The following is a 60,948-nucleotide window of genomic DNA, read 5'->3' as shown; positions in this document are numbered from 1 at the left end:
ACTTAGATTCTTTATGCCAGCAAAGAGGTCCCTGCTATGCACAGGGAGGAAGGTCTCCTGTGTTACCTGCTGTGAAACCTTGCTGCCTGTTGTTAAGGGTTTGCGGTCCTGATAAAATCAGGATTAAATTTGATTCTGAGATTAAGATGTAGGAAGAAGTGTCATGATAGCAAAGCCAGGAGCTCCACATTGTGGTTATGATGGTGCTTATGTGGCTGTCAAGGAAAAGTATTTTGTGTACCCACTTAAGAGAGTCTTGCTCTGTTTCAAGCAAAGAGGGGACAAGACTCTGCTCCCAGGGGTGAGTGGACACAGGGGTGCATTTGGGTAGGGTGTCTCCCTGAGTGGAATGTCCCTGTGTGGGTTCTTTGAGCATTCCCAGAGGTGAAGGTGCAGGCATACCTCTCTGGGTGTGGGGCACTCCCAGGGACTAGTGAATGCAGGGATGTCTTGGTGTGGGATGTTCTCAGGGGTGCAGGTATGTTCATGAGTGCAGGGCAATAGATCCCAGGGAACCCTGCGGGTGCAGGGATGTCCCTTGAGATGCTCCAGGGACTGTGTGGGTGCAGGGGTGTCTCAGTTTGGATGCTCCCCCAGGTACAGTAGCGTCCCTGGGTGTGGGGCGATCCCAGGGCTGAGAAGGGGTGCAGGGGTATCTCTTGAGGTGCTCCCAGGACCATGGGGGCTCAGGGGTGTCCTCTGGGGTGCTCCTGGGGCTGTGTGGGTGCAGGGCTGTCCCTTTGGGTGCTCCCGGGTCCCTGCGGGTGTAGGGGTGTTCCAGGCCGTGGGGCTCCCCCGGATCCGTGGGGGTGTGGGGTTCCCCAGGCGGCAGGCTGCTCCCGGGGCCGCCCCGCTGGGGGCACCCGCTCCCCGCAGGCGGTCGGGCTCTCCGGGCTGTCGGGGGCGGCGCCGGTGCTGGCGGGGCCGGGCGCGGCCCCGACAGCAGCGTAGGGTTGTACCCCATGGCGCTGCGCTCCTTCAGCCGCCTGCTCCCACCCGGATGGGTCCCCGTCGTCTGCCGGCGCTGCTGCGGCGATCCGTGGAGCCCCGCGGCGCTGCCGCCCGGCGGGTACGGGGTCTGGCAGGAGCGGGCGGCCCGCGACCCCGCCGGTTTCTGGGCGGAGGTGGCGCGGGGGGCCCTGCGTTGGGACAGCCCCTTCCACACAGCCTGCCAGGCCGGCCCGGCCGCCGGCACCGCTCGCTGGTTCCTCGGCGGCCGCCTCAATGTCTCGGGTAAGGCTTCCCCGGGCCCGCGCATCCCCCGTCCCGGCCGACGGTGCTACCCGCTGCTGCCCTCGGGCTTGGCCGGAAAGCTTCCACCAGAGTAGTTTTCGTGAGTGCTCCTCCTTGGGGCAAAACCCGAGGACTTAAGTTGGGCAGCAGCTCTGCCGGGCCTTGCGAAATACCGGGAAAAAACTTGGAATCCAGCTAAGCCTGCTAACCCTACTAAGCTTCTGGCCCTGGCTCTCTTTCCCCGGGGACTGCCCATTACTGCTGCGGAAACCCTCTTCTCGCAGCCCTGACGTCTTTCTCGGGGCGAAGAAGGTGGGTGAAGGCCTGTCCAAGGGCTGGGATGCCGTGTCCGTAGGGATGCAGTGACTTCTGCCACCCTTGACCCAGGTGTCCGGCTGTGGGGTGCTGCTTGGCCCTTTGGTGGGCTCCACAGTGCTAATGCAAAGACGAACCAGAGGCGGGGGACTGTGTGAATCCCAGTCCTTTATGGAGGAAGTTGCAGTGTCTTTTCTCTCTTAAACGAGGAGCTGGGTCTTTTCTTCCAACTTCACTGCTTACATGAAAGAAGAGAAAAAGTTTCCATTGCATTCCTAACTACTTCTTGAGTTTCTTCTCAGCCATATCTGCCTTGAAGGCTCTTTCTTTTACTGTGGTCCTGCTCCATTCAGTGGGAGTAAGCATCAGCCTTTCCTAGACTAGTGGTGAAGTCTTTTGACAGGGGTGTATGCTTCTTAACTACATTACCTGTTCCTGAGAGTGGCAGAATGACCAGGCCACCTTTTTCTTTCACAGCAAAAGAGCAAAACCTTCCTTGTGTCTTCCAAAGAGCATAGGGGAGTATCTCCTCCCAGGTGATGACCCCCAGCAGTGGATCCCAAGTTGCTGCAGGTGTGTGTAGAGCCCTGCTTCCAGCACCCAGCAATCAGGGATTTTAGCCAAAATTTTCTTTGCATTGACTCTTGTTAAAATTAAGACCTTGGCTGAGGACAGAGGCTTTCAGGGATCTGTTTCTTTCCTCTGTAGAGTGGGACCAACACCTTCTGCTAGATCCCATATGGGTCAGATGTCTGAAATCCAGATATTGCTGGGTCTGATTTTAGATCATGTTTTGGGTCTGGTTCTTCTGCAGGTACTAAATTTCACTTAGTCTTCTCTGCATAGGTAAAAAAAAAAAAAAAAAAAAAAATTAACCACAGATGTAGAGAATTAAACAGGTTTGATTTGGCTGGTTTTCCTTTAAAGCACAATGTACTTTGCCACAGTTGAGTGGCTAGTTTTCTGCTAGAAGGCTCTGGTTTTGTCCCTTGATCTCTTGTTTTGAACTAGTTGCAGAAATACAGCAAGAGTTCAGGTCCCTGATCATGTGTGCCTGTTTCTTGAAACACCTAGACCACAAGCAGCTGAGTTGCCTGCTGCTTTTTGCTTGGGGAGACTTTATGGTAGGAGTCTGGGCTTACTGCACTTGAAGTCCTGGCCAGAATAACCTAACAAACTACTGCACTTTCAACCAGAGCACTGTTCTCAGGAGCATGGAGACATTTAAAAAAAGACTGGATGTGGCACTCAGTGCCATGGTCTAGCAACTGCTCCGGTGGGTCAAGGGTTGGACTAGATGATCTCTGAGGTCCCTTCCAACCCGGCTAATTCTATGATTCTATGCCTTACCAAAATTAATTGTTGCCAAAGCATTGTTGAGGAAGCAAGAAAACATACGGTGTAAACATTAGGGTGTAGTACTAAGGGAAAAGCAATTAAATTCTTTTTTGTAAAATGAGCAAGAGGCTCTCGTAAGCCTAAGATCAGGAAGGAAGCAATAATATTTGTCCCTCTTTCACCTGCTGGCTCTTACTGAGCAAGGAGCTAAAGCTCTCACTTGGCTCACCTGATGCTTGCTGTAACAGCAATTCCCTCTGAAGTCAACTATGGCTGCTCACAGGTAAGTAACGCCTTCTTGGGTAGTGAATCTCCATTAATGTGATTTACTGTAGTATGGCACAATATGCTGAGGGTGTTGCTGCGGTGAGCTTGGAGGTGGGTCACAGACCAAGCTGCAGCAGATCAAGTTACCTGTGGACAGGTGACAAAACCAGTGTGGAGCTGCTTAAAGCATTCTCCACTAGAGCTTTTGCCCTCCTGTTTCATGTTAGAATGGCCTCAGAGATGGCTTATGTTCTTTACAGTATTGCTGCAGGAATTTACATTAAAAAATAAAAGACTTTGAACAGATGGAGTGCTTTTTCACATTTTTGAGATTGACAGTTGTTCTTGTAATGAATATGCCAAATTAAAAGAGATTTATCTCTGTGTGCACCTTTAGAGGCTCATCCCCACCCTCTGTGTGGTGGAGTAAATCAGCTGTGACCACAATACAGCTAAAGCCGACTCCTGGGCTGCAGTTTACTTAAACATCAGAAATTGTAACAGCAATAGGCAGCTTTCATTGCAATTAATTACTTTGGGAAAATTAATCCTTCCTCACCAGTGATCTGAAACTCAGCAAATTTTTTTAAGCATTTTGTTTGAATTTTACAGCAATGTGCCTGACTTTTTTAATAGTTATCTATGGAAATAAAGTAACTGCCTTTGGAAGATTATAATGAAATAAGTAAGCATAGTTTAGGCTTGAAATTAATTCTTTACCAGGTTAATCTCTAACCATCAGGCAAGTTGCTGCTGAATGTGCAGGCAGGGTTTTTGGGTGTATTTTCATGATTTTTCTTCAGGATGGGTGCTCTTAAGTCCCCTTGAGCATCTCATGGTTGTTCAGTTTTCTTCTGTCTCTAGCTGTTGGGGGGAGAGAGAAATCTGCAGAAAGTAATTCTAAACATACGAGTTTTAGTAGATGTAGCATGCAGCCTGAGACACGTTCATCTTTCCCAGATGTCTGGCCATGTGTACACTTCTGTGCTTTGTGAGTTTACTCTGAACCCTAAAGTCTGAGATACTTTCAGTTAGCTGAGATTCAGCTCTTCTGTTATACCCTGGAAAAAGTGTTTTACATGAGCTTTAATTAGAAAATTCAAATGATGCAGTGCTAAAAATGCAGGCTGAGGAAAACAGTATATCAGATTTATGCAGTGAAATGCTGCTCCAGGGAGGAAAAACATCAAAAGTATGTCTTGTCCTGTCTACTGAGAGAGCAGGGAAGAGATTTGGGCTGGTTTGAGCTTAGCAGGGGTAAGCTGAACTGAACCAGTGGAGGCCTCTTATGGGGATGCGAACTCTAAGGCAACTGTACCAATTATGTATAGTATTTGTAGTATTTGCATTCTACGGATTTGAAAAAGGACAGCTTTACCAGTACTACACATGCTACCACTTCCAGTGTTTATGTGAATGTGTGGCTAACTAGCTCAATGACAAACGATGTTTCATCTTACACTGGCTTGCTGCTCGTGCTTGACCAAGCTAAGTTTACAGAGCACCTTGCACATGATCAGGCTTTGCTGAAATAATTTTTTTCTTACAGTAAATTGTTTGGATCAACACGTCGAAAAGTCACCGAACAGAGTGGCTTTGATTTGGGAGAGAGATGAGCCTGGCACTGCAGTGTATGTAACATACAGGTATGGCATTTTCTCATGGTGCTTTACAATACTTGGCTATGGGGTGGGAAGAAGAGCTGTTGCTCTGAAGTCAAACCTCTGTGAAACTCTGCTTTCTTCCAAGGTACTTCAATACATAGAACATACAGCTACAGCTGGGTTGTGGTGGTCGTGATGAGATAGCTCCTTAAAGAGAGGCATGTTGCTACCAGGAAATTACTTTCTTCCCTTCTTGGAGTGGGCTTCTTGATCTTAGACACCTGTATAATAAACATTACAGAGTGTGGAAGGTACTGTGAGTTTAAGTTAGGGACAGCTACTTAAAACTTCAGATTGAGATCTGGCATCATCTCATTATTGCATTACTCAAGCCTACCTGTACATTCCCTCTCTCTTAAGTAGGGGCTTTTAGGAGGGAAAGGCTTGTTTTTCTCTCTGGCCTATATTCTGTTTTTTCTCCCTGGTTATGTTCTCACCTGCCAGTTTTCTTTTTGCTCATTAGAAGCATTCATGGGAAAATTTCTGTGAACAGCTTGTGGTTTCAGCATATCAGCAAATGTCTTGGTGCAGACATCTTGTGCTGATGGTCAAAGCATAATATTGAGTCCTGGCAAGAGGGATTTTGGAGCTCCCTGTATTCTTTCTTCTTCCTTATCCCCAGGGCAAGACAACCTTTAGGCTGCTGTGAGTGGCTCTGACTTGTAATTGCTGCTATAGATTGTAGTTTTTGTTAGAATATGGTAGTTTTCAAACATGTTTCTCTTTGCCCCGCTACGTGCCCTCATTTAGGAGACAGGCCTGCCTGCAAAAATGCCTATTACATCATCTGTCTCACTAGAGAGAGCTAAATTTTAGACTTTTTATGTTCCTCAGTGCATATTTTAGGGAGCCAAATGTTTGGTCTGGTGGCAGAGGAGATACAGAAATTCCTGTCATCTGACTCATAAAAAATGTTTATTGTAGCTTGTTGATAGTTGGGGTTCCTGGAGCTCTGTAAGTCTAAATGGGTTCTGATGGTCTGGGTTGCCTCCCAAATTTATATTAAAGCTCTCAAAAACATTATTTATTGGAGTGAGGAAACTGGTCAGCAAGGAGCAGTGGACATACAAAAAACTTTGAGAGGTTCATGCTTGATACAACAGAAAATGACATAATCTGATACAAGGCTGTGGATGAAGTTAGTTGGTTTTAATCTTGGGATTGTTACTTTGGCAGTCTGTGTAGGCATGTTATGATATAAATGTGTTATAACCAACTGGGTAGCTTGACTAAATGCTCTGAGGTTTGCTTTTGCCATTCTGGTGGTAGAAAAGGAGATGGAATCAAACATTTCTTCCAGAATGTGGGGTGCTGTATGTACTTTTACAACTCTCCTCATGTCCCAGGTGTGAAACTGGGGGTAGGTCAGAAGTGGGAATTGTGCTGGTAATTAACCTGAGAAGGAGAGTAGCCCATTAGATAGCACAGCCTCATTCAAAGCAATTCTAGTCTCCCGGTTAAACTGTGCTGCTTGAAATGTGCTGGGCTGCTCCAGACCCTCAAACCATCTACTTAGGATCTCTGGATCCTAACACCAACAGAACTGGGTGTGCCAAAACATATTTGGAAGAAAGCATATTTTTAGCCTGTGGATTTGTGATTGCTGTGGCTTGAAGACAAGTAGCCTGCATCTGAAAAATGAATCCTTCTTTGTGCAGCCTTACAAGGGTATGGTAACTAGCAGCCAGAAAGAAGAACACAGGTTGGTGACCATTATTTTAAAACTTCTGCTTGTATTTGAGAGCCATGTTTCTGTTGCTGCCTGAATTCTTGGTGAGATGTCATTGTATTTGAGTGACATAGTTTCGCAAGAGACTTTAGTCTTACGATATGGCAAAACATGTCACTTGGTTCTCTGCTTATCTCATTAAGTCAGGAATAGCTTTGTTGAAAATATTGAAATTTTAGGGGTGTGTACCCAAGGAGAGAATCAAAAGTTTTGCCTTTTCTGTGGTCTTTGGGCTATATTTTTAAAGGTTTTAAATGAGCAGTAGGGTTTTCCAAAATGTGTTGGCACTGACTTCCCTTTGAAGCTGAGCTTAGGTGAAAAAGTTTTGCAGTGGCATCTTGTTTTAGCTTGAAGTTTTGTGAGGGAAAGCATATCAGAAAAAGAGGTGGCCCAGAAGCTGTGATGCCAGTTGAGTAATTCTTTGAGAGCTTTCTGTAGCAAGGTGGTCTCTGCACTCTAGCTGCAGTTCAGGACAGTTCCAGCATAAAGAGGAAATGGGAGGGATGCTCAGAATCAGAAGAACCCAAACTTTGGTGTCTGTGGCAGAGGAGATGTGCCCTCTTCCTTAGAATCTGGATGTGCTGTTAATGGGACAGCAGCATTAGGAAGTGCAGTTGTGCATTAGGAAGGTAAAGACTAATTTGGCCCCTGCCTGATGGACCAGTGTTGTGGAAGGTCCTGGAATCTCAGCTGGGAGTTGTCCAGGGATTACATGCAGAGTATAAGGCACTGTTTTTTTGCATTATCTACTGTGGAAAGCTTTCTGCTTTGAGCCGCTTCTCCTTGTAGATAAGCCCTGGGTGGCACAAGGAAAGACAAGGCTGCTGACATGGGTGCTATCCCTTCTCTGTTGGGGGCAAGAAAAGAGCTGAGCGCTGGCCCCGTTCCCATCACAGCCTGAAAAGGAAGCAGACAGTTGTGCAGGAAAAGGGCTGGAACAGGCTTCCTCCTTCCCGAGGAAGGGAAGAGCCTTGATTAGCAGGGCCTCCTCCATGCATTGGCAAGAAAACACATGAGAAAGTACTGTCCCAGCCTGCTTATCCTTGGGATAAGTAAGAGCCTCCATTTGCCTCTGCTGCCCCACTTGCTGCCTAACCTGCAGCGAGCAGAGAGCTGGTGGGGCTGTGCTTTAAGTCAGTCTACATTCCTGTGCACGTGTCAACAAGGTGGGTTGTGTCTGTACAACTTAGTTAAGTGCTCTCCGCTAGGAAAGGAATTCAAACATCCCCTTATTGGCAAAGACAGAGCTTGAATGATAGTTGCTGCCCTTACTGGGTCATCTGCGATGATGTTTTTCACTGCCACATTTTGTCTTGTCTTTCCAGCTGGTGTAACTCAGCCTTTTGGGAAAATGAATTCTCTGGTCCCTCTTGTGCTTTTTTTCCCCTCTGGGTTTCATTTTTTTATCAAGAAAAAATTCAGCTAAGTTTCAAATTATCTGCAGTTCTGAATGGGAAGGCAGAAGGCTTTGGTTGTGGATTTTTGTTTTTTTACTGCTTTGTGACAGCAGGGCATGCAACCCTCCTGGGATTTGATGGCAGCAGTCAGCAAAGTGGGTACAGACCCTGCCAATCTGTTATCAAGAGATCTATGTGTCTGGAGTCTAAACCACCATAAAACCATTGATAGGGCAGGGGTAACGTAGCAGTTAACCTGCAGGAGTGTGCTGCTGCGAGCAGCCAGATGAATTGATTGGCAGAAGGGCTCAGCCCATCTGGGAGTGTTTTGTCCTGCTCTGTGTAAGTTGTCAGGGCCAAGGAGCTTTGAAACTTTGCAGAGGAATTCCCTGACGCATTGCTGAGCTCAGGTTATGAAGGACACTATATTAATCAAGTACCTTAAATAAGCAGACAGACTTGGTGCTCGGAGCTGCTGAGTTGCAGTTTGTGCAGGCTCAGCAACAAGAGAATGTTAAAGACAGCAGCTGAGGTTATGCCAAACCTCCCTGTCTGACATGAGGTTATTTATTCTCTGGTGTTCCCTTTTTTACCATGGTCTCCACAGTTTAGCCACCCGTGAGCCGCTGTTTCCTACGACTGCAGAATCTTGTGGACTTTGCCAAAGGGAGCTGTGTGAAGCAGTGGGCAGCAGTACTTATAGCTAACCTGATTTTCCAAAGGGTTTGCAGGCTGGGTCTTAACAGAAGGGTTTTAATTTATGAAGGAGCTCACTCTGGTGCAGAAAATATTGCAGGCAGAGGGAACTTTCAGAATGCAAAATACAAAGCAGGGGGAGGAAAGCAGAAGCCGAGAGACTTCTGGGTCCTAGGTAGCTTTTCCCAGGCAGGTGGGAAAGAAGTGGTTGGACATCTTCGTTGGCCACATCACATGCCTTTAACAAGCCAATGGATGGTTGTTCCTCAGCCTGAGCTGAAATGGTTGAAATTGTATTAGAGGTCACAGCAATGACTGCAGCAGGAGGTCATGTGAGTACTTGCAGGCTGTGCAATGCTGAAGGTGTTTTGCATTGACAGCAAACTCTTCCTTTTTTCCAGTGTTGGCTTTTTAAGTTGAAGTTGCAAGTAAATCTTGCCCAGGCTTCCAGCTTTTCCCATCCAAGGCAGCTCAGGGACTTTTCCCTCTCTCACCTGAGAATGGTCACAAGAGGGTTTCCTTGCCTTTCCTGCTTTGTCTGCAGAAAAGCTGGAGAACTGTGCTTGGCTTAGCAATTGAACCTGCAGCCAAAAAACCTCATGTTGAGCTTTATATTTTTCAGTTAATCTCACTTAAGTGGTACAAAATGTGGAGGTTTTGGTGCAAAAAGGAAACATATTTTCTCTATTCAATGAAAAGTGAAGGAAGTGGAGGCTTAAACTGAGGCACTGTCACAAAAGCTGCAGTGAGGGTGCAGTAGGTTTGTGTATTATTCTTACAGCCATAACACTGACCCAGGAAGAAGGGGTCGGGTGTGAATGTGTGTTGTGTCCCAGGGGACTTAAACCCACATCTCAAACGTCAGCGCCCGTGGTGCTGTTATTGCAGGTTCTGGAGTCAGGCTTTGAATTTGGCTGCTCCACAGTACTTCATGTAGAACAACAGCTAGAAGGTAAGATATGAGCGTGTTTGTCTCAGAGATACCCAGATCTACTTGTGTTTGGTGTTTGTTTTTTTTTTTTAAATAACCTGTTTGGGACATTTCATATGAATTTTTTAATAGTTTCAGCCTGATCCAAACTATGATTCCAGGAAATGAATTGGTCGCTGAAAGAAATACTCAATCCAAACATAGTACTGATGCAATAAAGACCATGGCTTGTGCTGAAAGTCCTGAACCAGCTCTGTCAAAGCCCATATACAGCATTGAATATATTAGGAAGATGTCTAGAAGCTCTTTGCAAGTAGCTGCTTCCTGAAGAAATTCTTGATGTGGTTTTTTTTTTTAATTTTGAATGTGAAAGGAACCATCTTCCTTTGTTTAGAAAACTTCAGGCTGTCTTGCTGTGGCAAAAGATAGCATCAGACTTCTTGGAAAAAAACATTTCTGCCCGGCATCCCTGAAATGTGTCAGAGAAATGCCAGGTGTCGGTTATGGGTTTAACAGCAGTCCGTCCAGACATTGAGTGATGGGCTTTGGAAACACAGGCACCACTGTATCTGGGGAGGGATCTGGAATAAATATGGTCTCATAGTTTCTGAACAGAGATGTTATGAAGATAGGGAGAGGAGTCCTGTGTTTATTATATTAAACAGAAGTACGGGGCTGAACAGTGATCTGCTGGCACTGCTGAGGGCACAGCTTTCAAGGTCTTGTGCTTAGAAGTGATGCTGTGATAGCCAAGGAGATGCCTGCATAACAGGTGATTAATTTCTAGTGTTAATGCTCAAAGTCTTGTTTACGGGCAAGATGAAAGCACGCCTTACATAGAGACAGCCAGGAGTTTATTCTTAGCATAGCTGAAACCTTAACATCCTAATCCTGTTAGTCAAGATCTAATTATTCCAGAAAAAGGAAGAAAGAGGACCTGTTGGTTACGCCAGCCCCACTTTTGTGCAGTGTCAGGTCCACATTCACTGGTCATTTGCAGTGTGGGGCTGTCAGTGTGGTTTTGGGTTGTACTGTGTAAATTCATATGAAACCCATGTACAGCAACTGTCTGTCCTCCTGCCTGCAGTACAATGAATGGTGTGGACTTTTCTGCATTTTCAGTTGAAAGGTAACATTTTCCAAAAGCAAGTCTAGAATCTCCTTGATGTGTCATAATTTTTAACCTTCCTTGCCTACCTTCATTAGTGCTCTTACTATTTCCCTGGCTTTCTTTGTTTTAAAAGCACATACTGTATATAATCTTCTCCCTTTTGCAAGCTGCCTCCCTCCAGGGTCCAACTGGTTGCTTGCACCCTGTTTGTCAGCTCCCCCTTCACATTCCCCTTGATACTTTACCCACTTTTATGATCTGCTTTTGCAGAGGATTTGTAGAGTGTTGCACCATGAACTGATTGGCAGTTTCTTGGCTTTCTCTGTTCAGAGGGGCTGGGAGCTTCCTTTTGTTGCAGCTCATTTCCTTCGCCTGCAACAGCTCTGCCGAGATCCTCCTCTTGCCTGCCTGGCTTGTGCTCAAGGAGCCGGATGCCTTGGGACCCTCTGTGTGCCTCGTCCATCTCCGGTGGTTGTTCTCACTGCCCCTGCTGTGTGTAGCACCCAGCTCTGCACTGTCTGCTTGGGCAGCTGCACTGAAATCCTTTGGAGTGCAGGCAGGTGGCAATGCTGTGAGCAGCACAGCAATCACCTGGGATTTGCCTTTCTGTCTGTTCTTGGGGTTTGCAGAAGCAGGGCACATCTGCTTTGAGCCCCTTAATCATCTTCTGTTCTTCACTGGCAAGGGTTGAACCCTTCCAGAGTAGATTTTTCACTCCAAGCCTTTGGTTCCTCTACTCTCCCTTTGTAGCCCCATGTTTCAGTGCAGGCAGAAGCTAAGGGAAGGTGCAGTCTTTTGCTCTGCCTCACTGGCTCCAAGGTGGCGGTGTCTAGATCTTTCCAGTGTTTGGTGTATGTTTTCAGTAGAGGTACCTTGCTGCCAACCCACCTCCTGGGTGTGGACAAGAGGCAGATCTTCCCCGTGCACAGCCTGCCAGCATCCAATGGCAGTGCCCCTGTGCTGAGGATGAGGCAGTGCTGGTATTGAGTCCAGAATTGCTCTACTAACCTTGTGTGATGGAGGGATCACAATGCCAAGCTTGGCAGCAATTGCAGGTGAGGAGAGGAATGACCTCCTGCTCGGTTCAGTCAGTGACCATGCAGGCTGCTCATTCTGTCCTCAGACGTATTCAGGTTAAGCAGTGGACATGTGTAACCTGCTGGCACGTACTAATTGCCTGCCCATTAGACAGCAAACTGTGTGTGAAGGATTGAGTGAGTCAAGGTAAGGATTTCCAGCACAGCATTTCTGCTGCTTCTCTTAAGCCACAGGGGGAAGCCTGAGTTGCTGCTGCAGGAACCAGAAGGCACACCTGATGCCCAGGGATTTGTCACTTTCTCTGTTGATGTTCTTGGCTTTACCTTCTCTTTGTCTTTTTGTCTGTTCCCTTATGTACTGCACTGCCAAGGGACCTCCAAGGGCTTCCTGTCTTGGCTTTTAGAACACAAAAGCAAAGTGAACAGATCCAGGGGTAAAGGTCCTTATTGTCTGTCAGCTTGCTCATGTTATCTCATGAAGCAAATGTTAAACTCAGGTTAATTATAAAAAAAAAAACCAAAATGATGAGAGCTTCTGCCATCACAGTCACTGAATCCTGAATAAGCAAGTGAACCATCTCAGAAAGAGTGCTGTAGCCAGAGCACTTTGGGCATTTCTGTTCAGGAGAAACAGGCTGCAGTTCTGAAATCACTTGTGTATTTTCCATTGCAGATAAGTGGATTTTATTTTGCTTTCTCACAACTGCCTCACTGGCACTTGTTTCATTTCCTGTGCTCTACAGCTGAGGAGAGTATAGTTTTCTTTTGGCTCTCTAATATTTATTCACATTGAGATTTTTCTCTAGTGCAGCATGAGATGAATTCTGGAACAGAGAACATGACCTTTTAGGACAAGGCACAAAAATAAACTTTGGGTGGGAATTAATTATTGCAGAGAGTTGGAGTCACTCAGTTTGTTAACTTAGTAAAAGTAGGCAAAATAACACATCTAACTGACTGTGAACTACTGTAGATAGCAGAAGTGTGCATAGTAAAGAAGAAGAGGTATTGAATGTTGTGCTTTAGCATTTAGGCTGGTGTCTAACTGCAAGAGATTAGGAGAAAATTCAGTGCAGGGAAAGCCACTCCATATCTGCTCTCTGCAGTCTCTCTGTGGGGGCGGCAGCGGTTGCTCCTGCCAGAAGCAGGCATTGAGTACATCTGGCTACCTCTCTGAGTCCTGGTGCTTCAGGAGGGATCTGTTTACTTGATGCTAAGGGAATGCTCTGAAAATAAACAATGCATTGCTGTGGCTGGGGTTTGGGACTCATTTTCCTTGGGTTCCAGAAGATGGCTGGGAAGTGGTATCTCTTCAGCTATCATTGTATCTGCTCTTGTACTTTTTCTATGGCTGTTTGAGGCACCAGCCCTTAGGGCCTGTTGTGGGAAGTGGTCTTGAAACACCTTTGTAGGCCCTGGAACAAAACCTCCTCTCTGAGAAGGGGATTTAGTAAGCAAAGGGCATCCAATCTGAATCTCCCTGAGCTGCCCAGTCTGGGTTATGACACTGTGTCCCGTTACTGCCCTCACAGTGCGGATGGAGTTTTATTATAAAGAAGTAAGATATCAAGTTATTCTCAGCCCGTGGTTTTGTAATGATGTTTCCAAAGTGGAGCACTTGGGCTTTCCCTGTTTTCAACTAGCATTGTTTAAAAACAAAACAAAACACATGCACACAAAAAGAAACAATTTTGGATGGACCAGAAATGCATTTCATCTTATTTGCAGTTTAGCCACCAGCTGAAAAGTGGTTTTGTTCATTTGTTTGTTTTTTCACAGCTAAGGCCAATTCTGTGTGATAAGGATATGTAGAGAGACAAGATAAACCAGGTGCCTCGAATTGCCAGTGAGTGGGTGTGAGTCCACCTGTGCCTGATTAGGACAGGCCCCTATTGGGCATGAGCAAGACCAGGGGGCCAATAAAGGTGGGACACACACCCACAGAAGGCACCTCAGTTCACTCTGGTGCGAGGCATGGAGAGGCCAGCAGCTCGTCGAGCCTCTGGAGCAAGAAAGGCTCTTCCCGCTACACTTCTACCCTGGAAGCGCTGTGTGGTGGCTGGAGTCCTGGAAGAGACCAGCAGCTCGTCGAGCTGCAGGAGCAAGAATGGCTCCTCCCGCTACAAGGATACACTGGCAGATTCACGCTTTACAGCTTATTACAGTATGCAGACCCCCACATTTCATTTATATGTTAGCAGTTTTTGGAATCCCTGGTGGCATAGCTTATAGACCCCTAAGCCTTCACAGAAGACATGTTGAAGATGAGTGTGTTAGGGAGTAGAAGATATCTGTCTCCTCAGTACTCGGTGAGCTTCTGAACCCAGAGGCCAGTTTTCATTCTTGACAGACTGTGAGTTTTCCCTGAGCTGATGGTTGGCACTAGCAAGGAGTGATTTGCTGCTGCCCATGAAGGTCACCTCCTTCCTTGGGATGACACTCCTCACCTAGGACAGTTATCTGTCTTCTTCTCAAAGCTTTTCCACTGCAGGAACAAAGACCTGTTCTGTTCATTACAGTATTGTGGTCCCAGTCATGCCTGCAATCATATTATCACCCCATGCAGCATCCCAGTAAGTGCACAGGCAAGTTCTTGCCCATGAACTACTTTTTTTGTTCCTTAGAGGAACATTTCTGCTATTAAGTGAGCACATTGCAGTAGTGAACCCTGTGAAAAGAGCCTTTATTCCTGTTCTGAGTGTTCCTGAGTTTCTCTGTGCAAGAGTGCCTGCAGTTTTACTGCAAGCAGGATCTCCATTCTGTGAGGCTGTTATGCTCTGTGGCACAGCAGAGTGAAGTGACAAGGGAGGAATTCAAGTTGGGGGTGATCTGGCTTTGATGAGTGCATTGTCAAATCTGCCACTCACAAAAGTGTTTTGGGACTTCTCTTTTTCTTCCTTATGCATACAAATGCATTGCTTACCCTTGCAAGTTAAAGAGAAGCTACTAGTTGTGAAGCACTTCCAGCAGTTCCCAAACATAAACATGCTTGTGAGTCTTTGAACAACAGCTTCCATTTCATCTTGTGATTATCCCATACATGTTCCCAGTAGCTTCTGACTGATCCTGGTCGGTAAAAAAGGCATTAAGGATGGTTAAATTGTGCACTGACTCCTGAAGGCAGCAGGGCAACCACTAGCTCACTGGTTGCTCTGCTCGCTCCAGAGCCTGGTAGCTCTGGGCAATGCCTGTGGCTCTCACTTGCTCATCCTTTGCAGCAAGCATGGCTCTCTGTCACTGTTCCCTTCTCTCCCCAGTGCAGGAGCAGTCTGGCTGTCACCAAACCCCAGGCCACCCTTCTTTAAGATACAGAAGCTGGTGTGCCCTGTACTGGTGAGGTGCATCACTCAGTTCAACTTCATCCTTTTTTTTTTCTTCTCTGCGTAAAACATGCAGTCTCATAACAGCGATGCTTCTGTGCCACAGGGAACTTCTGGATCTGACTTGCCGTCTTGCCAACACCCTGAAGAAATATGGGATACAGAAAGGGGACAAGGTGGCCATCTATATGTCTGTGTCTCCCTTGTCTGTGGCAGCCATGCTGGCTTGTGCCAGGATTGGTGCCATTCACACTGTGATCTTCGCTGGATTCAGTGCGGAGTCATTAGCTGGGAGGATCATGGACTGTAAGTAGGTGCAGACTGGGGAACAAACCCAAGACATTCCAATTCCTTTTTTTCTTGGCAGAAGGAGAAGAGGTTCATTCTGAGCTGCCAGGACAGTTCACTCTTCTTTTGCAAAGTACTGTGAAGAGCCTTTTCCTTAGTAGCAGATGCAGTATTCTCCAGTCTTAAAAAAATATAAATTGCTTAACATTCATTCTGTGTTGGATTACTGCCAGACAGCAGTGAAGCTGGAAGGAAAACAGTTTAGGAATGGGGCCTGATTTGTTCTTTTGCAGTATAATCACAGTGTTTCTTTGATGCTCCTGCACAGTTCTAATTCTGCAGTCTCAATTGTGATACTGTGATTTATGTATAGCACTGGAAGTGCTGTCAGCCTGCCCATCCTCTGTTAGCTGTGTACCAAGAAGCAGAGCTGTTCTTAGCCCAAAGCACTTGGAGTGTGATTAGGTAAAAAGTAATGCTAAAAATACCAGTGAAATAACAAAATAGCAAGTGGCTCTTGTCCTAGCAGTCACATCAGTTTCTCTATGGCTACTGTGAGGGAGTAAGTCTTAAAACAATTTTCATGCTGTAAGACTTCTTAGTCTTGTTTTTCAGTACTGCTCAGTTTGCAATGGACACTTATGCTCAGCCCTAGAGAAGGGATGAGGGAGGGGAAAGGTGCCTGTTCACCAAGGTCATAAGAAGTCTTGCATTGATATCAGTGTGTGGACTGTGTGGCTAAAGCAGCAGTATTCACTATAACACAAGTTGCTGGGAAGAAACTGTTCTGCATGTTGGGTTTGCTAGGCAGAAAGGGAGGGATTTGCATTGCAGGGAGTGATACCTAGACACTGGGAATGATGTTTCTGATGTTCATGGTAGACGCTGGAGTAGATTGGTAGGAAGAGGGTAGAATAGCTACCACTGGAGTGTTTTAGGAAAATTGGACTGATAGCTGTCAGAAGTGGTTTAGCTGGAGTGGGCCCTACCTTAGGGTGGGAAGGTGGACTAGGTAGCTCATGGAAGGTTCAACTACTCCTAAACTCTCTGGCTCCTGGGTTTTGGAGTGCTTTTATCAGTGTCACTGGCTGTTTTTGACTGATAGAAATTCCAAATATTTGTCACACATGTTATCCTATACTTCATCTCCAAAAGTGATAAAAGCAGGGTGCACATCCTAGCCTGGAAGACAAGCTGCTATGCCTGCTACATCTTTCTCTTTTTAGCTGGATGCAAAGCAGTTATCACCTACAACCAAGGAGTAAGGGGTGGCCGAATCATAGAGCTGAAGACTACTGTGGATGAAGCTGTGAAGAACTGTCCAAGCATCAAACATGTCTTTGTGGCGCAGAGGACAGATAACAAAGTCCAGATGGGTGACCGTGATATTCCCCTTGAGGAGGTACATTGGTGTTGGTAAACCTTGCCTGTTTTCCATGATGTTACTTGAAATATGTTATGGTTACTGTGCTGGAGGAGAGAAATATGGTGCACTAAGAGACGAGCTAACAGGGACATCTTTGAGAGATCCCATGCAGGGCTGTTCAGAACACATGCATGAGAGTCCTGCTAAATGTGTAGGTCATGCATACACTGGTATTTGCCGTTGGTCTTTGATCTGCTATGGGCTGTCCTGGGGATTTGCAGCCAAGGAAGATCAGGCAGTCTCCATACTTTCCTTGCATTGGTGTGCTGAGCTAAAAGCCTATGAACCAGCTGCTGCACTCCTGGTTGGCACATTAGTGTGTAGCAACAACAGACCAGTGATGACAGCCTCTATTCTGCCTCTGGAGCAGCTTTTCAGTGTGTGCTGCTCTTCCCATGCTGCCACAGTACCCTGATGGGCTAATGGATACAGCTACGTTGCAGTGACAGCTTCTGTACATCCCGGCAGTCACCCAGCTCTGCAGATACCCACTGGCAGTCTCAACAACTCCTTTTAGGTCCGAGTGTTGGCTGGATTATCTTTCTCTCCATCTGTGCCTTTTGGACCCAAGATCTGCAGATGAAAAAGAGATGCCCCTTAGAGCATCTGTTTTTTCATCCTCGTTCTGACTGGTTGTATTTACACTCTGCTAGGACTGGGAGTTGAAGCAGCTCAAGTTATGTTTGATTCATCTCAGCAAGGGCAGGGGGTATGCTGCTCCATTGTCTTGCAAACAGTGCTGAGATATAAGGAATCATTGTTTCCTGAGACCCAGAATACACTGATACCACTGCTGTTATTATGCTGCATTCAGACACACTCTTATGGCTTGTCATACGCACTTTCAGCCTCAATACTGTTGAGAGGCAAAGCAGAAATAATCAAGTTACTGGAATGGCTCAGTATAGCCTAGGGACAGTGTTGTTGGTTACCCCATGATGGGAGGATGGTGATGGCTTTGGGATATATAGAACCTGTGCTTCCTGGGGAGAAAACAGCAGTTGTTTTAATGTTTTCAGCTGGTACACATGGTACCAGTACAGAAGTACTTTTATCAGTTTGCTGGCAGCAGTAAACAGAAGCTGCTCATTGTAGTAACGCCTGGAAATCGCCAGTGTGCAGTCAAGGTAATTACTCAGGAGGCCCTGTGCTGGTCACACGAGATAGGAGCGACTACTACAGTTAAATTAAACAGGGAAGGCAGGTTTTATTTGGAAATTGTCTTACTTCTTCTTACTCCACAAAGCACATTCTGACCATTTTCCTTAGTCTGCAAACAGCCTGAGACACTTTGGTGATGTGAGAGCTGAGATCAGCCCATTGTCAGTTGTAGGGTCTGAAACATAATAAGGATTAAACCATTAATGCTGAACTGTCATTATGAATTTTTACTGCATTTGTGCTTTCCAGCTCTTGTGCAATGTCTTATTGCAAAATTTAAGCTCATGTTGTAATGGAGCATATGAAAACTCTATCTTTGTTTCAAAAATGGGAACGCATCTTAAATTGGTAGTGCTGAAATGCCACAATAAATACCTGAGATGAGCAGGAATGCTGTAAGTCAGAAGATAAGAATTACATCTCACCATATCAACTCTTCATATTTTATTGGGGTTTTTTTACCAACTGTTTTAAACAGCTAGACCTGCTGTGGTAGTTTCCACTTGTAAATGCAGCATCTCTACAGTGCATACTTGTAAAAAGGCAGTACCTAGAAATCCCTTCAAAGAACCAGCTAATAACCCTTGTAGAAATCATTATTCTTTTTGGGCAGCTCAGAGCTGGAGAGAAGGAAGCCACCTGTGCTTTTGTTACAGCCATATGTCGAGCATCTGGATCGCACAGGGATTATTGCAACTTTGTATATGGATAAGAAAAATCTTCAGCCTTTTTCTAAAAATTCTGCAGTCTGGGCGGGCAAGTGTTCTGCTGTTGCTGCAAGGGGTATTGAGCACAAGCATCTCTTTTAAAGCACATTACTTCCCTTTCTTCTGCTGGACTGGGCACACAAGCTGGACAAAAAGTTTGCTCTGACCTAGTAGGACAGCATCCTTCCCTCCCTTGAGTCTGACCATAGGGATTGAGGAGAGGATCTCACCCATGGAGCTAAACAGTGGAGTATGAGGAGGGTGACAGAGGCAGGGAAGCACTTGCCTTCTAATGTGTAGAAGCAGTTAGCTGGAGGATTAAATGGGCAGCACAGTTATCCACTGCTGTGGTCAGGGAAGGGAGATGCTTAATGGTAGCACTGCATTTTTAAAACAAAAAAGGGAAGATCCCGAACTTTATCTAGTCAGCAGTGCTGTTGTGTGTCAAGTGTGGTTCATGTTTGCAGTCACACTTTGGTTTTCTACCAGCTTCTATAAGGCTTGAAATGCAAGCTGTCATGTACCATTTTTTTCTGGAAATGATATTTTATTTGGCCAATTCCCCTTGACTTCTGTGCTTCGTAGAGGTCTTGGTGGAAATGCTGGGTGCTATGTGTCCACAGGAATCTTTCCCCCAGCTGAGCACGTATAGCCAATGAGACATCCTCATTGTTTATTGTTGAATGTTTATGAAGGAGCAACAGCAATGGTTGTCTCTGGAAACTGCTGTTGTGCTTATAGATGAGAATGGGTAGGCTCCATATAGACGAAGTCTTCCTGTCATTACCACCTTTTTTTTTTCCTCAGGAGATGGCCAAGGAAGCTTCTGTGTGCACTCCAGAGAGCATGGACAGCGAAGACATGCTTTTCATGCTGTACACCTCTGGCAGCACTGGGAAACCCAAAGGAATTGTTCACACCCAGGCTGGATACCTGCTGTACGCTGCTATGACGCACAAGGTAACTCAGCTGCATCCCCTGGAAAAGGTTCGCTTACCTTCCAACAGTACTAATGAGAGGGACTTTGAATGGTGAGGGGTGCTGTATTCTGTGTTTGCTGCTCAACTGGCTTATTGGGTGGAAAAAAATTGAAAAATGTCTGAGAATATGTAATTAATCTTTGGGATTTAGTTTTGGGGAATGTGATACTATGCAAATCAGAGCCTAGAGATTTGAAAGGAAGTAAACTGCAGTGCTGCTACTTCTGGATGTAAAATGTGCTAGCATTGCAGTCCAGAATTTGTTGGCATTAAAGTGATGCAGCTGAGGAGATTCTGGTATCTTACTGGTATTGGTGATGTAGATCTTACTCTACTATTTTGCAGGTTTTTTTATTTCAGAGAAGGTCTGGACTCTTAAACCAGCCTCTTTGCATGGCACTTGTCTGAAGATCTACTTTCATGTTCTGTGGTTGCACTTTTGTGTTTCTTTTCTATATGATCTAGGATAAATGTTTTAAACCCTTTCCTCATGCCAGTAAGAAAAAGTGAAGGCACTGCTTCTTAAAGCTTATAGTTTGAGTTCTGCATATGAAAAGGTAACTGAAGTGTGGAAAAGACTGCAGTGAAAGAGCTCCACCTGGCTTTAGTGGTACCACCACCCTCTTAGTAATCACACGATTCAGGCAGAGTTTTTCTTTCTTTAGGCTGACACAGTCGAATTTTTAGAAGACTTAAATATGCAAATGTCAGACTTCTCTGCATGAGCAGTATTGTTATGTTGGATTTTCTAAGTGACAGCTGAATCTCCAAGATATCTTCGGTAGGTCCTGCACCCTGTTGCAGACATGCTGGGAAGGCACTGTATGCAGCTGCAGTGCTTCTAGAGGTACTTTAGAGCCTGGGAGGGAAAGTCGCTTGAAAAAGTAAGGTGAGAATTGTCTCTTCTAGCTAGAGGGGTTAGCTGATCTGCGTGGCCTCTGTTGATTTTGCACACTAATGTGTGATACTTTGTCACACACGCAATGGAGTTTTCTTCTGGTTTTGATCCACCTTCTTTCATTTAAAATATAAAGATGACTCTGTCTGATAAGTCAGGACCTCTTCAGCATACAGAAGTTAGGTTTGCTATGGGAAGCATTTTCCATAACCAAGATAATGAATTCTTCAAGAATTTTATCTTGAATTCAGTGAGCAGGGGGAGGGTAGCATCTGGAAACTGGTGTACAGGTAGAGAATCTGAGCAGCTAAGAACATTTCTCAGAAAATGTTTCATGGGCACTTATCAGCTTCTCCATCTTTCTCATGGAAACCTGTTGATATTGGTGGAGGCTTTGAGCTTCCAAGGCCTACAGCTTCCCTGCTGTTTAGGGTCAGTTCAGGTCTTCCATGTGGACTGCCTGGAGTAGGAAATATTAGTTATCCAGGGCTCTGGGCTTTGCTAGTAGCTCTGTTACTCCAATCTGAGCAGCTGCTGGTACAGCTGTGCTCTCTGTAAGTCTGCAAAATCAGACAGGGGTCTAGAAGCCTTGGTACTGGTGCCTTTGACTTGCTTCCTCACCTTGGGCTGGCCTTTGTGCTACTCTGTCCTACATGCCTGGCTCCTCTTGCCCTGTGCACTCTCTGGCTCCCATTTGGATGTCCAGTCCAGCACCTTACTCTTTGCGCCTGCCAACAGAATGTCAGCTGGCCTTACATTTATCTTTGCAGTATGTATTTGACTACCAGCAAGGCGATGTTTTTGGCTGTGTGGCTGACATTGGCTGGATCACGGGACATAGCTATGTTGTGTATGGACCACTCTGCAATGGAGCCACCTCTGTCCTGTTTGAAAGCACTCCAGTGTATCCCGACCCAGGTGAGGAAGTGCTGGGGAAAGGCTTGGATAGACATGGCAGTGTGACAAAGGAGATTTAGAAGCCTTTCCAGTGTGAACTTCCTGCTTGGGGGGTGTGACCTTCCTGCTCGGGGGAGGTAAGCTCCCTTTTTTGGAACATGTGAATGACATTCAGGGGCACCTCTGCATCCAGGCTGAAAAGAAAAAATGTTGCCATTGGTTTTGCTGTGTACTCACCATAGTCACAGCTCTGCTTTGGCTTTTAGCCTTCCTGTTGGACATTAACAGCTGTTACGTCAGTGCTAGGCAGATAAAAAGCCTGTTTGTGATTCTGCAGGTCGTTACTGGGAAGTAGTACAAAGGTTGAAAATTAATCAGTTTTATGGAGCACCTACAGCTATACGCTTGCTACTGAATTATGGTGAAGAGTGGGTGAAGAAATATGACAGATCTTCCTTGAAGACCTTGGGGTCAGGTAAGGGTCATGAAATCTTCATCTGAAAAAGGCAGAGGATTCTGGCTGGTGAAATGAGTGTACCAGAGATGCTCTGCTGACCAGGTGGGATGTGGTTAAAAATAGATGATAAAGCAGGCTTCTTGTTTAGCTTTTCAGATGTTTTATCAGGAGAAGGGGAAATAAACTTAAGTTGGGGCCATGAACCTTAGTGTGATTGCCTATTCCCTAGCTTATTTTGCAGGATCACATTCTTCGCTCAAGATATTTATACAATGGTAAATGATACAACTTTGAATTGTACTGGCATAGGTAACCCAAGCAGAATTTTCCTGCATTATTTTAGGATTCTAGACATTCTTATACATGACCTGCATTGATAGGTTACTTCCAGTGTTTTTATTGATTGCCTTTTAGTCTTTCCAGAAAGACCCAGTCCTCAGTTATATGAGTGCATTGCAGTCCTTTGCACATCCCAGCAAAAATGCTGTAATCATTCTCCTTAAAGATCATGCATTCAGCATGTTGTACACAAAAAGAAAAATGAACTGCCTGCAATCCCTCTGAGTCTGAGGCTGCTTCATTTCTTCTTTTGGTCTAGTGGGAGAGCCCATCAACAACGAAGCTTGGCAGTGGTTTTACCACGTGGTGGGAGAAGGTCGCTGCACCCTTGTGGACACATGGTGGCAGACAGGTAAAAGGCATCCTCGGGGAGCATGGATGGCCTTGACAGGTTGCTGGTGGATGGAGAAGAATTAATACATTTCAATTCAATCCAATGAGACTGTTGAAAAACCCTGTCCTGGCATTTTGATCAGCTTGTGAAGGTCACTGGAGAGTTTCAGCACATAATGCAGCAGCATACTAGTGTTGGTTATTTCCTTTTCTCCTCTATATGCTCTTTGATATTTTTAATGCCAGAAAATCTCAATTGGCTCTAGAAACAAAAGGCACAGATTGACTTTCTGGGCAGAGCTGGGAGTAGGCAGCTTGAACTGGAATCCCCACTTAAAATTATTTATCCAACTGTGCTGGCCCTGATATGATCTTATGAAGAGGCATTTATAGCACCATATAGCCACAATCTGTACTTAGGTACACTTTGCTTCACGTTCTGGAAACCATCAGAGAGGGATGGAAATCAGAGCTGCCTGATCAAATGGATCTAGTGCATCTAGCCAACTGGAAAGGAAGGGAGTGAAGGGCATGGCCATGCATCAGGTATGTAAGGGACAGTGGCCATCACCCAGCAGGGCTGCCTGGGAGCTACTCTCCTATGCTGTAGTTGCTTTTACCCTGGACCTTGAATGCCTCAGAAAGGAGTTCACTTCTGTTTTGGCAACATGCTTGTCCCAGCTATGTACATCAGTTAATGCTTGCTTTCCATTTACAACCTGCTGGACATGGTGTCTGGCTCTCATAGATCCCAGTCCAGTTGGAGCAGAGCTGGTCCCTGCTTCCTGGGCTGTGCTGCCTGGTGGGGTCCTGTGCTTGAAGGAGTCCTGCAGCTTCTTCCCAGTCCCTTCCTCCACATCTGTTCCTCTCTTCTGTGCACGAAAAGAAGAGTTGCTAAAGGTGTCTTGCAATATGTGCCTCTTAAGTCGTGAACTACAGTTTGTCACAGAGCCATGGACTTAAATGTTGCAGCACAGCTGCTGATATTCTGCCTTTGCTGAAAAAGAAGTCATGCATACTCTTTAAATTTCTAGCTGCCTTTGGACAAAAGATTCTTTCCCTTTCCATTCAAGCTGCTCCTGATATCAACCTTATTCCTGCTAGCAGGCATTCTCTTCAGGATCCCTGTGGGCCATCTCGATGTGATGAATTAGCTTCTGGCACATAACCAAGTTCCATTTAATTCAGACCAGACTTGCAGACTCTATTTTCAGGTTTGAAGTAAAATAGCCTCAGAATTCAGAGCAGTGTTAACTACAATCTGTTTCAGTTACTGATCTCTTAAACTGGATTCTCAGATGCTGAGCAGAAGGAAAGGTGGCTGGCTATGTGCTATAGGCTTTCCACTTCACTGCTCTGAAATAAAACCCTGTGGAGAAGCATTTGATTACCTATGGAGTTGAGAAGAATCTTTTTTGCCCTAATGTGGTTTTGTTTGTTTATCATCTGTTAAATGGTGCATGCTTCTACTTTATCTGAAGCACAGGGTTAGATGGTATATTAAGCTGTATTTCTCCTGGGTTTTTGGAGCAACGACTGTCAGGTGAAAGGTAACAAAACATTTGCTGGACAGTCTGTAGGTGCAGAGTGCTTGATCTTGCCTTCAACTAGGCATCATTTTGCAGGTAAACAGTTATCAGCTCCTGGAAGAATAACAAGTATTTAGGAAAGTGATTTTGTTAGAAAGTAGAATCAGACTTTCTCCACAGTTAATTCCTTTCTCCATAGCCAAAATAATTTTGGGAACATCATATAAGCCATTTGAATGTAAAGGGAGTGTGGAAAGAGGTCATAGAAAATTCTGATGGGTGCTGGTTGTGGTCCCGCTGTGTCACCTCTCATATACAGCTTCAATATAGCTTGTTAATTGTACTGTTCTATGCAGTGTACTCTGTGGTATGCTGCTCTCCAAAGCAGCAACGTGTTGCCAAGCTAATAAAGCTTGTTAGGCATAAAGATCAGCACATGGGGAGTTAAGGATCCACGTGAAGTCTTTGGATGAGCAAATGAGCGAGACAGCAATTATGAGAAGCAATTTAAGTAGTGTGGTATGTGTGGATGAGAGAGATTAAAAATTCCTGTCTCTTAGTGTTAAAATATTAGGTAGTGCTGTACTGTGATTGACAGTAAGAGAATCAAAGTTGTGTTTGAGTTTCAGGTGTAGTTCTTCACAGTGCAGAAGAGACACCAGGTATTTTTACTTTTTTAAAAAAAGTACAGCTGTTGTATGCATCTGTGAACAAAAGCTGGCTTTGAAAAACATGTCTGAATAGGGCCTGGAAGCTTTTGTTATTGGCATCATTGTCTAGTGATTTAGTCTGGGCCAATGGTTCTGAGGTAAAATCCCTCCAGAGAAGTCTGTCCAGTCTGTTTGTGGTGGTGAAGACAACAGTGACAGAGAGAACAGGCTCCACCTTGCTGCCAGAGGTGACTTACCCATGGCAGAGCAGAGTCTGCTTTAACTCATCACCCTCCCTGTTTAGATTCTGCTGCCTATACTTAAGCCCTGCTGCCTAAGCCCTATGCTTAAAGGCTGGGTGGATTTGCACTATGGTGACAGCATGGGCACAAGTAATGTGGAAGCAAGGCTTTTCTTCTGCCACCTCTGCCTTTAAAGAGACAGACTTGGCAAGGTAGAGCCTATAAGCCTTGCTAGCTGTCATCTCTTGGTGGCTAAAATTGGTACTTTTAAACAAGTTTAAAATAGGTCTATCATGCAAATAATTTTTCAAACAGCCTTGCCATCATACAGCTAGCTCTGAAATGTGACTTTCCTGCTTTATGTGCAGCTGGCTGAATGATGTGTAGGATGTGGAAAAACCCATGTTGAAACACAGCTTGCAGTGTCCAGAATGCATAATGGCTTTGAAAGAGCAACCATCAGTTTAATCAGGTTCCCTGCTCTGATGTAGATTTTGTCTGTGAACATAGAACAGCAGGTGTCTGGGGTGCTTTTTTCCTTTTTCTGAAGAAAATAAAGATGACCCTTTAAAGTAAAACAAAAACATGTGAAGTGGATGCATGCCCATCAATGAATTGTGAGATAATTTAGTGTGTAGGCCACATCTGATACTATTTCCAGCAGGTCTGAAGCTTAAGGTTCCTCAAAGAAACCCTTCTTCATAGCAATGTCAGCACAGCTGGATGCAAATTCAGAGTCAAATTCAACCTTTCCAACTCCTGGTTTCAGTTTTCACAACCTCAGCAAAGCCAGGAGAGGAGTGCATTCTCTGAGTGGCAGAATATATAGAGAGCTGCATTTTTAAAATCCAGATGCTCCTTTGTTTGTTTCTCTCCAGTGTTTCTGAATTACTTTTAGAATAGAAAATATCTGATTAAGGTTGGAATTTGATTTAGTGTTCAGCCCAGTCAGAATAAAAAAGGATTATTAAAAGATACAATTTTTAATGTAAGATAAGCTCAGACTGCCTGTAAGGAGTGGGTTAATCTCACACTCTGTAATATTAGTTATTCAGGCTTCAGAAGTGCTTTTCACGCTATCCTTAGACAGCTGTAAAAATAGCAACAGGAGGTAAATCCTCTGACATGCTTATACTTTGGCTGTAAAATCACTTCTGGGGTAGGAAATGGGGCTGGTGAATACTGACCCTGCCACCAGGCAGCCTTGTTAGTGTGAGAAGGACCTGCAAAAAAATTGAGTAAGCATTAGAGCTGCCTGTGTTTGTTGCTGGTTGGTAGCTGGAGGAATGGGTTAATCTGTAAGCTGGCTTTTAAGGCCATTTGTGGGTAATAAAGTGTGTGGGCTGAATCAATGGGGTCTTCACTGTGCCTGTTTGATTTGTCCCAGGGATGGGGCTGTGGGAGGGCTGTTGAACACACATGTCATGACTGCTGCTGCAGGGTCCATGGGCTGCCTGGTGGAAAGCCAGCTGCTGCAGGACCACATACTGCCTTCGGAGAGCTAAGTTGGATGTCAGTGATTCTGCTGTTCTGGGGCATGGCAAGCTGCTCTTCTGAGGCAGCTGTTTGGCTACACTCTGTGGTTTGTAACCAGTGTACACAGATGGCAGTGATTTTTACAGCCAGTACTGAATGAGGCACCAGACAAAGAGGGAATAGGAGTAGCTCTTGATCTGAGCTCACCAGTGGGGGTGCTTCTGCAGCTCTCTGCTTTCTACCTGCAACAATGTCCCCTGTAGACAGAACTGGCACTGCTGGTGTCATCTTAGCTTACCAGATGTTTTTCTATGTTTTAAGTCTTTCTTGCATTCAGAGAGTTCTTGGTTTACCAGGTCTGTGCTGCTTTCAGATGACTGTGCTACTTGGTATTGCTTAATTTCTTTCCAGTGGCTTCTCTTCTTTACCTGTGAAGAGCTGGCACTTGCTTTCATCCAGCAGTGGATGGACCCCACATATTTTGTTTCTCATTATTTTTCCAGAAACTGGTGGCATCTGCATTGCCCCACGACCTTCAGAGGAGAAAGCTGAGATTGTTCCGGCTATGGCTATGAGACCTTTCTTTGGGATTGTGCCAGTGCTTATGGATGAGAATGTGAGTTGAATCTGCTGGGTGCCCACAAAAGAAGCTGGTGTTTGTTTCTGCCTTAATTGCCTTTCTTTTGGTAGTGGAATAGGATCTGGAAGGATGCTTCTTCCTTCATTAAAATGCTAGGATAGATGAACAATTTATATATTGAGCATATTTCAAAAATCTATACAGATTGCCACCTGGGCGTTGCAGGCTGTCTTCAAATCTTCTAGAGAAGTGTTTGCAGTTTCAGCACCACTTTTATGGTCTTGACACTGCTTCTGATTAAGAGCTGCTGAGTCCATATATGTGAGCATCTAGAAGTCACACAGTCCCGGGATACCAGGGAGCTGAACAGGTGGAGCAGCGCATGCAGCGTCCAGTGACATGGCAAGACTGGAGTAGCCTGCTGGAGTTTTCCAAGGGAAATGCAAGGCCTGAGGCCCTGCGGCTGTGTGTGTCTATGAGAAAACTGGTGCTGGTCTCTGATGCTACATGGAGCGGTCCCTATCTGCACAATTAAACAGTAAATTATGGAATCTCCTCTGTGTACGGTTTCATAAGAGAGGTTAAGAAAAGTGAAAATGGAAGTGGAAGGCAGAGGTCCTGGCATTTCCTGCTAGCCTCATCCCAGACATCTTCTGGCAGCTGAGCACATCTTTGCTGTCACCTTTGCTAGCATTTCCCTCCAGAGAATCACAGGACTCACATTTAGCCTTATCTGCTTTGCTGCTGATACAGACATGATGTAGACAGTGTGTAGCAGGTCTGTGAGTGGATTAATTTTCTCCACTTGTGGGTCTTCACTGACAGTCTGCAGAGACCAAGAGGGTGACTCTTGTCTGATAAATGACACTAAAGCCCTTACTATTCCTCTTTTGTTCACCTGATCATCTTTCTTGTCCTTGAACCTGCAGGGAAAGGTTATAGAGGGAAATGATGTATCTGGTGCACTTTGCATTGCCCAGCCATGGCCTGGCATGGCAAAAACTATCTATGGAGATGACCAGAGATTTGTTGATGCCTATTTCAAAGCTTACCCAGGTAAGGAAGGTGCCAAGGGAAGGCAGTTTGCACGCAGTATAAGCACACTGAATGTTTTCAGCTGCACGCACTTTGTGATATTTCTGTACCAGCCAAATCTTGGCCTTTCTAGCTGTCAAAAAGGAATGTATTTCCTAAAAAATTTTAATGCTCAGTCTTGGAAATGTGCATATTGGATGGAAAAGTACCCCCTGCATCACTGAATCTCGCCCTTGCTTTCGCAGTCTGTGTTGTCCTTACTTTTTAAAGCATAGTCAAGTTGTATTTGGCAAGAAGTTAGAAGTGGCAGGGAAACATATTTTATAGAAATGGGATGAGAGCACTGTCTGCAGTCCAGGGAGCAAATGAAAACAATATGAAAGCTAAATGGTAGACAAGAGACAATCCTGGAAGTTCTACAAAATAAGAATAGAAGAATAGAAGACTGATAGAAGAAATTGAATGGGTCCATAGTCCCTTATTACTCACTACAAGTATCTGACATCTTGTTGATAATTATTTGATAGTTCTTTAATTGATTTTGAAGGGCAGGAGGCATGACTTTAAGTCTGTGACTTAGCCCATAACGAATCTTGGCAAGAGCCACCTTCAGATTTCACAGCACTAGCTGTGTTTTCCTGCTCCTAAGTGCCACAGGAACAATGCAGATACAGACATAGCTTTAATGTAGAACCAGCAAAATCTGTGTCACTGTGCATCCTCAGTGATACTGAAGTTTTCTGGAACCACTGGGTCTTTTTCAGTTTCCACCAAATGTTTTAGACCCTCCAGATGCCATGCTTATCATGGTTGGGGTTTTTTCAGCAAATCTGATAGCAGTGTTATTGCCATGCTGGAAGAGGGACTGTTATCTGTGATCTCTATTTTTGTTAACCAGAAGGGAAAATGGCTTTTCATCCATCCCAATGTAAGTGATTAAAAAAATTGACAGTGTTCTCATGGACAAAATGTAATAGAACTGTAATAAAACTTAGGAGGCTCTGCGAGCTGCCTGACCCTCCCCCCCCCCACCCTACTTAGAGGACAGTCTGTTCTGCATCAGTATCATAGAATCATAGAATGTCTTAGGTTGTCCTTAAAAGACAACCTTTCTGCCATGAGTAGGGATGCCTCTCATCTAGACAAGATTGCTCACGGCTCACCCAACCTGGTCTTGAACACTTCCGTAGAGGGGGCATCCACAGCTTCTCTGGGCAATCTGTTCCAGAGTTTCACCACCCTGTACTAAAGAACTTTCTAATATCCAGTCTAAGCCTATTCTTCTTCAGTTTAAAAGGAGCCCAAAGCAATAGGCCAGCACACTTCCTGCTGCTGACCACCTGCATGTCTTTGCTATAGGTTACTACTTCACAGGGGATGGTGCTTACAGAAACAAGAAAGGCTATTACCAGATAACAGGGCGTATGGATGATGTCATTAACATCAGTGGACACAGGCTTGGGACAGCAGAGATAGAAGATGCAATGGTAAGTTCCAAGCAGGTAGAGGTGTCTTGACAGGATGCTATCTGTGGGATAGGGTGGCCCTTTCAAAGAAGCTTTATTAATTTAAACAAGCTCAGGGTCTCTTGCCTTTAAACCCCCGCCTCTGCATATACTCAGCTTGATGCTTACTGAATAGCAAATGTGCAAAAGGAAACAGCTCCCTTATTAAGGAGAGAATAAATGGACAAGTGAGAGAGGAGTAACATGGTGGGCGGTCCCGGCAGTTGAGCTGTCTGAGCAGTGTTTCAGTGATGTATTGTTGCAGTTTTAAGCTTGAATGCTGTTGGAGTCTGTAAGGGATTGTCTCTCCTGTTTTGTTTTTTCCCCGTTGCAAGTGTCTGTCCTCTCCTTCCTAAATCTGTGGTTCCTGCTCTTCTGAACTAGCTGAGTATGCCTGAGGATTCATGTCAGCTACAAAGCTAGCCTGTCATTTTGAGAGAAAATACGAGCTCAGAGAACTGAAAACAAAAAGCCCCTAGAGCATTTATCTTCAAAGCTTCATCTGAATATTTATGTCTACAGTATGTGCCTTGCCTGCCAATGGCACTTAAAAACAACATTTGATAAACCTGACCTGTGTTTGCATGGTACACAGGACTCTTTGTGAGTAAATATTTTGTCTTAAGTGGATTTCTGATCATAGATCTAGTACCCAGTTCCTCTGTCATTCTATTTATGTGTATGCATGCAATTATGCATGCATTGATATGCTTAGATTGTGCGATAATGTTTTCATTTATATATGATCTGGCACAATCCAGTCTTTGCTGTGGGATTCAGAGATGTGATTTCTTCTGGTTTGTACAGCCAAACTGTCTTCTTACAGCAGGTTAAACCCTGAAACGTAACAGAAATATGCATTTGACAAACATATGCACTTCCCCCCTTCTGGGAAGATGAAGAAACCTGATTTTTTTCTACCTTCTAGTGTGCTTTGAGTGCTTATAAACACCAGTCAAATGTGGACTGTGATGTTGGCAGCTTTGTTTTTGCTCTGCTGGCAACAGTTCCCTGTGGCACAGCAGTGCAGGACTGGATTTGCTTGTGATTTGGCCATGGTCAGTCACCACTTGGGACCTCAGCCATGCACACACAAGAGCACAGACAAAGAAAGAGAAAGCAGGATTCCAGCTGGTGCAAATTCAGCTTGGTGTGCAGTGGGCTTAGCAGGGTATGTAAGAGTACGTGTTTGTGTATTTAAAAGCAGGGCCAGGCCAGTGAGTAGATGCTATTCCCAGAGACATGGCCATGGCCACCAGCTGGCAGTGCAATAAGAAGGCAGCATCAAGCTTTCCTTCTGTGCTTTCAGCAGAATCTGCCAGGGGGAGGGTGAGAAATGGAAAAGTTGTTTTCTTCCTAGAGCAGCTGGGTAAAACTACACAGGGCTTGAAGCAGTTATGCTCTGTGTATTTTGTTTCACTTTCTGTGAAGGCTGATCACCCTGAGGTCCCTGAGATAGCTGTGATTGGGTATCCACACAAGATCAAAGGAGAAGGTAGGTGAAAAGCAATGTCCTGACATCACAACTATCTACACTTTGCTTAATTTCTAACCTGGGCTGCATGATAGGAGGGAAGTTCTCCTTAGGCTGACCAGCATTGAAGCCCCAAAAAGCAAAGACAGCCATGAAAATAATTGCATGTTCCTAAACTGGTTGCAGGTGTTAAGCCCTAAACTGTTTTTGCACATAGTGTTTAAAAAGATTTTGCTCAGTGATGTCCTTTGAACAGAATGGGAATACCTGATTTGCATTGGCCAGCTTTTCATCCCAATGAAGTTTTGATAATTTATATTGAGTTGTCATTTTCACTGGGGTCACTATGGTGCATGAGTGCCAAGACAAGACTGGGCTGTCATTTAAGGGCTGGAGTCTGTTCCCCTTTTATAAAGAGGGTCTATGGTTTTCTTGGCAGTTCCTAGATTTCGCATAGGAATTATTTGAAACCTGCCTTGGCATTTGAATGAGCCTCCCTGGTCTTGCCAGCCAGGATCTAATATGAAGTATGTGGCTCATTTGTCTTCCAGGTGCCTTTGCTTTCATAGTGCTGAAGGAGCAGACAGCTCATACAGACCGTGTCAAAGAGGAGCTCAGAACCATAGTGGCTTCCAAGATAGCAAAATATGCTGTGCCTGACCACATTCTGGTAAGTGGGAGACTGGAACTAGTATCAGGAGTAGGAATGGTCACGCTGAGCAAGCCTAACCCTCTTGCTGGCAGTGCTGCTGTTATCCCTTGCTGACTGACTGAAGAAGCAGGAAAACAGAAGTAGCTGGAGGAGAGTACTTAGGAGTAGCTCCCAAGTAGGAGAGGGCAAGTACAGTGGTCTGCATGTGCTACTTCTCTATGCCTATGGATGCTGAGCCAGGCTGGCTGTGATATTACAACTGCTTCAGCCCACAGAGCAGTTTCTCAGTGGGACTGTGTGTTAGGGCTGTCCCAAGGCTGCTCCACTGGGGCCAATTGCTGAACAACTCTTTACAGGGGATGCACAGAGAGCATTGATAGCACTGTGCTTAGCAAGCTCTGCCAGGGGGGAATCCCAGGCCCACCCTGTGCCTCAAGATGCACTTGATGTCCCTGTTCATCATGTGGCAGCATTACTGCACCATACAGCTCTCAGCTCTCCCCTTGCTCAAGTGATGTAATGTTGCTCTCTGTGGCTCTGGGCAGTGGACCCACCAAAAAAATCTACTGAGCTGTAGAGAAATGCCACAACCTTTGGTGTCACTGAAAGGCAAAGTGACACAAGCTTACAAAATACAACAGCAGCAGGCAAGGAAAGCTCTTTCAACTTGTAACAGCCTAACATATCCTCAGTGCATAGGAGTAGCTTCCAGAACTTGTAGGTTTGCAAGAAAACACGTTTCCCTGTGTTTAGAGGCAGTACTGGAGAGAAGTACAACTCCTTCCTTTTATGTTAGTTAATGCTTTTGAATTTTATAGTCCTGTGGCCTGCTCATTTAGCAAAATGTAAAGCCTGCTAGAATCTCTGTTCAGAGCCTGAGAACTCTTTACATGGCTCAAGTTTATGCTAAAGTCTTGGAATCTACTGCTAAGTGCTTTTCTGGAAGTGTGGCCAAGGCATTTAACATTCTTCAGGTTATGAAGGGAAACATGTAGGCTGACAGCTCTAATAAGGCAGAGAGAAACAGCAGCAACAGGAGTTATCCCTTGAGTAGGAGACCCTGTAGCTGATGTGCAGTATTGCGTGCTTTATATTCCTGTCCTGTAAAAAGGAATGTCTGTCCTGGTAATATGTTGAGATCTGTCATTATCAGTGCATGAGTTTTCAATGTAGCTAGTTTTTTAGTTCAGTGGTTAACAGCTTACTCAGAACCTGAGAACCTGCAGTGCCCAGCCTAGAGATTTGCAGCAATGAGGACATGGGGAACAAAGTCCATGTAAATAAGAATAAAATGGATAGCACAAGGAATTGATGCTAGTGACACTCCTTTCCTCAATGGTCTAGTATTTCCCAGGACCATCAAAGGGTCTGTGGCCATGGCATAGTGTACCAGGCTTAGTACAGTTCTGCTGGAATTCCTTGTGGTTTCTAGCAGGACCCAGGTTCTAAAATAGGTGTGTTTTTTCTCTTCTCTGCAGGTGGTGAAACGTCTTCCTAAAACCCGGTCAGGGAAGATCATGAGAAGGCTTCTGAGGAAAGTAGTCACTGAACAATCAGACAGCATGGGAGACATCACCACACTTGATGATCCAAACGTTGTCAAGGAGATCCTGGATGCTTATCAGAAATATAAGAATTCCTTATAGCAGGCAGCTTTGAAATCTCTTGCCTCTGGAAATGTGGAAATCTCAAATAACCAGACAAATTACAGTTCTCTCTTGATGTTTTTTGGGTTTTTTTTGTTTTTTTTTAAATGTTGTTACCTTGTAGGGGAACAAGATTTTCTGCTCCACAACATATTTTCAGATGCACAGAGGTGGGAGCAATCTGCAGCTTTGCACAGTCAGTGCCATTTTCACTTCTTTTAGTGCTTTTGTAGGGTAGCCATTGGTTTCCATTATCTATGATGAAATTTAATGCTAGCTGAAGCAAGATGCAGATGGTAATGTTTCTCATTTTAATGTTACTGTGCAGGGAAATGTTTTTATACAATACTTCGGTTGTTTTAAAAGAGGCTCTAGAATACTCTTTTCCTTCAGCTTCTGAGTTGAACTCAGTATCAGAGTTCAAGTAGCTGAATTTCACTGCAACTGTGGTGCCTTTTCAGTAATGGTGGGTGTTCTGGTAGATATTTCACATGTATCATTAGGGAATTGAGCAGGACATGATTACTCCAATAACTCTTTCTTGAGTTTATTCAGTTGTTCTAATACCTCCTTTGGTTTTCTTCATAAGGATTTGTTCCTACCACTTTATGTCCTGGGAACTGCCAGAGATGGTGAGTCTGTGTCCCTTCATGTCCCACCTAGGCAACCCAGCACCAACATTTCTAGCTGCAAAACTGAGCCACAAAGCCTACTGCTGGACCTCCTACCTGTCCTGAGTGCACTGCCAGTTGCAGGAGGGGTCTAGTCCTATCTCCTTTTATTCTGCCTTGAGAAACTGAGATCACTAACTGGGTTTTTAAAGCAACTGTCCTCTTCCTCATCAGTGATGACAACTGGATTAATGCTGTCCACTCTGTTTCACTTGGGTATATTAGGAGTGTTGGTGTACAACTGGTAGGTAGATCTTTGTTTTCAGCTGGTGATTTTTTAAGTGCCTTGGTTTCTTGGAAGTTGCTATGACAAGGGACAAGGTTTGCTTGCTGTCTGAGAAGCATAGGGAAACAAAATCCTGCAGTGTTCAAGAGAGATTTGAAGCTGAGAGACATGTTCTGGAGTGTGGATTGTGACGTTCCAAGCTGACGTCCTCTGACCTAGGAATGGTTATTTTATCCCACTCCCAAAAGGGCATGTAATCTTGTTTGCTCCAACAAAGACAGACACCCAGTTTGGAGGTAGGTTGATTCTCCTGTCAGAAGTTATGACTTAATGCTTATTGTTTAACGTTGGGTCCTATGTCTGCCCCTTCTGCATGCTGCATGTGCTCATCTTCCAAAGAGTTAAGTGCTACATGGGTACCTGTAAATTGCACAGTCTACAAAGCAGAAGGAAGTGCCTCTTAGATGTCTTCTGGAAAGCAATGGTAGCATTCCAGACCAGCAACCTCAGAATAGCAGGGAACAATACTCTTTGTCTTTGATGTGCTTTGAAAATTGGAACTAACATAGGCAGTTCTTTATTTCTGGACTCATTTTAACATGAACACAGTGTGCCCTTGCTGCCAGGAAGGCAAATGGAATCCTAAGCTGCATAAAGAAGAGTGTGGCCAGTAGGTCAAGGGAGGTCCTTCTCACCCTCTACTTTGCCCTGGTAAGGCCACAGCTGGAATACTGCATCCAGTTCTGGGCTCCCCAATTCAAGAGAGACAGTGAACTACTGGAGAGTCCAGTGGAGGGCAACAAAGATGATTGGTGAATTGGAGCATCTCTTATATGAGAAAAGGCCGAGAGAGCTGGGACTCTAGCCTGAAGAAGAGAAGGCTGAGAGGAAACCTTGTTAATGTTCACAAGTATCTAAAGAGTGGATGCAAGGAAGCTGGAGCTGGACTCTTCTCAGTAATTCCCAGTGACAGGATGAGGGGCAAAGGGAACCAGCTGGAACATGCAAAGTTCCATTTAAACATAAGAAAAATACCTCTTTACTATGAGGGTGACAAGGCATGGGAACAGCTGCCCAGGGAAGTTGTGGAGTCCCCTTCCCTGGAGATACTCAAAACCCACCTGGATGCAGTCCTGTGTAATGTGCTACAGGTGATCCTGCTTTGGTGGGAGAGTTGGACTAGATGATCTCTAGAGGTCCTTTCCAACTCTAATGATTCTATGATTCTGTGGTTTACTAAATAATTTAGGAATATGATATTGACTGGTTATACATTATTTTGAAGCAGAGAAGCTGGCAAAAATTCTTTTATTTGTTGTTGGGAGGATATGATTAACATGTTCCTTAACAGTGCATGAAAGATACCTTTTAGAGGAAATATCTATACTTACACAAGTCTTTGTTAACATGTTTCTGTGTCATACCAAAGCTCTAATCTATGTGCCATTTTCCTACTAGATTTCAGACTAGCCTGGGGCATTGAGCAGCCTGGTCTAGTGTGAGGTGTTCCTGCCCATGCAGGGGGATTGGACTAGATGATCTTTAAGGTCCCTCCCAGCCCAAACCATTCTATGATTGAAGCACTCTTGAGCTAAATGAGTCCTAATCACCATTCAGTGCTGTGGCTGGGGTCACTCCATCAAACCTTGCAGTCCTACCTCTGTCTTTTTCATGTCGGACTGTTTAGTTTCACAGAGCTCTGTGTTTTGCCTGCCTTACCCCTGAGTAATTGACAGAATCACCAGTTTTTGTCCTAGTTTTACAGGGCTGACTTAATGCTAAATTTAACTGGAGCAGCACTGCCTTTTCCAGTGGGACTGTGTACTGGAAAGACAGTGCACCTTATTGGAGGCAGGAAAGAAATGGCTAGGTCATTTTATACAACTGGGAGATGAGTGGAGAGTTTTTTTGGCCAGCAGAGACTTTGGTAACAAAGGGGAAAGCAGGCTGCTCACAGTACAATGTGTTCTCAAAGACAGGCATGTTATCTTACATCCAAGAGTTCCTCTGAGTACAGTAGCTGCATTTACTGGTGGGCTTTTTTTAAAAAAATATTTTAAATGTCTCTAGGGACTGGGTAATAGAGTAGGGATTATCATGCTTACTTAAAATTCTCATCCTTCTGACTGCAATCCATTTGGTAAGTAGACACCTTGTAGACTTTGTGGAAAGTTGAAGGTCAGAAGGTTTGATATTGACAGGGTGTTAATATTTTAGGAGACAGCCACTAAGTATATCCTCTATTGCCATTGCAAAAGCAAAAAAAAAAAACAAAACAAAAAAACAAAACAAACAAAAAATCCCCCAAACAAAAAATCCAACCCAAAACAACAACAAAACCCCCCAACCAACCAAAAACAAACAAACAAACAAAAACCCAGCCAAACTTAAAACACTTCCTTAAGTGATTTGTAAGTGGAAGCAGCCAGGAGTTACTGCTTTTGACAGAAAAAGTTGACTCCCTTGTTTAAACAGATTGTCTCCATGCAGTCTGAAATACCGTGTGGAGGAGAAAACTAAAGGCTTTTGAACAAGATTACTTCCCTTTTAGTAAAGAAAGCATTTTCTGTATTGTGAATATAGTATTTTCTTATCCTGTTGACCTGAAATTTCCATGTGGTCAAAAACGCATAGTCTGATTATCAGGACTGTCTCAGAAGACGAGATGTGCAAGGAGCAATGTCCTTTGGTGCATTGAGACATTCATAGTAACAGTTCCTCTGGTCAGGAAGAATGGGAGACAAGGATGCTTGTTCACCTACATGCCTGCCAATCAGTACCACAACGGCTGCTTTGTCTTTCTTGCACATTTCCACAAATAAACTATGGTTCTTCAGTTGTCCGTCTGCTCAGAGGTCCCCTTTGAGTATTAAAAGTGGTGCTGTAGTGCTGCCCATGTGGTGTTCTGTAGGGGAACACTGCTCCTGCTGGGCAGCCTCAGCCCCCACCTATTCTAGGAAAACTCCACCACTGTGAGCATACCAGCATCAGCTCTTGGTGCTAACACCTCAAGCTTAGTTCATCTAACAGCACCCTGAGGCTGGTAAAAACAGAGCTAGACAAGGCTTGGAGGTGATATTTCTTATAAAAAGAACACAATGAGGCTCTGGGTAGACTACTCCTAGGAAGCTTTGCCAAACTGACCAAATTTTGCCCCCAGAAAAGTCCTCTTTTCCCTCCATGATCTCTACCAAGTTGCATCTTCAGTGCAAGTCTTAGTCAGGCTTTGCATTTTTGTTTTTCCTGTCATGGACATCAGCACTGGTGCAGCAGTCTCACCCTTCCCACCAGGTTTGTGATTCAGGGAAAGGTTCAGCCTGCCAAACTGGCACTGATGTCCTCAGTTCTTGAAGCGCTAGGAAAGAGGTACCTTGTGAAAGACCCTGGGGCCCACAGTCTTAAGAGTTGATCTTCACTGATCATTGGAGGTTATGATACATGGAATGCTTTACAGTGGGATTGTGGGACCAACTTGGGGGATATTACTTTGTTCAGAAAAGCAGAACTGTTGAATTCTTCTGCAACTTTGTGTGTCCATGAGTACTGTGGGGGTTGTTTACCACATAGCTTTTGTAGCTTCATTAAAAGAGATCCAGGGTAATTTTTAACTGTTGCAATTGGTTGGAAAGGGTGAATGTGCCTGATTTTCTTCCTACTTGGTTTTGCCAGTGAGACTCAGTCATGGTGCCTTTTCCCCCCCTGGAGAAATAGACCACGATTTTATTAATTTTAGAAGGTCTGTCTTCTAGAGGTGTAGGCTGTACAGTCTAATGTTAATGGTTCAATTTCATTTTTTCTTGTAATCATGCTTTAAATACATTTATTGTCCTTGACCAAATCTGGTTTCTTCAATTATCTCTGTATTAATATTTTCATTAAAGAAAATACCTTACTCTGTGTGATGGGTAAGCTTTGCATCACGGGTGTCCATCCCTCTATCCCCTAAAGGGCCTGGTACTTTTTCAGCACTTTGAATTTGATTCTGCCTGCGGTGATTATTTTAGCACAGACCAAGGAAAGGAAAAGGAGTTTAGAGATTAGGATGAGTCATTTTGTGGTCTAAGTTGATGTTTTGCTTTGCTGCTTTCCTCTAAAGAGTGCCTTACAGGAAATGAGTTATTGCCAGAAAACTAACCTTTAAAAGTTGAAGAACTAGCATTTGCATGTCAGTAAGCTGCAGGTCTCATGTAGATCCTGAGGTACCACTTCACACTCATTTTACTGTGTGATGCAAAGAGTGAACAATTACTGGGAACAATCAATTACCATTAGCTGATATGGATGTTCCAGCTACTAATCTTTTGCACAGCCTGCTGAAGTAGAAGAGGAGTCAAAAAGAGGTGTGTGTGGGGAACATGAGAAACAGCATTGTGTAGGAGCTGTGTGTAGCTGTTTCAGAGCCAAACAGATGAGAAGAAATTTGTTTCCAGGTGCTATGGATCATTTTAAAGTGCCAGGAACGCATCCTCTTCAGGTTGCCTTGTCCACTAAGAAGCGAGGAAGATTGTGTTTCACCCTGTACATACCACATAGATAACACTGTAGTTGTAATGCAGGGATGGGCATAGAACATCCTCATTAGCTGGATGTGGCACTCAGTGCCATAGTCTAGCAACCGCAACGGTGGTTCAAGGGTTGGACTTGATGATCTCTGAGGTCCCTTCCAACCCAGCCAATTCTATGATTCTCCTGTTACCTGCAGCAGCTGCTTCTGGAAAGCTTCCACTGGCACTCTTAATTTCATGCAGACCTCTGGCAAGTGTCTCTGATAAGTCAGAGAAAGGGATAGATAGAAAAGCAGGTGCCTTTCTCCACAGTTAGTGGTTCACTGCTGCAGCTGTGCCAATTTATTTACTTATAATTTATTGGTAAAATGGAGACTGTTTTCCAGTCTAACACAATTACATTCAGGGGCTGTGTGGCCAGTTAAAACCACAGAAACTAATTTCAGCAACAAATTTCTGGATTAGCAGAATCCAGAAGCAGGAATAAATCTCCCTTTTTAGACTGAAGACAATTCTGGACAATCTCTTCTGGCCAAGTCTAGAGGTGCAGAATGTTTTTCACAGCAGTGAACGTAGTCCTGGTTCATCCTGCATAGACTGATTTGGACATATAACCACCATTTGGGATGGAAACAGTCATGGCTGTGTGAAATTACCAGGCTGCAAAAATTGGTAATGAAGGATCTGCTTTAGCATCTTTGTCACTCTTCTTCCTTTGTAGGTAATGTTTATCTGTCTCAGCTCCCTGTGTCTGCAGTGACAAAACTTGCTTTGGCTGTTCTGTTTGTTGAGGCTGGGAGGGTGGAAACCTTTTTAGTTCCCATCCTGAACCTGAAAGGCAGGAGACTCAATTACCTTTCTTTTTCTACCTATTGGATCTTGGGGATGCCATTTTACCCCTGTGCCTCTGACCTCTGCACCAGCAGTAGCTTCACAGTAGCACTGGGAGGAGAGATTGTAGAAAAGTACTCACAGGGTCCTGGGGTGAGTTATTCAGGAGACCATGTCCCTTTAGGCAACAGTGCTGTAAAGCTTTCTTGCACCTGCTGGGCCTGTAGCCCGAGTTGAACTCAACCAGAGAGAAAAGTCCCCCCATCCACCCCTCTTTCCTGGCCATAACCCCTCTCTCTGTTGAAACTCACATATTTTGTTACAAGGCCAAAGAGCCTTTACCGTTCCTTGGCAGTGCACAGGTGGGACTATTCCCTGTTTTCTGCTCAACGTGCAAGTCGAGATGCAATTGCTAAATGCTGTTTTTTACAGTGTTAACAGAGCCGTGGGGTCCATCTTGGCACTGGCACTCGGGGTCCTGGCTTGGAACTGACGCTGCTCCTGAGCAAGGCAAAGAAGTCAGAAAAATCTCAGCACGTTGTTACACAAAAGACCAAGAGAAGCAACGCTGACGTTCTGGGAGCCCGAGGGCTGTCACAGACCGGATTAGGTGGTTGGGTGGGTGTTGCTCTTGGCATCTGGGGGCGCACAAGTTGTTGAGGGTCCCGGTAGCTCCGCCAGCCCACACACCCGATACCGGCAGCAGGAGCCAGCGAGGGATTTGTCTTCCGCGTCCCACAGTCCCCTCCCCTGCAGCCTTCCCGTCTCTCCGCACACCTTTACCCCCGCCTCCCTGAGGAAAAATCACCCCGAGTCCCTCCCTCCCGGTTTCCTGGCGCCATCTTGTGGACACTGGGGTCAGGGATCTCCGTGTCCAGGGCGCACCCGTGGGGAGGGAAGGCTACAGCACCGGCCCTGCCTACGGGAGCCCCAGGGCCACCCGGGGGGCAGCGGTGGAGCTCGCTGCGATCCCCGCGGCCGCAGGATACCCAGTAGCACGCACTGGCGGCCAACAGGGACACTCCCGCCGGTGTCCGAAGTGCCTCAGCGCCCACCTCCTCACGCCAGCTGCGGTGCTGGGCGGCTCCCCTGTGGAGGAGAGGGAGGGCCCAGGAGGGGCCACGGGGGGCGGCTCCGTGGGGGTGTGTGGGGAGGGCGGGGCCGGGCGGCCGGAGCTCGGGTGCGGGGAGGCGGTAGCAGCAGCAGCATGAATGAAGCGGAGGGCCTGCGGCAGCGCCGGCCTCTCCGCCCGCAGGTCATCACCGAGGACAGCCAGGCACAGGAGGCCAAGGAGGGCAGGTGGGGCCCGTCGCGGTCCCCCTCGATGGGGAGGGGAGGGAGGTCTGCCGTGAGCACGGAGGTGGGGTCGGCCTAGCCTGAGGCGAGAGGAGGGCCGGGCTGCCGTGCGTCAAGGGGGTGCTGAGGACTCGGGGCGGGTCTCGGCGGTGCGAGGGTGTGTTCGGCTTAACCTGAGGGGAGGAAGAGGTCTGGCCGAGGAGTCGGAGGAGGAAGGTTCATGGTGGGTGGAGTGGGGGGCCCGACCTGACCTGGGGGTATAGTAGGGTGGGGATTGGACCCGTCCTGAGGGAGAGCTGTCAGGGAATGGGTCGGGAGAGGCTTCACCAGCCTGGCTTGGCCCCGGTGAGGTCTGAAGCAGAGTGCCAGGCAGATCTTTCCTGGGCCTGAAGGGTTGGAAGGGGCTGGCTGGTCCCGGACCGAGGAGGCCTCTGTTCCCCTCTTTTGGTTCTGGTTGATGCTGAGGCATCCGTGATGTCAGCCCGTGTGTACCCCAGGCTTCCCAGCACCTTGGCTCTGCAGTGGCTGCTTCTCTCCCCAGTGCTCCAGCTTCTGCTGGAGGCCTGTGACAGAGGGAAGAAGGTTTTGGTCAGGGCCTGCACACCTGCTTCTGCCAAGCTGCAGGAAGAGCCTTTAACTGATAAAATAGTTTAAATTTTGAGTGGGTTTTGTTTTGTTTTGTTTTTCTAAGGACTCTGTTTAAGTGCTGCTTATATTTTGCCTGTCAGGAAGTAACAGTTGCACCATTATGGCTTGCACAGATTCATTTTGGGTGTGATTAAGTCCTGTGTAACTCTGGCTAGTCTGTTTATATTTGGCAATCTGCAGTTCAAAGGCTGGTCTTTATGTGTCAGAGGTAAATAACCTTATAACCAGTCTATTTGTTTGTGGATAAGTTAAAGAAGATTCTATCTAGAATACTTTGTTTAGGATTTTTATAATAAATTTGCTTCACTGTAATTAAAGGCAATACCTGCAAAAAGAAAATGGTGTTTGAATCAATTGAATTTATAGGGTGATAACAGTGATCCAGCCTATTGTCTGTCTTCAAGACCTGGTTCAATGGCTTCTGTTTTTAGATCTTGGTGACATCTAAGTTGCTGTTATTAGAGCTGAAGTCCTGGTATGTTGCATTATTGAGATTTGTAGCTGGATTTGTAGCTTTAGTCTATGTAGGATTAATGATCAGAGATGCAATTAGCTTAGGATTTCTGTTTTGCTCATCACTGTTGGTGAACCATTACTTCAGTGATTCTTTCCAGTGACCAGTCAGTAACTTACAGCTGTCAGTATTCTATGTTGGGTATGTTTTGTTTCTTTACTTTTAGAAAGATTCTAAGAAGCTGACTATTTCATATTTTAAAAATATATATATATTTAAAGTCTTTAGACTTTATTGAAATTCTTGTTCTTTCAGCAGTGTCTAAATTAGGTCTTGTAGTTTGCAGGCTTGAAATGTGAGTTTGCTTGTCACCTAATTTTTCTACTTTTTTTTCTTTATTGCCAGTTCCTTGCAAAGTTGAATAAGGATCAGAAATGCAACCTTTACTTAAATCATGCTTTCAAGAGTTTTGTTAAAGCTGGCCTTTTCAGATAAGCTCCCATTCATCGTTATCTGCTTCCTTTTATGTGAGCAGCTCTCAGCTGTCACAAAGATGCTCAGGTGTCTGCTGATAGCACTTGTATTATTATACTATTGAGTCTTCATCTTTTGAAGGACAAGGCTGACAGCTGAACTCTGTGTAAGCTTGGGGATCACTTTGTATCTCTACCACCCACTCCAAAATCCCCATCAAAGGTGAAAAAGACTGCAAGGTTGTTTCTTAAGGCACCTACTGTTTAAGCAGGAACGGTTGAATTCTTCTTAGTAGTTACAAGGGCAATTTAGCTCTTGGAAAGTATGAAGAGGTCAGTGCAGATGAGAAAGCTGGACTGAAGTTTCCCAGCATGGGCCAGCTCAGATGGAGACACGCTTAGTGCTGTAACATTTTTTAAAGTTCACCATGGAGATACTGTGCTCTTGAGTGTGAGAAATACATACATATATATATATATATTTAATATATCTGACAGAAGGAACAGGCATGCTGGTGGAAAGGAAGTAGACTCAAGGTGGTGAGTGCCTTGGGGTAGCTGGGGAAAGTTTGGTGACCAACAGACCAGCAGTAGTGCTAACAACACCTTTTGGAGCAGGCTGAACTGCCTGTGGCATTGGGCTAGGATCACCAGCAGCTTTTGTCATGGGCAAGCACTTGGCATCCTTGTAGTAGTCACTTCAGCACAGCCTGGTGATTTGCACAGTGGCTTGTGGGGGCTTGTTGGGTACTTTGCAGAGCTGGGGAAAGTGGGGCAGACCTCCACCCTAGCTGCCTACAACTGCTGCCAGAAGAGAGGGGCTAGCAGCAGTTGTGCTATCAGGAAAGAGCTGTCATGGATTATAAACACTCCAACTTGTGTACATTGTGAATGCAAGCAGTGACCAAATTAAGGCCTAGTTCTCTCCTTGCTTTTCCCCTCTGATAATCCTAGGGATTATCTTGATGCTGATCTCTGTACTGCAAGTACATGGCATTAGCTCCCAAGTTGTGATACTTGTGCTCCGGGCAGTAGTTCATATTTCCTACTGTCTGCATGATTGGGTGATGAAGGACAAAACAGTGGAAGTATTCCAAGGATTAATGCAGAACCACCAGGCACTATTTGCCTTTATTTAGTTGATTCTGTGAGGGGACTGGCTGGCTATGCCACTGAATGGTTCAGAGGGGCTAAAATTGTAGGAGTTGCTTTTCCAGTTCAAGGCTAAAATCTGTTGAGTATGGCTCTGTGCTTTCTGCTGTAAATGCCTGATTGATGCCTCCGAACTTGTTGAGAACAACACCTGGTTTTCTCCTGTAGAAATGTTTTCCTGTAGAATGTTCTCCTATTCTCCTGTTGTATGTTTTGATGGATAAATAGAATATATTTAGTTTCTTCTATGTGCTGAGGCTTAAGTTTCAAACCAGTGTTTCACAAAGTTAAGCAAGCATTCATTTAACTTAGAATCATAGAATCAGCTGGGTTGGAAGGGACCTCAGAGATCATCAAGTCCAACCCTTGAACCACTACTGCTGCAGTTAGTAGATCATGGCACTGAGTGCCACATCCAGTCTTTTTTTAAATATCTCCACGGATAGAGAATCCACTACTTCCCTGGGCAGCCCATTCCAATGCTTGATCACCCTCTCGGTAAAGAAATTCTTTCTAATATCCAATCTAAACCTCCCCCGGCACAATTTAAGACCGTGCCCTCTTGTCTTGCTGAGAGTTGCCTGGGAAAAGAGGCCAATCCCCACCTGGCTACAACCTCCTTTCAGGTACTTACTCCAATGTTTGTTGTTTTAGTTGAACTTTTCATACAAAATTTGTGCTGGGATGGGAACCATTGGCAAAACTAAAGGACGAGAAAGTTAAAAAACCAACCAACCAACCAACCAACCAAAGAATTTCACATGCTTCCCATTTCATGGTTTTACTGTTTTAGTCAGCTGCTGCTTGTGGTAGGCATGAAACCTGTATATGAGAATACTCTACCTCATATGATGCCAGGATGCTGAGACTGGATAAATATCCCTCTGTCAAATCCTAACAAGTTCAAAATGGACCTTAAAGGTCATTCAAGATGGTGGTCAGTCAAAAATATTTTGTGAAGAAAATAGGCTGTTAAAGGATTTGTAAATACTGTTATATTTTAAAACAGTTTCACATGCTAATCCTGCTTGTCTGATTTTATAGCGCTTACAGCAGCAAGGTGTTTCGTGTTACCTTCTTGACTTTGGCTGCATCTCTAACTGTGCCCCTGCTTGGAGTCACTGTTCTACTGGATTCTCCTATAGACCCTCAACCTATAAGGTAAATTATTATATAAGGTGAATTATTATAATTCTGCCAAAGAGAGACTGTTAGTCTGAGGATGAAAATCGAAATGGAGACCCTAAGTGGGTGGGTATGGTGCTATGTACCAGTGGAACCATATGGTGATGTTTATATTCAAATACAGATTTCATAAAGCAGTGCAGGTAGGTGATTTCTGCCTTGTCTGAATTAGTAACCATCTTGAATCTGTATAAAAAGTGCAGTGTATCAGTGAATCAGCTACGTGAGATGTCACCTGTGCTGGGAAAAGTTGTGTGTGAACAGCTTTGACTGCTAGCATAGAGTGGAGTCAGGCTTTTTAGTGCTCCTGGCATTCTGAAGTAAGTGAAAATGCTCAGTCTTCTAAATACTAATGATCAACTCAATAATTTTGTAATGAAAGAGTACAACAACACTGTAAATATCTCTAGAGATAAACTGTTAATGTGGTAGGGTAGCACTCACAAGGCTTGCCAGTAGGCTATTACACATAAGGTGCTTCATTGCAAATCATAATGAAATGTGTTCTCCTGTGGTTGAGTTTAACAAAACCCAATTCCCTGAAATACATGGCAACTGCACAGTAATTCTGAAAGCCAGTAGGATATGTCAATAATGCTTTTTCTGTTATGTAAACCTGGTCTGATTCTGGTCCATGGTAACAGTATTCTGCCTGCTTATGTTTCATACATGAAGTCCATTTTACAAGACTATTCTTCTTGCCCAGATCTCTGGCTTATATGGCTGTGCATTCTTAATTATCTTCTTAGCTTCACTGGCAGAAGCACTTCCAGTCTGTGCAATATATTGGATGATTTTGTGTGGTGTTTATGAAATGTTTTGAAAAAGTTTCAGGAGATAGATGCTGACTGACTCAATCCCTTCAGTGAAAGAACATAAGAAATCTCATTTGCTAATAGTGATGTTATTTATGTAAAGCACTGGAAACAATGAGAAATAAGATGGGGAAGAAATAATGCAGATGCGATCTGTGAAACTCCATGTGAAATTCCTGCAACTCTCGTTTATTTTAAGGTTCTTTTTGCTATGAGCCTGACTTGGATATTACTGATCCCAGTGAAGATTTTCTGCTTGCAAATGCAATAGTCCAAAGTTGCCAGCAAGTGAGTTCCTTACCTGAAGCCTGTTATCCTCAGCAGAATCTATCCAGTGCTTGGACGACGGGAAGGAAAATTAATTAATTAATTGGTCTTAGCATTGTGAAGAGAACTCTGCTGGAAGTCTTCTGTGGACAGGAGCTAATAATTGAGTTGGCTTTGCCCCTGCAGTAAAAAATACTTAAAAGAAAGTTTGCTGTCTGTAACCAGACAGATAAAACTATGTATTTTTCTTTCTTTTTGAATTATTTGGATTGTGAACCTGTATTCCTCAATTGTTGTGGGTTTTATAGTTTGCAGTTTGTTACTTTTTTTCTTCAGTCACTGAAGCTGTAGAAATTGTAATGATTACCAACATACAAGTAGTTGTCTTGCAGTGTTGTTGGATCCTGTGGTCCTGGGCAAGTTTAGGAGTCAAACCTCATCTTCCTAGTGTTCCACAGGTGGAAGACATTTGCTTATCATTGTATATGGAGTTTAAATTAAAATTTTTCCTTTCAAACTTGGTTTAGGGAGCTTTTGTCATACTCTTGTGAATTAACACCTTATGAGCTTATCACCCTGCACAAGTATGAGCTTTTAGTAATAACTTGAAATCCTTAAATCATGGAGACTTGAGATGCCTTATGCATATGTTTTTAAGAACCTACAAGACTGAAACATACTCAAGTTTGTCAGCACAGTTATGGCTTAATCAGAAGTACAGTGCTTTGGAGCCTGGTATTTAAGTCAAAGCCATGTAGGCATCTTACCTACTCCCTTCTGTGTATCTCTGTAGTTCCTTTAACTCCAGTTGAAACTGGAGTTCCTATTTATGTGAATGTGAACTCGCAAAACTGCACCTTACCTTGTCATTTTGAGATTTCAATACCATTTTTGGTATTGAGTTCAATACCATTTAAGTTCATATGCAACTTCTTTGAGTTTTTGTTTTGGTTTGGTTTGTTTGTGTTTTTTTTTTCAGAAAGAAAAATACTGTTACAAACAGCTCATTCAGATGAGTAAGAAAGCGGTTATTCCTTTATGTTGTGGCTTTTATTCCTTTGCCATTATGTAAGATAGATGAACTGTGAATGTTATGTTGGACTTGAAGATGTATAGATTTCCAGGCACTTCTTAGGAACACATAACTGCAGCTTTTTTTTCTGATCAGCTTTTCTGATCAGAAGAACCAGAAAATTATGGTCCTTGATGAACAAGAGTCAATTTTTTCAGCTTGTCAGCTGTGTTTTCTTTTTTGAAATACGCTGTATGTAAAGCATAGGTCAGGTTTTCAGGAGTTGGCAAATGAGGAAAAAAAATGAACCAATATGTTGCTCAAGAGTGTTTGCAGATTGATGCAAAGGATCATAAGTCTGTGTTCTGTTTTGCAGTTTGAAGGAACCTCCCCTCCTGACGGGTGTGTTGGAGCCCAATATCAAATTACGAAAAGCTGAGCGGTTATGGGAAAATCAGCTGGTTGGACCAGAGTCCATTGTCAATATTGGGGGTAAGCACTCAGAAAATAAGCTTTGAAGAAGGCTCTTTAAATGTTGCTCCATTTACAAGGGTTTGTACAGCAATATAGCTCTTAGATAACAAACTCAAAGTTATTTTGAATATGTGTTGGTTTTGCTTTGTTTTTGGTTGTTTTGTTGTTTTGTTTTGTTTTGTTTTGAAAATAATTGACTTGTGCAGCAAAACCTGGCTGCTTTTCTCCTCTTTACCCAGTATAAAATAAATATTGTTGCCAGATTAAAAATTCCTGTCTTCTAGGACTAAAAGCATCAGGAACAACTTATGTTTGGGAGAAGTGGTCCCATTTTTCATTTGACTAGATCTTAACTGGGGATGAATACTTCCAATGTACTGCCTACTCTTTTAATGATCATTGCCTCTGAATGAGCACAGTTTTGTTGTGTTAGTTTTTGCTTATATGACAGAAAAAAATCTCAAGTTTATGATAAATAGCATATTTGCATTTCAGAGCCCATGTATGCATTACAGGTTTCATCCTATACTTCTCCCTTACAGCATGTGTTTTCTCCCCAAATCACAAACCCTTACCATCTCTGAGCAGGTTCTTTATGAGGCTGACTAGACTTGTAATGGCTTGACATTTGTGCAGGGGTTATTCCTTCTGCTTCCAGAATTGGGTTAAGGCTAGAAACTACTCTTGACATGAGTCCTTGACTATTTTAATGTGAAAAATAACTGGTGTGGGAGTTGTAAACAATGCCCTTACTGAAAAATCCTTCAATATGAGATGCTTGGTAGCCATGTAAATTTGAGATGGAAAAGCCCAAACTATGGGCTCTACTAATCCATTGGTCATCCATTTAATTTGGCTGGATTGATGGGCCAAGGCCAGTTGTGTGAGGTTCAGCAAGGCCAAGTGTTGGGTCCTGCACTCGGGTCACAACGCCATGGAGTGCTACAGGCTTGGGGAAGAGTGTCTGGAAAGCTGTCCAGAAGAAAAGGATGTGGGGGTGCTTGTTGATACTCGGCTGAATATGAGCCATCAGTGTGCCCAGGTGGCCAAAAAGGGCAACAGTGTCCTGGTTTGTATCAGGAATAGTGTGGAGAAGGGAAGTGATTGTCGCCCTGTGCTTGGCACTGATGAGGCCACACCTCAGTGCACTGAGCACAGTACTGTGTTCACTTTGAGGCCCCTCACTACAAGAAGGACATTTTGGTGGTGGAGTGTGTCCAGAGAAGGGCAACGAAGATAGTGAAGGGTCTAGAGTAAAAGTCCTACAAGGAGTGGCTGAGGGGACTTTGTTTAGTTTGGAGAAAGGGAAACCGAGGGGAGACCTTATTGCTCTCTACAACTACCTGAAAGGAGATTGTAGAGAGGGGGTGTCAGTATCCTCTCCCAGGTAATAAGCGATAGAAGAAAAGCAAATGTCCTCAAGTTGTGTCAGAGGAGGTTTAGATTGGATATTAGGAAAAAATTCTTCATTGAAAGGATTTTCAAGCCCTGGAACAGACTGCCCGAGGAAGCAGTGGAGTCACCTTTCATTGATATTTTTAAAAGCTGTGTAGATGGTGAACTTGGCAGTGTGCTAGTTTAACCATTGGACTTGATGATCCTAAGGGTCTTTTCCAATCAAAACAATTATGTGATTCTATGATTCCCCTTCCCTCTTTATTCTTTTGCTATGAGTGAAGAAAACTGTTACTTTACTATACCTTAAACTTGAATTCTCCTCCAGTGTTTGCCACTATGATTTTGTGATCAAGCTAATTGCACCAGTTGTTTTTGCAGATGTGCTATTTACTGGGACAGCTGATGGGAAGATTATCAAAATTGAAGATGGGGAAATACAAACAATAGCCAGAATTGGCCATGGTCCTTGTGGTGAGTGACAGCTCCTGAGCATGGTGTACTCAAAAATATCTGGGTCAGGGCTTGTTGATTAAACTAGTGTTCTGTCTGGATTGCTTCTGCAAGTGCAGATCTTCCTCTACAGAGATTTGTAGCAAAAATAATAATGTATTTGTATGAATGAAGTATTAGTGGAAATATGCATATGAGCACTGGCAGGAATATCAGAACAAAGGGCCAAAAGAATGGGAATGGGTGCTCTTGGTAACAAAGAACACTGTTATCAGCAGTAGAATTTAGGAATGCAGGTTGATGTCATGGCGACAAGGCCTGCACTCTTGTAAAGCTGCAACACAGATTATTTGTTGGTAGATCCTGCATCTTAACACTAGGAGGAAGATAAGATGGAAGTGCATCACAAGTAACATTCCTTTTCCTGTTAGTCCATCTAGAAAAAGTACATTTCCTAAACAAGACAAAAAAAGGGCAGCAACCTGGCCTAATATTTATGGAAGCTGAAGTCAGCAAGATTCTGAGGTGAAGGGTCAATCTGTAAAAACTGAGGACTCCTAAATGAGTGTAAGTGAATGAACTCTGAGATAATGTGTGAGTAGGAAAGAGGAACTTAGATTTTTTGAAATCAAGTATTACCTCCCCATCTACAAAATTTTGCCTTACATTTATGTGTACTAATTTACCTTCCTCTGTTTGTGGGGTGTTTTGGTGACTGCATTTACTGTAACCACCATTGGTGGATCTCTGGACCTTCCACTGATGACAAGATTTCTGTTTTGTCACCATTCCTTTTCAGTTTTTTGCTCTTAAATTCCACACCTCTTTCTGAGCCACTTCTTGGCTTCATTTCATGAGATTTCTGGAACTGAGTGAGAAAAACTACTAGTAGCTTGTTTATTAACAGAACCATGTCCATAGGGAAGCTTAATGTTGGCCATGTCAGTACTACCTGGGCAACCTGAGAACCCTGGCTGGTGTTTTTTGGGACTGTGGGTGGTTTTGTTTGCAATAATGATGTAAAACCTTACATGAGGTTCTGCAGACCTGCTCTTGTTGCCATCTAGTTAGAAATTATGGGCAGGAACTGTTGCTGTCTTTATGTAGCTCATATTGACACATTCATCATTTTAGTTATGCAATTTGATGTGGGTGTTCACATGGTTAGGCTCTGGGCTGATTTGGAAACACTCCTGTCTGCCTAACAGGTAGGGCAGCCTTTGTGCGACAGCCAGCAAAGTCTGCTGCCAGCTGATAGGAAGCTGGAATTCCAGCTGCTGCTTAGGTGTGAATGGAGGTTGGGATAGATATGAAGGATCACCTTTCCATGCTTGTTTCCACTGGATTTGTTCAGTTTGGGAGGGGCAGGAAGATTATGCTGCCCTATTGCTTTGGGGGCAGAGAGGTAGTGGGCAGCCTAGACTTCTCTCTTGCCCTTCTTGAGCTGGAGAGGCAAATGAAATAAAACTGATGCTTCCTGAGAAGAAGCATTTAGTTAAATTCAGTTTTCTGACATTCAGCCCTACTGAGGGCAGCTGTTAGCTAGCTACCAGCTTGGCAAATTATGATTATCTCTAGACTAGTGAAAACATGGGGATATGTGAAACACACCTAGGAAAGTAAGCATCATTTCTTTAATGAATGTGTGCGGTGCTGGCCACAGTTTTACTAAACTTCGATTTGACCTTTGTAAGTAGTCGGAATGCCTTGTATTTATTTATATTTGGAAAATAATTTAAAAATTATTTCCCAAGGAACCCGTGAAGATGAACCAATGTGTGGAAGACCACTTGGCATCAGAGTGGGGCCAAATAACACCCTGTTTGTGGCAGATGCTTATTATGGACTCTATGAAGTTAATCCTGGTACAGGTATGACTTGTGTTCTCAGAAGGTCTCTTTCACTGACAAACTTGAACTTCATTTGCAGTTTTATGGGACACTGCAGGCAAAACTATGCCTGCCCTCTTTGTAAAGTGGTTAGAGGTGCCTGGATGAAATATACCACGCAAGAACTTGATGTTTATTTTCTTATAGCAGTCACTTCCTCTGTCTGTCTGGATCAGAGTTACCACTGGCTTATCTTCTGGTGACATATGCTGCTGTTTGTCAAAATTGGTACCTCAGGATCCATGAATAAAGTTCTGTGTATCTGTTTCAGTTTTCATGAAGGGAAAAAATATTACTGTTATGTAAACTTTTTGTCATGTTTGCTGTACTTTTGTTTCTGCCTTGATCTTGGTGTGTGGAAGTAAAGAGCTCTTAACATCCCAGTAACCCCAATCTACAGAAGGTGAAGAGAAAGATGCATTTTTGTGTATCTGAAGATACAGTCGCTTGTTACTGCAAGACACTGTTGCATCATGCCCTTTATTGTCCCTGAGCCAGATTTCAGTTTTAGGAGCTGTGCTGTCTGTCAGAAAGCACTATCTGCTTTTCTGTAGAGTTGATTTTCTGACAGGTTACTTCTCCAAATTGGCTTCAGGTGGGAAGTGGGAAGATAGCCAAATGCTAGGTCAGATGTAACTAAAAAGCTCACACTGTGTGGCTCTGGGAGGATGTGATTGAGGTCTCCCCTTTTGATGGCAGACAGCTGCCATATTAGCACAGTCATGGCAAAAGCAAGCAAGCAAACAAACCTAAAACCTGGGCCTAAAGATTACTTCAGTAGATTTTGATTAATTTTTGGTGATTTGATCTTATTCATTTGCCTGGTAATATGTGGCAGAGCAGTTTAGTGAACCTGCTGATGTTTAAAAATCAGTATGCTTTGTCCCTACAGATTTATGGGGTAAGAGGGAGTAGTGATTGGCTTGCTTGCATCCTTTTACAAGGTTAGGGCCCGAGTTTGCACTTGATTATATATGCATATATAACCATATATATATATGGACTTCAGAAATGTGAGAAGTCTAACACTTGCCTGTAGGGAACACTGTCTCCTGTTTCAGTTTTTCTGAGGTTTTCTCCTGGTCAATCACATTTGGTGTTGAGTTGTTCCATTACAACCCAAAACCATATTACTTAATAGAGTCACAAACAGAAAAAATGCAAAATTCCTATTAATTTCATGTACAGAACATACAAAAGTTTGTCTCCCTGCTCTTCTTTTTATAACCAGGTGAAACAAAAATGCTCGTATCAACCAAAACACCAGTTGAAGGTCAGCAGTTGTCATTTGTGAATGATCTTACAGTGACCCGGGATGGGAGGAAAATCTACTTCACAGACTCCAGTAGCAAATGGCAAAGACGGGACTACTTATTCTTGATCATGGAAGGCACAGATGATGGGCGGCAAGTAACCCTTCCCCAAGATGTTTAACTTACTGTAAGCTCAGCTGTAGGAATGGACTTCACCACTTCCTTGAAGTTTTTTTTTGCCTTTAGAATCCACCTGAGCAAACACTGCACTGCCTAGGAGAGGGTGAGAGGATGTGTGGATGTTGCTAATGAGACCTGCAGCAAAATAGAGGACATTCCTCTTTCCTTCAGAGGGTCTAACATGTAGCATCTGTTTTAAAAGGAAGGTGTTAGCATTATGTTCCGCCTAAATCCTTCATGAATGCTGCCAGTCTCAAGTGGCTTAGTATTTCTCCTGCATTCATAAACAAATGCTTCCTGGCTGTTCTGCCTTTTTAACTGAATGAAGTGCATGTCAGAGAAGATAGAATGCCTGGAGAATAAAACCAAGATAATGAAATATTTTTCTTCACTAAAAAGCACTTATAATGCTTTCTTTCTAGCTTGCTGGAATATGACACTGTAACAAAAGAAGTAAAAGTCTTAATGGTGGGGCTGAGGTTTCCCAATGGTGTCCAGCTTTCTCCTGCAGAAGACTTTGTCCTGGTGCAGGAGACAACCATGGCTAGAATCAGGAGGTGTGTATGACTTTGCTGAAATTAGTACTTGTCTGTTTAGAGACTGTTTAAATAAATGAGTTGAATGACAAAAGAAGCAATAAACTCTATTCATGTCTAGTTATTGATGACAAAGCAGATGGTCTTCCTCAATATTTGATTTTTTTCTTTCACTGTAAGCATTGGGACTGCAGTATTTTTTCATCATGGTGATGATGTGGATGATAGTGGAGCAAGCTGACTTTTTATGGGGAGAGGAATGTGGCTGTGATGTATTTGCCTCTTCCATAATAAGAAAAAAAATGTATTTTTACTTTTTAAAGGTAGTTCCTTTGGGGGCTTTTATTTATTACTTAGACTGCTTGAGTTGAGATGTCCTAATCCTACTCTCTATAACTTTCAGGTATTATGTGTCTGGGCTCATGAAAGGTGGAGCAGATATGTTTGTTGAGAATATGCCTGGTCTTCCAGACAATATCAGATTAAGCAGCTCTGGAGGATATTGGGTAGCTATGGCAGTTGTCCGTCCCAACCCTGGATTTTCTTTGTTGGATTTCTTGTCTGAAAAACCATGGATTAAAAGGATGATATTTAAGGTAACAAAAAAAATCATCTTTAGTATAGGAATGGAAGTGATAAATATTTCTTTTTCCTTTTTCTTCCTCTTCACAGGAAGAGTTATAATTTAGTGCTGTGGTTAAAACTGTTGTAGTTCTCCCCAGGTATAGCACTCCTTATGTATCTGCAGGTAGTGAAACTAATACTTGCTTCTCTGAGTAGCAGGTGCACATTCTTTAAGTTGCATTTTGTTTTGAGGTCCAGAAAAGAAAAGAGACTGTCTCTCTGCCCTAGCCATGCAGCAGTACAAAATGTACATTTGGATGTGTGAAGCCTTTACCTTTGTACCTGAAGTGCCCTAAACTACTTATTGCCAGGTGTCTGTAGAGCATCTGGGAAACCTGACCTGTTCTAGTGACTACCCAAGGCATCCTGGGAGACAGTGTGTATGTTAAGTATCCTGCTAGGTGACATTTTCTTCTGACTGAATATGCCTGCTTTTGTCACACCCCTCCTTCAGGATGAGCAAGAACAGTGTATTTTGTAAGGTATATCTGATGCTAAAGAAAAGGCACAGTGCTTTTTATGCAATACAAAGACTTGAAAATACTTCTGTTCTCAAAAAAAAACAGACAAACAAAAAAACCCCCAAACAAGCACTGCAAGTTTAGGGTGGAAGTGCAGTTTGAGCTAAAACCCTTGCTATCCCTGTGAAACCTGTTGTCTCTCCTGGTGCAGTGCAGGAGCCTTGACAAACTGATGCTGTAGGGAGCTGAGCCTTATGTCTGCTGCTTGGCCTCAGTCAACTGCCTCAGAACAAGCTGATGTCTCGTGTGTAGACATCCTTTTAGCCTAGTGCTGGAGTAGAATAGGCTTCTGCTGATCTGATCTTTTTTCTTATTCACTTATTTTTTCATTTGAAGTTAGCTTTTCAGCTGTTAATGTGTTAAGCATGTGTAATAGTGTTTACACAAAGTGTATGCTTATGTTCTTAGATGCTTATTCCAAGGAGTGTAGAATGATCTTTGAGTGTGTAAGTGCCTGAGATCTAATTGTGGAGAACAAAATCTTTTGTTGTTAATTTCCTTCTTTTCTTTTCTCTTTCTTTTAGTTGCTGAGCCAAGAGACTGTGACAAAGTTTGTGCCCAAATACAGCCTTGTTGTTGAACTTACTGAGACAGGATCCTACAGAAGAAGCTTTCATGATCCCAGTGGAGTGATGGCTCCTTATGTTAGTGAGGCACACGAGCACGATGGATATCTCTACCTGGGCTCCTTCCGGTCTCCGTTTATCTGTAGACTTAATCTTCAGCATGTTTAACTGTCCATCCATGATAAAGTGCCACTGTCCTATAATAATCCAGAGGTACAAAGGAAGCATATGTTTGAGGCAGTGTGTGACCAGGTACAAAATGTGAAAGACAATCTGTAGCACTGATCTGTTGCCGTAGGAAAACATACATCTTCCTTGGTTTAACTGCTCTTGCTTTGGAGTTGGTGTGCATAATGATTAATATCTGAGGAGTATGGTGGAGCATCTTTGTGTGGTTAGGGGTTCCTTAAAGAAAATTCATTGCTTTTTCATGCCCAGGCCTGTTTGGAGTCATCTTAAACGGACATCATCTGTCACCTTTAATGCAACTGTATGTCTTACTACATTGGGAGGATTTGTGATGTGTGAAATTTAATTGTGTATGATTGGGGTTGAAGATGATGTCTTGCATGTGTTTGTTTCTGGTTTAGAGCTTCCTGTTTAGGAAAGATTACAGTGCATGTTCTAATGTCATACCATGGTGCTGTGGTAGAGGCAGTAACATCCAGAACATGCCTAGAAATCTAGTTACATCCATTGGGTTTCTTCAGTTACAGCCTGTGTAATCAACATTAGACACTACAATTAATTGTTAATCAACATGCAAAACCAAATTTTATCATTATCTGTGGACTCCTGTGTTTCTTTATAGCATTGTAGTCAGATGATGAATGAAAGTTACATTTTCTTTGTTATTAAAGACTAGTTCCAGCAGGTTTAAAAAGGGTCACTTGTAGTATTTTTTCCATGTTTGCCAGGTCCTGTAAGTCTCCTGTTCATTATGTAGGTGGCCATTCCTGAGAGATAATGGGAGGAAGAAGACCATCTGCAGAAATCATCTTCAGCACACTTTTTATGGAGCACTGATTCAGATTTTGGGGAAGGTTGGTGTCTGAAGATTGATGTAGGTTGAAAAGACCCGTATAAAATCTAGTAATAGTGGATGAGGAAGGCTTTGGTGGAAAACCTTTGAATGTTGTAGTAGCTCATGGGTGCTTTCTGGCATCTCCATAAGACATTGTTTACTTGCTCTGTTTACAGAAACTCTGCTTGGTAAATCCAGAGTGCTTTTCTGCCAATGATTACAAAGGAAAGGCAATGATGTTACATTTTGAATAGAAAGTTTTGCATCTTGAAGAACTACAGGGATTACTTCAGCAGCTGTGTGATTTGGTGAATTGATTTGTGGTTTGGGACTGAAGGCTTTGCTGCTCTCTCTTTTTCTGCCACTGGGTGATAGTCAAACACAAACTTATGCTATTGCTAATTTTCCTAACCTTTGAAAAGGAAATAATGAAGATTTGCTTCTTATACAATGAAAAGCACCAGAGAAAGGGAAGATGATAAGAAAAATGTCATCTGTTTTCACTGGCCTTCTGCACTTGTCTTTATTAACGGAGGGTTATACAATTAATTGAAAGTGATTCCTTTCTGTCAGTGTTACTACCAGGCTGCTGCAGCCCTGTGGCAAGTAGCTGATGGTTGCTGGATCAGACTGACTTGAAAGCCCTTTTGCTTGACCTCATAGATAGTAGATTTAGGAAGAAGCTTAGTTGAGGCAAAAGTTGAGTAGATGAGATGTTGCAGGCTCTGACCTTTGGTGCAGCTGAGCTCTATCTTAATAATTTGTGGTGTGTGTGTGTGATAAATTTGAAGGGCTAGAGAGGTGTGACCTGCTGGGGTGTGGCAGGCTGCAGACTTGTTGCTGTGGGAACTCAGGAGAAGGGGACATGCTTGTAGTCTCTCTGTGGAAATCCAGCACAAGATGAGCTGTTTAAGCCATCATTGTTTAAACAGCAATAGTTGCCGTTGCTCTGCTGGCCCTTGCAGCTGTTTGTCCTGTTCTGATGTGATATCAAAGTTACACTTGATGGTATCTTAAATTGGGGGTGCAAAAGCAAGGCTGTGGGGCTTGTTTCAGTATGGTGCTTTGGTAGCCTTGGGGCAAGCTCTAGTGATTTATCTGCCAGAGAATCTAACTGAATAACTTGTGCTGCTTTTTGTAGTGATCTAGATCTCACCTGTTTTGGCGTGTCAAATGTGCTGGCTTTTGTGTGACTTAAGTCCCTTTAAGACATTGTTCCTGATGTTATAAAGTGGTCAAGGAAATAAGTTGTAGTGATGCTTCTGCTCAGGGCGATAAGATGTATGGAAAAGTTGTCTCTTGGGTGTATTTCAGTTCTGGTCCTTTTTCTACTTGGCCATCCCTCACTCCTTCCTGGCTACTGTTGGAGACATACTTCATACACTGCAGATCCTGTGGTCCCACCAAAAAGTTCTTGAGTCCTTTTTTAGTTCTCTCTGAGCACTGTGGCAAGTACAACAAACCCAGAGATCACACGAATAACTTGCTTTTCTTGTGGAAAAGGGATAGAGTGCCAAGTATGAGAGGTATCTAAGAGAGTGTGGCTTTGTTTGGTGCTACTTTTTGAATGATCTTGTCCAAACTTTCAGATGGCAGCCAGGCACAAGTATCTCAGGAAGAAGTGTGAGAAGACAAGAAATGGGTAATCATGGCAGAACTGAATCCTAGAAGGAGCTTCTCCAAACCCAAACATAGCTAATGCCTTTATTTACTGAAGCTGGTGCCTTCTAAGCTCTTCTCTTAATCCTGTGCCAGCAAGGAGGGTTGCTCTGCCTAGTGCCACAGTCAGGAAAGGAGGCTGGACACCATGAAGATATTGGAGCTGTCTGCACAAGAGTCTTCCTATGGAGAGCAATTTGCATATAGAATCCAGCAAGTCAGTGGTGAAGGCTGGTACTATAGCATGGAGGAAGCTGAGCTGTGAAGCCTTGGGCACTTGGGTTATTTATTGGCCCAAGCATCTCATTGGGGTTCAGTCACTACTTCTCTTTCTTGACTGTGGTGTGGGTTCTTTGCTGGCCTGACCTCTGCAGCTGTGCACAGAGGTCCTCTACCTACAGATGCATAAGAAATAACTTCAGGCAGATTAGGCAATAAGAACAAGAGGTGAATTCTAGAAGTAGGGTCCAGAGGCAAGCAGGAATTCGTGCCCTTATAAGTCTTTATAGTTTCTGATGTCTTGCCCTGTCTGGCACTGTGTAGAATGGCAACAGAAATTTTGCATTGCTCTTGTCTGTGCTTTGTTGGAAAGTAGCTGAACAGCTGTCCGTCTAAATGAGTTTGTATAAAGGTTAAGCCTTTGGACAGAGTGTGCAGCTCCTACCAGTTTAATTTCACAGAAAAAATAAAGCCTGTCTGTGCAGGCTCTAAAATAAAGTTCATGGACTGGTGACCACTGAAGTTTGCAAAGCACCAAATGTGAACCATGGTTGGTGGCAGAACTTCTAGGCAACACACTTCACGTGGTGGCAGGTTGCTTAACCTGGCCACTGGTATTTCATTTGACATATGAGCATTAATATTTCATTTTAGCTGAAGCTTTATGTACATAAATACAGGTCAGTCTTTTCGTCAGAGGGAGGTGATCTGTCTGTCTCCTGTGGTTCGATAGTGACCTGAAACTTGTCTGCGAGGTTTTTCAGTGCTGTTTTTGGTCCTGAAAGTTAGAACTTAACCTGAAGCTGAGAGGGATGGTGGCATGTGTGGCACCAAGATCTAGGAGAAAGTTAGTATTCTTGATGCTTCCTGGTGGGAGAGATGTCTGGCCCAAGACTGGTGATGTCTCCATGGCCACTAAAGTTGAAGGGAGGCCTAGTTACTGTAATGCTGGCTGCAACATTGGTGGGGGACCAGGGTGGAACTGCAGTACCAGGTAGCAGTGTCATTGTGCAGTTTAAGGACCTTATGACATGTATCTGAATGCAGGATCTGCATACCTCCAGTCCAAGGAGACTAAAGTCTACAGAAGCTGAAAGGAGTGCCTTTCCTGAGCTCGGCTGGTGCTAGTTTCCATTCTTGGTGTATGCTTGGTCCTGATAGTCCCATTCTTTGTATGCAGGAGCGGTGTGGTCTGCTGTCTAGCCTAGATTCCTCAAATATGGTCTGTTCACACTAACACAGCAGCATTAAAATGCCTGTGGAATGAACAAACTGGCATGAACTCCCCCCTTGGTGCACAAAAGACTGCTTTTATGGGCTCATTCCACTTCCACAGAAGTGTGAGTCACTGGCATGTTACAGTTTCAGATGGATGGTGACCCATTTGCCTTGAGCACTGGGAAAAGATGGAACAAGTCAGACATGGGGAAAAAACCAGCAATGTATTCTCTTGATGATATTGGTGCAGGAGCATGATACCTTTGCAGCTCTGAGGATGGCTCTTTTCTAATGTGGACAGGCTGTCCTACTGAAAGAAGCAGAAGTATTTACAGCAGCATCCAAAGACAAGTTTGTATTTTAGTGGCAGGAGAAAAGGGCCATGGTTCCCCAAGAAGGGAGGAAGCCCTCTCTGCACAACTCCCAGAGGAGCCTCTGAGGGTCATTCCTTTATCTTACTGAAGCTTCTTTTAGCTGTGGCATGTGGCAGAGCAGTGCCCTGTCCGGTGAAGGGCTTGGGGAAGTTGTTGCTTTAGCATCAAGTGCTGCAGAAAAAATCCTAAGGAAATGGAGCTGAGCTGGAGTACACCACAGCTGTGGGTTTTTAAAGATGAATGTTGTTTTGCCTTGTTGGTGGAACAGATGTTTCTGCAGGGCACAAGTATCAAAAAGATTTTGATGAAACTATTTAAAATGCTATTGCACAGCTAACTGTCCTGTCCCTTTTCTGGAGCAAACTTCTATAGTGGAGCTGCTGGAAGATGACTCCTGTTTGCCACTGACACTTTTCTGCAAAGGTTGGTATCTCAGTGTAAGCAGCCAATGAAATTGACTGCAAAGCCTTGGTGTAAATTGGATTCCTTTAAATCTGAGTCTGCTTTGTGGCAGTAACCTTTGCAGATGAGATAATGACCTACTAAGCTCCTGGATCTGTCTGCTCAGTGATCACAACAGAGATCTGATGATGCTGACACTTGGGCTTTCTAATCTAGCTTGCTTAGAAAACAGAGTGCTGCTAAGAATAAGCACATGGGGAAGCTCATTTTTACTGCTTTGTTTGAGGCAGGGGCTGAAAAATTTATTAGTAAGTGACTGTAGCTAGCTTTACACCATTTTTTTCCTCCTAGCCAGCAGAAGTCACGTCTCCTGATCTGGCTACTGCCAGTTTAACCTTGTCTTGGTTTTGTAGAGCTGCATGCATGACTCCCCCAGCTATCAGTGGGTCCTCGGGGTCAGTCAGGTTAGTAAATTGGGCGCAGCTATTATAGAAAGGCCTTTCAGCTCCTTAATGTGGAACTCCTGATGTGAAGAGAATGCAAAGTGGCAAGTCAGTCAGCAATGCTTTATATTTGGTGGCATGCAGTTTGTGTCCTATATCATTTAGAAAGTGGGAGTGTGAGAGGAAATACTTCACAGCAAAGCTTTTGAACAAATGCAGATCTCTGAGAATCACAGTAGTGTGAAGCTCTGATGGAGCTCAGGCTAGCTTGGGTTGAGCAGTGCTATGGGCATGAAGGTCTCCTCAGTCTACAGCCAGTCCCTTCCATGTGGCAGAGTGTTAGGGAACTCTTGTTCAGATGAGGATAAGTATCCTTATAAGCAGATGTGCTCAGAAAGTATGTCATGCTCTGAGCCTAGGGCTTCCAGCATACTGGATCAAGGTCTGATGCTGCAAGGAATCACTCCTTCATTTTGTAGCACTTCTGTATGAGCACATACCTCTGAAGCACAGGCTTTGGTTCTCCCAGAACCTCTTAATATCACTTCTGGGATTGGTCCTTTTTCTCCAGCATTGGGCTGGCAGGAACAACTTTCTGTTCTCTCCTTGTGCCCTAAATCTTTGCTAGAAATATTTATTTTTATTTAATGGCCTTTGAAGCCTGGAATAGATACTAGAGGCTCAGCAAGCTCTGCAAGGGCATGAACTCCCTTGGAAGAATTGGTGGACAGTTAACCTTGTAAATTCTAGCAAAGATGCAAAATCCAGAGACATTGGCTTTTTGGCTTCTGCATGTCATTGTGATTAAATGGTATGCAGAAGCAGTTCTTTAAGTCAGTGCTAGTAGTGTCCTGATGAAAGACTCTATAA

At 44.1% G+C, this 60,948-nt stretch overlaps 2 protein-coding genes across 2 annotated transcripts; both read left to right on the top strand.

Moving 5' to 3' along the window:
- Positions 1–962: 962 nt before the first annotated feature.
- ACSS1 (acyl-CoA synthetase short chain family member 1) lies at positions 963–35,220 on the top strand. The gene is made up of 14 exons (XM_030447528.1): positions 963–1,233; positions 4,703–4,799; positions 15,145–15,344; positions 16,553–16,728; positions 19,428–19,580; positions 21,269–21,416; positions 21,733–21,870; positions 22,451–22,543; positions 26,925–27,037; positions 27,931–28,057; positions 29,396–29,523; positions 30,973–31,036; positions 31,567–31,685; positions 33,146–35,220. Exons 1-14 carry the CDS (start codon positions 963–965, stop codon positions 33,311–33,313), a joined length of 1,995 nt encoding a protein of 664 aa, XP_030303388.1. The 3' UTR covers positions 33,314–35,220.
- A 5,483-nt stretch (positions 35,221–40,703) lies between these two features.
- Positions 40,704–55,622, top strand: APMAP (adipocyte plasma membrane associated protein). The gene is made up of 9 exons (XM_030448337.1): positions 40,704–40,845; positions 44,614–44,730; positions 47,225–47,340; positions 49,099–49,191; positions 50,925–51,041; positions 52,291–52,465; positions 52,915–53,049; positions 53,432–53,624; positions 54,698–55,622. Exons 1-9 carry the CDS (start codon positions 40,754–40,756, stop codon positions 54,905–54,907), a joined length of 1,248 nt encoding a protein of 415 aa, XP_030304197.1. The 5' UTR covers positions 40,704–40,753; the 3' UTR covers positions 54,908–55,622.
- Positions 55,623–60,948: the final 5,326 nt, after the last annotated feature.

Source organism: Calypte anna, chromosome 3, assembly GCF_003957555.1.
Source record: "Calypte anna isolate BGI_N300 chromosome 3, bCalAnn1_v1.p, whole genome shotgun sequence".
NCBI classification, from domain to species: domain Eukaryota; kingdom Metazoa; phylum Chordata; class Aves; order Apodiformes; family Trochilidae; genus Calypte; species Calypte anna.
This window is presented reverse-complemented; position numbering and strand designations above follow the sequence as displayed.

Bases quoted from the DNA above. Each gene is read 5' to 3' on its own strand.
- ACSS1 (XM_030447528.1), top strand. From the start codon at position 963: ATGGCGCTGCGCTCCTTCAGCCGCCTGCTCCCACCCGGATGGGTCCCC. The intron at 22,544-26,924 runs GTAAAAGGCATC...TTATTTTTCCAG, and splicing joins GGACACATGGTGGCAGACAG to AAACTGGTGGCATCTGCATT. The intron at 29,524-30,972 runs GTAAGTTCCAAG...CTTTCTGTGAAG, and splicing joins CAGAGATAGAAGATGCAATG to GCTGATCACCCTGAGGTCCC.
- APMAP (XM_030448337.1), top strand. From the start codon at position 40,754: ATGAATGAAGCGGAGGGCCTGCGGCAGCGCCGGCCTCTCCGCCCGCAG. The intron at 49,192-50,924 runs GTGAGTGACAGC...TTATTTCCCAAG, and splicing joins AATTGGCCATGGTCCTTGTG to GAACCCGTGAAGATGAACCA. The intron at 53,625-54,697 runs GTAACAAAAAAA...TCTTTCTTTTAG, and splicing joins TTAAAAGGATGATATTTAAG to TTGCTGAGCCAAGAGACTGT.